Source organism: Schistocerca cancellata, chromosome 5 (genome assembly GCF_023864275.1).
Source record: "Schistocerca cancellata isolate TAMUIC-IGC-003103 chromosome 5, iqSchCanc2.1, whole genome shotgun sequence".
NCBI classification, from domain to species: domain Eukaryota; kingdom Metazoa; phylum Arthropoda; class Insecta; order Orthoptera; family Acrididae; genus Schistocerca; species Schistocerca cancellata.
Genome location: NC_064630.1, coordinates 701442492 through 701514580, shown reverse-complemented (window position 1 = coordinate 701514580; position 72089 = coordinate 701442492). Strand labels below are relative to the sequence as shown.

At 40.5% G+C, this 72089-nt stretch overlaps 1 protein-coding gene across 1 annotated transcript; it reads left to right on the top strand.

The window, feature by feature from the left end:
* The first annotated feature begins 32162 nt into the window (after window positions 1-32162).
* LOC126187949 (26S proteasome regulatory subunit 4) lies at window positions 32163-66198 on the top strand. The gene is made up of 9 exons (XM_049929325.1): window positions 32163-32315; window positions 37587-37737; window positions 60384-60508; window positions 60597-60782; window positions 60880-60979; window positions 63699-63913; window positions 64835-65032; window positions 65203-65412; window positions 65984-66198. Exons 1-9 carry the CDS (start codon window positions 32313-32315, stop codon window positions 66116-66118), a joined length of 1323 nt encoding a protein of 440 aa, XP_049785282.1. The 5' UTR covers window positions 32163-32312; the 3' UTR covers window positions 66119-66198.
* Window positions 66199-72089: the final 5891 nt, after the last annotated feature.

Sequence of the window (72089 nt, the reverse complement as noted above, 5' to 3'; positions counted from 1 at the left end):
TTGGGAAAGTCAGAATTTGGACGAAAAGAAATCGAGTTTCTAGGTCACATTGTGACACCAGAGGGAATAAGACCAAATCCAGACAAACTCGAAGCAATCAGAGATTTTCCGGTGCCAAGAACAAAATGTCAGCTACGGGGTTATTTAGAATTAATCAATTTTTACAGGAGGTTCATTAAGATTGGGGGTGCAGCGACACCCAGACTATGTCAGCTGACTGGAAAGAAAACGGTATGGAATTGGGACCCTGTCGCGCAGGAAGAATATGAGGCGTTAAAGAAGGCACTGCTATCGGCACCTCTTCTCGGGCATCCAGACCTAGGGAAAGAGTTTTGTATGGCTACGGACAGTTCCCATAGTGGACTTGGGGTAACATTGTTCCAAGAGCAAGAGCAAGGAGGAGAAGTAATACAACAACCTATTGCATTTGCGAGCCGAGTGCTTAGCAAAGCTGAGGGAAATTTCACGGTAACTGAGCTTGAAGCTTTGGCAATAGTATGGGGTTTTAGTAAGTTTAGATACTATTTGTATGGGAGGCATACTAAAATCTATACTGACCACAAGTCACTACAGTTTCTGATGTCGGCCAAACTTAACAATAGACGACTCGCTAGGTGGGCACTCTATTTACAGGAGTTTCAGTTTTCGGTCATGTATATTCCTGGGCCACAGAATATAGTGGCAGATGCGTTGTCAAGGAACCCAGTAGGTCATGGTCTATGCTTTGATGAGGAGGTAAACGAGAACAGATATGATATATTGTATATGCAGGGCGTGCCGTTCGAGAAATACATAGGGGCGGTACTCACAAATATCGCGGAAGAGCAGGATAAAGACATGTCATGGAGAATGGTGAAGGACAGAGTTAGAGTGAACTTAGATGCCAATATGGCGCGCTTTTATGTAATTCAGAACGGGGCCCTTTTCTACCGTAGAAATCCGAACACACAGGACTGGGTGTTGTGTATAGCAAATGAAATAGTCAACAAGTTGATCTGGTACACGCACCTAAGTTACGGGCATTACGGGGCAAGGAAATGCTGTAAGAAGTTAAGGGAATCAGTTTATTTCATTAGTATGGAGAGGAGGATCAAGAACGTGCTTGGTAGTTGCAAATTGTGCCAGAAGGCAAAATCGTTAACTATCTCATGCAAAGCACCGCTTTTTCCGATAGCGCCAGGTAGATTGAGGGAATTCGGAGCAACAGATTTGTTTGGCCCGCTACCTAAGTCAGTGCAGGGATATAGATATGTTTTAGTAGCAGTGGAATTGGTGTCAAAGTATGTGACTTTTATCGCATTGAAACATGCGACGGGAAGGACACTGGCAGCAGCGATCGTTAAAAACTTTTTGCGAGAAGTAGGAACTGTAGAAAAGTTCATAGCTGACAATGGACCACAATATAGATCCAGACAATGGCTAACCACACTGAAGAGAAGAAGGATAAAACCGGTGTTCATATCCCGATACCATGCTGCAAGTAACCCCAGTGAAAGAGTGGTAAAAGAACTGGGAAAGTTGTGTAAGATCTATTGCCATAGGCAACATAGAAGCTGGAGTATTTTTCTCAAAGATTTTCAGGACATCCTCAATGAGCTACCACATGGAGCAACTGGTTTATCACCAATTACGGTACTAAAGAATGAACCACCACCAGATCGAGTCAGGGAGCTGGTAGATTTTCTGCGATCAGGAAAGCAGAGGCACACAGAAATTGTCAAGGTTGCGATAGAGCGTATTAAGAAGGCAGCTATGGATAGGCAGGAGAAGCAGAAAGGAAAGATCCGTAAGATCGAATTGGCAGTAGGAGACAAGGTTCTAATTAAAACTCATCGATTATCAAAGAAGCACAGATTCTTAACCAGCAAATTTTTTACGGTGTATAGTGGACCATTCAGAGTGAGGCGGATTGTCCATGAAAATGCTGTACTGATTGAGACGATCAAGGGAAAACAATCTCGTGGGCTTCATCACATTTCTAACATCAAATTATGGAAAAGTTAAGGATAGATCGAAAGTAGGCAATTTATGGTAGATAGTGTATTTATTTGTGGTGTGTAACGTTGTGCAGGGTCAAATCGAACATAAGAATTTTCAGGCGGGATGTCAGGAAGTATGACGAAATAGACTGGTCGAATGAGTCATGAACTGGAGTCGACAGAGTGGTGTATGTACGTATTTTTTGTCATATGAATAAGGATCAAGCAGAAACGACGTGATGAGTAATGAGTGGATAATGATGGTAGATAATGAGGGAAGCGACGTAATAAATAGTAGTTGATAAAGGTGATATTTAAGGAGAGAAGCGACGTGAAGCAGTGTGATTAATAAAGAGAGATTCAACGTGATGAAACAGTGGTGAATAAAGGTGAGTAGAATTAATAATGTGGAGATGTCTTAGATGTACGTTACAGAGAGGCCTGTGTATGCTGCAATCGAGATTAATGCCAATGGCGAAGGAAGACCAGGAAATGATGGAGTAATGGACGGACGGAGTGCCGAAATACGAATGAAGAGATGAGGACAACTGCACAACGTGAAAGGACATAAAGGGAATATGAGATCCAGATGGTGAACGTTGTGGAATACTGACGTAAGATGTAATATAAGTGTAAATCTAATTCTTACCATAACATTTGCTATATGAAAAAAATAATTTTTGTTGTTGTTGTTGTTGTTGTTGAAGCCTGGTACCAGTATAACTAATCAAAATGGTACCAAGAATGTGTACAGTTATTTTGCAGGATGAATAATTTGTGTATTTTTTGTTCTTAGATGAAATGTCGCAATTCTAAGTTGATATTTAGCAGGATGAATAATCGGTAAAGTGAATGCAGAGGTAATCCGATGGAGAGAGGTGCCAGAGTGAAAGGACGAATCTCCAAAACAGCTTCATGTGTTGTGTGGTTGAGTATAAGGGAGCAAAGGTATGGTATGTTGTGGTGAGTGTGGTGGTGTTAAGGTTAGCTGACTTCTAGACCTATTCTGTTAGTGTATTAATGGATTGAATGAGAAGGAAAATGTGATGTCTGGTGAGTGAGAGTCGTAGAGTAGTGTGATCAATGTGCACATTCCTGTAAAGGGGATGCTACCGATCCATAACTAAAACATTATTGTGCTTTATTGTTTGATTTGGATGAACCTCGATGGCAGGTCAGGATCTAACATCATGTGGATGGTTCATACATGTCCTAGAAATGTTGTTATATAAAATAAAAATGTAAAATATATAAAGAGATACTAATTTCAGTCTGTCATAAGCACAAAGGTGCAGTGTACATTGTAGATTTAGAGTCATCAGTTTCTAAAATGTTTATTGTGTTAGGATGTTAAAGTAGTTTACTAATTAACAACATGTGGTAGGTAATTGTGAGCTGTGTAGATTATTTCTTATTTTTTTGTTAGAACGCTTTCAAGGGGTATTAATTTCAGTCTGTCACAAGCACAAAGGTTCACTGTATATTGTAGTTTTAGAATAAACAGTTTCTAATATTTTCACTGTGATAGGATGTTAGAGTAGTCTACTATTTGATATTGTAATTATGAGCTGTATAGATTGTTTATTATTCCTTTTGTTTTTTTTTTACACTTTCATGTTTTGTATGAGGGACGACAGGCACAATCAATAGCACAAGTGTGGGCTGTATATAGAAAAGGGATAAGTGTTGATGTTGTATGTGTAGAAAACTAGGGTGTATGATTTTATGTTTTTTTAGAACAAAGATTCTTTTATTACCAATGTATCTAATAGATCATACATGTAATCAATGAGTATTTAAATACTGTAAGAATATCCTTTTGTCTGTAATCTTGCGAGATGCACGGAAGGGTCTGACTGATTGAGTGTCGTAGCGCTGAGGGGCCACACCGAACGCGCCCGTACCACATAAGCCAAGCAGACATCGGCAACAGAGCCGGTGCGCTCCCCACTCCACTGCCGGTCGGGGTACACTCCACGCGCCCGCTACAGCAGGTCGACGACCTGGGGTGACACGCACGTACCACTGGCCATTCATAAGTTCCGCCACCCTTACGACTGGGTAAAGTATCCAGCGGAGTCAACAGCGAGTGGTTTCTTCTGCTCAACGGCTCGAGCGGCGGCGCTATGGCAGAATGAACGACGCGCGGCAGAGCCCGGCGAGCATTTTTTACCAGCAACTATTAACTAGTACTGGACTGTGGAGCCGTGAAATAAGACGACTGCTCGTATGTCTCCATAAGGTGGAAAGTGAAGGACTGGTGTTCCCACGTTGTGAGTGGTGGAAAAGATTTTGTCTTTAGCAGTCAGGACGATTGTTTTGTTTTGTCTTGACCACTGAACGGTGGGATCCATAAACTTTTGGCAGTGACTTGTTAAGTGTGCTTTGTGAATTGCATGTGGGACGCTTGGTATACTTAAAGAGGACAGTTGTCGTTTGGTGACTAATTATTGTATGAACACAAGAAACTAAAGTGGGACATTAACATTTGCATTTGTAGTAGGAGACATTTCTTTAATTGGTGCGGGAATAAGTGCTGTTTGTTGGAACTTACGACTTTTAATTACACTGAACTGAAAGGACAGAACCGTGGGTAATAGTAGTTGTAGGGCCATTTTTGGACGACCAGATTCGTGTGGATGGTACTCAGAGAGTGACTATGACATTTGTGTTTAATGTGAGATACAGTTTACTGTTCAGTGCGTGTTCAAAATGCCGATTTGAGTGACTTAAAGACTTTCGTCCGGGTAACCATGGGAGAGCTTTGACACCGAGACAGTGTTTCTGGGGAACCTATCAGCAACTTTTTGACCCCAAGAAAATCACAGAATGAAATGTTTCCGTGTGACTCGCAAGATAGGGAATAATGTATTTGTAATTGTGTAATTTTTTTATATGTTTCATTCCTGAAGGGACAGCAAGTGTAATTGTATTTCATTAACATTTGTGTTTAGAATAGTCAGTATTTTTTTTTGTTTGTTCTGGGCTACCAGTTCACGTAGCATGTTTATTAGAAAATTTGGTACAATGATGCTTTAATTATTAGCCAGTGGCTTAATACTAACATAGCGGCTCTTGTTGCATAGGTCAGTAAGGTTGTCACAGGGGACAAGAGTTTGCATTGCACAACAAATATAGGAATTAATTGATGCATTTTGATGTCGTGGACAGTAATGATCTTGTTGGTGTGTTGACTGAAGCCACTTATTTTCATTATCACAGTGGTGATATTTCACATTAAAGTGTAACGAAGGCTAGTCGAAATGCAAGTTCTTGTCGTCCAAATGTGTAACAACAGAGAAATGAGCAGTAGAGTAAGATACGAGAGCTACTGGTGGATTCAAGCACTTATTGCTAAACTATTTACTGCGTGTATTGATCAAAGTTGATGGACTGACTGGCTCAGCAGCAGGTATTTGTACTGGTGGACAAGGATAAGGTTAAACTCACAGTCGAGTAGTGGTGGCAATTGCTTAAGTGATGATAGTTAACGAGGTATGACATGATGTCTTAGGTTGACTATATTACGTAACCAATATGTAACTTGTGGTATATTTCATTGCTTTTCTTCTCAGTTTTATTTCTCTGTAGGTTTGATGTATACTGTATTTTAGAGTACGGATATGGAGGCTGACTTCTACGTGTAACTAGTGTACACAATTTTTTTCTTTTGTTGATTTTGTTTTGTATTTAGACATTGTCGTGTAAAGATTATTACAACGCAATTTATGAATGTCAGATTGCTTGTTCTGTGTTTGGGCGGTGAGCTATTTAAAATTTCATGAGTACAATTAGTATTTTTTTTATTTGTCATAGAATTAGAGAAGTTTGGACTACTCATAAAAAAAAACGAAGATCCTAGTAGCTAAGCAAATTTTTATCTCAACATTATTTTTTATTTGTATGATGTAATGTTTTATTTGTCATGTGGATTGTTGTAAATTTGTATATGTACGTTACTATGGATTGTGGAGAGTACAATAATGGAACAACTGTGTCAATAATTTGGTAAAGTAACACCATTTGGTCGTCTATTTGAGGTCACCAGGGGCTAAGGTCTCCTCCTGGTTATTTTGATGACTTGCTACGTTTGTTCTAATACAGTTTTCTGAAAAAAATTTTCGGAACTAACCTCGCATTGCAAGGATAGTACCGTGCCATTTTTTTCTGTATGGGTAGCCGGTGGTGAAAGGGTAAAGTACCGCCAGACATTGAAAATAGGTACAACATACTTCGTTATTTTTGTCAGAACAACACATTTTTTTTGTAAAATAACTCAATTTCAACTAATACAGCGAAGCCGGATACCAGTGTGGGAAGGAATGACAATTTATTTATTTAATTGATCACATGTGCACTCCCACAAAATAAATCCCTACATCCAGTTTGGTGAGATCTGTGAAATGAATGAATGTATGGTCGTCTGCTAACCGCAGATAGTGAATGTGAATATATGATCATCTTTGAGACGATCCTTTGGCCACCTTTGGTGGGACCAAAGAGATGAAATTTACCTGAGCTTTGAGCGCCTGAAATGTGGCTGACCAATACGGTAGCAAGGTGCTCCCCCACTTCAGCAGAGGTGCGAGAGGACCTGAAGAACGGCCATGTTTCAGCACTCTGCCACTGGATCTTGTGCTGTTAAGACCTGTCTTAGTTGTGCTCCGTAAAGACAAAAGAGTGGAGACATGGTATGCATGTGGAATATTTAAGAGTAGTTTGAATTAATAATTTCTCCATTTCAGGAACTTTTGTGGGGAGAATTAAATGTCAGGCAGGTAATATTAATGGGATTGTAGTAATCTTCGGAAGTGACCAACGGTCACAATGAAACCACATGTAGCAATAAGTTGAAATACTTCCGTGTGCTTAAGTTAAGCTGAATTACTAGCGTGTGTACAATAAGTTGAAATATTTAAGAAATAGTGTGTGTACCATAAGTTGAAATATTTAAGAAATGGCGTGTGCAGGACTTGAAATTAGAGACGAGTACTTCCACGTGGTGAGTACTGTGTGAGTCTCAAAGACAAAAGATAAAGAGAAGTACTCGTCCATGGTATCAGTTGAGGACTCGCGTGTGTGATGAATATGTTCTTAATATTACTTTGCGTGATATGATTCCGTGTGACGCTAGATTCAAACTCTGAGAGAGAAGCAAGGTGAGTCGGCCGTCTATCCAGCAACGCCACTTGGCTTGCATTGCACAGGAAGACGTGCATATATCTCCAGAGTTCATAGTAGGAAAGTAGAATTACGAAGTGGGGCAGTGTCGTGTGAAACTGGGATAAATATTAATTGAAGTGGGAAAGCTGAAAGTGATAATGTTGTGACTATTCCCTGTGTAGTATTGCATATTGTAGTGTGGTGTATGTCATGTAATTTGGGTATGAGTGGTTTGCATGGGAGAGTAGCAAGGTAGTCTCAAAAGATTAGTGGGTTATGCTTGTTCCTTCGGTATGGCTCGGTCTGGAGGAAAGTTTCGTGATGATGATTGTGAGAGTCGAAGTGTGAGGTATAATAAAAGATCCACCATCCTATCCAGAAAATGCACTGTAGCGTTAAATAATTACAAGACCATAAGGTAGAGAATCACCAATGTAAAGCCATGCCCACTGGGCAGAATTTCTCATGTGTTATTGTTGTAGGTTATAGAATTTGTGTGTTTAGGTTATAGAACTTATCGGAATAAATAAGATAGTGAAAAGAAAAAGATTGGTGGCCTTTTCCTTCGAATTGTATCTTGTCATGATATCCAGAATATATAATGTGTGCGCCACTCATATTCAGTACGATGGCCACGTGTTGATAAAAGCCATTAAATAAAAAAAAAAAAGAAAATGTGGTACTGCCAGTGCGTAGTGAACAGTCAGAGTTCTGTAAATTACTGATAGTCAGATGTGCGTTTCCATTGCGTATTATTCATATAGGTGGATAATTTGTAATTTAGTTGTGAGTACAAGAGTTTATGTTACTCGATAAATAAGAATGAATCCACTCGCTTGGCAGACCACTCATCTTGCAGGCCTGACTGCTTGATGCCACAGTATGAGCAAGGCATATGGGTGCCTCTCAGTGTGACAAGGAAGTATCAGATATAACCCTTGCATAATTATATCGTCTTGTTGATAAAACTTCAGCATTGATGCAAAAGACTTCATAGATGAGCCACATTTTGTAAAATTACGTAAAATGACATGGCGACTCTTCATTTATACTGAATACATCGAAAAGCAATGAAATATTCTTCATTCATGAAGTTCTTTTTCTACAAGACTTTTATCACTTGATTTAAATTATTATTTAACTTGATGCGACAATTTGGCTGCTGATGAAACTTGATTTTTTTCTTTTTTTGCTTATTTCTTCATACACAGGTTACAGCTTTCTCCTGAACTGAACTACATTATCATGGTGAGGTGTATCTGGTTGGAAGCAACATTACATGTACGGGTTACGGACGGAAAAGACCTACTGTGGTTTAACAGCGCAATTCAGAGAATGCTCAGGAAGCAAAGACAGTTGCACTCGCAATACAAGATAGATCAGGAGAATGAGGACAGGCAAAAGTTAGTAGAGATTCGTGCTGCTGTAAAAAGAGCGATGTGCGAAGCATAAAACAACTACCACCATCATATCTTAGCAAAAGATCTTGCTGAAAACCGAAGGAAATTCTGGTCTTACGTAAAATCAGTAAGCGGGTCGAAAGCTTCCATCCAGTCACTCACTGATCAGTCTGGTTTGGCAACGGAAGACAGCAAAAGGAAAGCTGAAATTTTAAATTTAGCATTTGAGAAATCTTTCACGCAGGAGGATTGTACAAACATACCGCCGTTTCAGTCTCGTACAGATTCCTGTATGGAGGACATGGTGATAGACATCACTGGGGTTGTGAAGCAGCTGAATGGGTTGAAAATAAATAAATCGCCAGGTCCTGATGGGATTCCAATTCGGTTTTACAGAGAGTACTCTACTGCACTGGCTCCTTACTTAACTTGCATTTATCGCGAATCTCTTGCCCAACGGAAAGTCCCGAGCAGCTGGAAAAAAGCGCAGGTGACGCCTGTATATAAGAAGGACGGATCCTCAAAATTACACACCAATATCCTTAACATCTGTTTGTTGCAGCATTCTCGAACATATTCTCAGTTCGAATATACTGAATTTCCTTGAGACAGAGAAGTTACTGTCCATGCATCAGCATGGCTTTAGAAAGCATCGCTCCTGCGAAACACAACTCGCCCTTTTTTCACATATCTTGCGAACCATGGATGAAGAGTATCAGATGGATGCCATATTCCTTGACTTCCGGAAAGCGTTTGACTCGGTGTCCCACTGCAGACTCCTAACTAAGGTACGAGCATATGGGATTGGTTCCCAAACATGTGAGTGGCTCGAAGACTTTGTAAGTAATAGAACCCAGTACGTTGTCCTCGATGGTGAGTGTTCATCGGAGGTGAGGGTATGATCTGGATTGCCCCAGGGAAGTGTGGTAGGTCCGCTGTTGTTTTCTATCTACATAAATGATCTTTTGGATAGGGTGGATAGTAATGTGCGGCTGTTTGCTGATGATGCTGTGGTGTATGGGAAGGTGTCGTCGTTGAGTGACTGTAGGAGGATACAAGATGAATTGGACAGAATTTGTGGTTGGTGTAAATAATGGCAGCTAACTCTAAATATAGATAAATGTAAATTAATGCAGATGAATAGGAAAAAGAATCCCGTAATGTTTGAATACTCCATTAGTAGTGTAGCGCTTGACACAGTCACGTCGATTAAATATTTGGGCGTAACATTGCAGAGCGATATGAAGTGGGACAAGCATGTAATGGCAGTTGTGTGGAAGGCGGATAGTCGTCTTCGGTTCATTGGTAGAATTTTGGGAAGATGTGGTTCATCTGTAAAAGAGACCGCTTATAAAACACTAATACGACCTATTCTTGAGTACTGCTCGAGCGTTTGGGATCCCTAACAGGTTGGATTGAGGGAGGACATAGAAGCAATTCAGAGGCGGGCTGCTAAATTTGTTACTGGTAGGTTTGCTCATCACGTGAGTGTTACGGAAATGATTCAGGAACTCGGGTGGGAGTCTCTGGAGGAAAGGAGGCGTTCTTTTTGTGAATCGCTACTGAGGAAATTTAGAGAACCAGCATTTGAGGCTGACTGCAATACAATTTTACTGCCACCAGCTTATATTTCGCGGAAAGACCACAAAGATAAGATAAGAGAGACTAGGGCTCGTACAGAGGCATATAGACATTTTTCCCTCGTTCTGTTTGGGAATGGAACAGGGAGAGAAGATGCTAGTTGTGGTATGAGGTACCCTTCGCCACGCACCGTATGGTGGATTGCGGAGTATGTATGTAGATGTAGATGTAGATGTAGAAGTAGTGGATGCACATAAATGATTACTAGTCTTTGGGAGCAGCAGTTTCCAAATTAAGGAAAACCCACATTGCGATTTGTACAGAGCAGTCTAATGACATATGCATAAAAAGGTATTACTAAGTTGAAAATTTGAAATAAATAGTTTATTGCCTAGAAACAACATTAACTCACTGGATTATCTCAAATGTAGACATTTAAGTATAATGTACAATACATAGACAGCAGCTGTAACGCCAGCTGCTGATACCAAAGGAAATAAGTTTGAAATAAAGTTGAGTCTAATAAAAAAAAATGCAAGGCTCTAATGCGGACACATGATACCGAAGGTCTATCAAACTGAGCTTCACTGAAATGCTCTGAACATACTGTGCTGTAGTTTTCTGATGTGATATATTGCAGCACAAAGTCTTTATACAAAAGCTTTTCGTTGCAGTGTCCTTTTGGAACATACATATTGTAAACATAAAAATCAGTGGGTGAAAACGATCCATAATGTCCATATTTAAACCAAAAGTATTAGTTTAGCTAAAGCATTTACCCTTTGCGAGTGATGATCCACAATTAGATAAGAACTGTGTTGATACAGAACACTTTATTGTATTATTGATAATCTATATGTCAATTAAGACTGGCCATTACAGTACCATCATGTCACAGCACTGTCGGAGCACCGACGCATCAGGGTGTCTTAACTCTGTCCAACATGCCACATTGCATTACATCAGTTCAAGTCACATGATCTCATCTTGCATTGTGTCCTCAACTATTTTCAGCTTATAACAAATTACAGGGAATTGGAAAGAACTAATAACAAAGGCATACAATAACAACTGATATCAACCACAAAAACCAAGACCAAATGAAAGCACAATGAAATGAAGTGTGAAGGATGAAACTGTGGCTGTGTATCAGGAGGCAATGAGCTTAGGGGACACATGATCAACAATGTTGATGGAGTCAAAACTTTGTTCCTGAGAAACTTTGATAGTGTGGTGCCATATCATGATGTGATGTGATGTGACAGCCAGTATGAATGCTGCTGTTTGAAATGGATTGTGAAATGTTCTGATCCACTGTGACATGATGTCACATGATGGCCAATGTGAATTGGTCTTTACATACCAAATGCATTCACTGTTTTCAGTTTTAATTTGTAAATGAAAACTTTCAAAAGCCAAAGGAAAATAACCAAGCTTATGTCGGCAGATCTCTGAAAAGATGAGATGTGTTGTAGGTTTGCCTGGCTGCATTGACATTTTGAACCAGAAACTGAAATCATGTGACCACTCCCACCTGGTTTCACGAGTACAAGTCACTAAAATGAGGAAGCTACAACTGGTTTTCAGGTCGAGTCACATGACATCTCTCACTCGCTAATATGGAGATTTCATATTTCATTTCGACGTAATTTGTTGTTTCCATGCTGTAAGTTGTGTTTTATGACACTCTCCAAGTTCAAGGCAATGGTTCCTTGAATATCTATCATGAACATGTCATTCTTGGTATGATGTGTTGCAGTCATTTAACGAGATATTGGCAATGAAAGCCTATAGGAGATCTTATTGTGAATGATAATATTGCATGGAACTGTGTGTTCAGTGTGGTCTTGTGGTAAGAGACATGCAATTAAAACTGAAGCAAATTGTTTCTTGCCCACTTAGGTGTATATACTTTTTTCCATCTGCCCATCTGTAACAGATTCTGGTTCTTTCTTATTCATGTAAAAAAAGTTTGTTGTGCCTCATACAATGTTATTTACATATAAGGGTGCTTTCCCTCAGAAATGATTTTCTTCGGTTTTCTGACTTCAGTCTGATTAAAAACTAACGATGAAATTTCTGTCTTTTTTACTGAATATGTCGCACTTTATGATGATGTAATTAGGTAGGAATCTAAGAGGACAGTTTAAACTGATGTGAGCGAAACAAGCAGCAATGATGTTTATGTTGTTGCTTGACACAGACATTTAGCTATGTCGAATCACTGACAAAGCTTTTGTAAGTTCGGTGGTAAGGACAAAGATTGCACCACACAATGAGTAAGGAACGTCTAGTGACCTGACTGCCAACCAGATACTGAACACTGGCTATAGCTTTCACATTTTAGTCGCTTTTCATGTGACATCTGCGAATGTTCTTCCATTCTGCAAATAGCTGGTACAGTGTTGGTATGTTTGCCTACTGTCATATCACTTCCTTACCCTCGTTTTACTTCCTTCTTTTGTTATAGTTTCTTTTGTTGTTATATATCTGCTGATGATATTTACTTATTTCTTTTGTATTTAATGCTGTTATTATTTAGTTATTTTTCTTTCTTAATTGGTTCAGCACAGTACTGTGATTTCTTTGTTTTGCAGTGATTATCGTTTTAGGAGAATAAGAGTGCATTGTCAACAGTTATGTTCATGAGATGTTTAAGTGTGACGAAAGCAGTTCCAAGTTTTTGATGCATTAGAACATTTCTGCTCATGTGATGAAGGTTTGTGATATTAAGGACTTCATGGTGACAAAGAATAGGAATGGCAACAAACTTTGTTCACATCCTGAGATTGCTTTTTTGAGATGCAGTTGTTCAAGATGAGATCACAATACATGTCCTGTGCTTTTTCTTATTCCTGTGGTATATATCACTTCTTATGTGCCCTTTTAACTTTTAGTACTGTAGATATCACACTGTCACTAATTTTTGTATTTTTCGCCCTGTCACATGTGCTTATTTAGATTGGCAATCACAAATAGTGCATTGCACATAACTGACTGCATTTATTTTTGTTGCCAATTTTACATTTATTTATTCATTCATTCATATGTGGAAATATACATTGTATGAAGTTGCATACACATAAAAGATGTTTTAAACAATTTTGCAAACACAACCTAAATATGGGATCTCCAACTATTGTTACATTTTTACTTCATATGCTTTTTTAAGGTTTGTGTACTAGAAATTAAAACTTATATGTGTTTGAAAATAATAGCATGTTAGTTACTTATACAGAAACATCCTGTTCAGTTCTACAGAATACCCTTCACTGCTTTAATTATTACTCCTACACTTTGATACAAGACAGTGTTCTGTAACATCAGTGTAATTTCCTATCTGAATAAATGTGATGACTTCATTTCATTCTTTGGTCATGCACAATGCTGTTTGCACTGTCTGCAAGCTGAACTAATAAGAAACAGACAAAATACACACAGCCATTTAAATAAGAAGTGCTGTGTAAGCTTAAAGTTGAACAAATTTTTGGCAGGCGCTAAGGCATTTCTGCATGTGAAACCTAGTATTCACTTTACTAGAACTGTACATTAAATGCATGTTACAAGTGTTGAAGACTTATTTTAGTGATATGTAAGGCATCCTTTATGTGGACTTGCAGCATTGTTTGTAAGAGAAATGGCTAGAGGAAAGATGTTAACTGATAACAAGATCTTGATACTACTTGTATTTATGTAAAAGTAGGCAAAATGGCGTTACATAATCTTTTTTGTCACGTGAATAAATCCCCAGAAGACTTTGCACCCATTGCTAATTCAGTAGAGTGACATTGGTAGTCCATGTTAATTGCTTCTTTACCTGATATTCAGTTTTTCCATGAAGCAATTTCTTCCTTGTCGACTATTGTTTTGTCTGCAGCCTACATCCACCCCTTACAGTCCTCTGCTGAAGCATGTAAGTAAGGAGAAAACTATGTTATTTGAATATAAAGAACGCATGTTAGTGAATAGCGATTACAAACTTTATCTGAGTAGCTGTGCTTTATATAATTTTAGTGTGAGATTTTCTGCTTTCTTTTCCTCTTATGAATAATGGTTTATTCGATTTTTTTTATAGGCGAGGTAAGGTAATGTAACAAGTAGGTACTGTAAGCTGTTAAGTATAGGGGTACTTATGACCAACTACTTATGTTTGACAGTGGTAAAATACAGTAAGCAACTGGATAAAATCTTCTCGGTTTTCAAGCCCTGTTAGTACCAATAAAATTCTCGAACTTTCGATGGCTAGCTCCACCATAGTCGTCAGGAACAAAACTACTGACTGCCTGGGCTGGCGCTATTTCCTGCTTATACACCTACTATTACGCCTATTGCCACCAATCAGAGAAGGCCGAAACGATACGTTTGTGGACGGCGAGTTGGACAGCGCACAGGATCTCCGGCCCACTGCGGGACCCAGTGACATCAGGTGGCACGAGGAGCCGGCGTCACTCAAAAAGGAAGCCATGTCGAAAGGGAACAATTGGGGATGCTTAACACTTGTAGGGAGGCGGGAGCGGCAGTTTCAAAGGTGGATGCTGGCCCCTCGGGCCACCTGTCACCACTTGGTCTTGCAGTGGGCCACAGCTGCTGTTAGCTGCCCAACTTGCCATCTGCACACGTGTTGTTTCAGCCCTCTCTCATTGGTGGCACCGGCCGTAGTTGTAGGTATATAAGCAGGAAATAGTGCCAGCCCAGGCATTCAGTAGTTTTGTTCCTGACGATTATGGTGGAGCTAGCCATCGAAAGTTCGTGAATTTTATTGGTACTAACAGGGCTTGAAAACCGAGAAGATTTTATCCAGTTGCATACTGTATTTTACCACTGTCAAACATAAGTAGTTGGTCATAAGTACCCCTATACTTTTTACTGCTGTAGACGATGGTAGAGCTAGCCATCGAAAGCTCAAGAATTTTACTGGAATAAAAGAGGCTTGAAAACCGCGAAGATTTTATCCAGTCAAGCTGTGACGAGGGATTCCGAGGACACAATAAGCAACTATTGACTTACAGACTGAGCCTTGAAACCAGCTACTGTTAATGTTTATTTGACCAGTAACTACTGGCTACTTATTGGGATGCAGTTAGGATCAGCTTTTCTAGACTAAATGGATAAAGACAAGTGCATTCAGTAGGTTATGAAAAACACACTTCCTTCTCTGGTGTCTCAACGAAGAACCTCTCTGAGAGGGCTTCTTGGGGGAAGGGATGGGACAGGATTCTATCTTTGTGAATCTACCTTCTTTATTTCATTCACTCTCAGCACCCTTATGCTTACCTTTCTTCTTCCCTCTGTCCATGTTCATATATATATTCCTATCCCTGAACCCCTTCTTTTGTCAGTCCCACATTGTGGAAATTACAGTCAGCTTTCATAGGGAAAGCGGGAGGGAGCTAATACACGCCCACTAAAGGAGATTGTGAAGTGCTAACATACCAGTGAAAATGAAATAGTGTGCCATGAATACTCGTCTCTCAAGGAGATTGTGATGTGCTAACATATCAGTGAAAATGTACTAATGTAACACACATGTTCTTGGGCTGTGGTATATGAAGTTAGTGTTGCTACTGTCAAGAGTGTGATTAACAAATCAGGAGACTCACGTTGTCTCCAATAAGAGTGCACTGCTGCATAAAGGGTCTGCGTAAGTCTAAGGTGAATGTGATAGTTACCGATATATTACGTCTTCTAACGTAAAGTGAAAGAACTGAAGAGTTATTGGATACAGGTATCTTGACTTATAATTATGGAGAAGAGTAGATATAGCGTATGAGCAAACTTGAACTTATCCTCAGTAGTACTTAAGAGGAGGACTTCAACATAAACTGCATGTATCTGTTACAAGACTAATGAATAGGGTATGTTATCATTAAAATTACCTCCCATGCAAAATTTTCATTATTGTGAGCGCAATATGACAATGTCAATGATATAAAATTTATAAACATAGTACTCTCATAACAATAAATACACTCCTGGAAATGGAAAAAAGAACACATTGACACCGGTGTGTCAGACCCACCGTACTTGCTCTGGACACTGCGAGAGGGCTGTACAAGCAATGATCACACGCACGGCACAGCGGACACACCAGGAACCACGGTGTTGGCCGTCGAATGGCGCTAGCTGCGCAACATTTGTGCACCGCCGCCGTCAGTGTCAGCCAGTTTGCCGTGGCATACGGAGCTCCATCGCAGTCTTTAACACTGGTAGCATGCCGCGACAGCGTGGACGTGAACCGTATGTGCGGTTGACGGACTTTGAGCGAGGGCGTATAGTGGGCATGCGGGAGGCCGGGTGGACGTACCGCCGAATTGCTCAACACGTGGGGCGTGAGGTCTCCACAGTACATCGATGTTGTTGCCAGTGGTCGGCGGAAGGTGCACGTGCTCGTCGACCTGGGACCGGACCGCAGCGACGCACGGATGCACGCCAAGACCGTAGGATCCTACACAGTGCCGTAGGGGACCGCACCGCCACTTCCCAGCAAATTAGGGACACTGTTGCCCCTGGGGTATCGGCGAGGACCATTCGCAACCGTCTCCATGAAGCGGGGCTATGGTCCCGAACACCGTTAGGCCGTCTTCCGCTCACGCCCCAACATCGTGCAGCCCGCCTCCAGTGGTGTCGCGACAGGCGTGAATGGAGGGACGAATGGAGTCGTGTCGTCTTCAGCGATGAGAGTCGCTTCTGCCTTGGTGCCAATGATGGTCGTATGCGTGTTTGGCGCCGTGCAGGTGAGCGCCACAATCAGGACTGCATACGACCGAGGCACACAGGGCCAACACCCGGCATCATGGTGTGGGGAGCGATCTCCTACACTGGCCGTACACCACTGGTGATCGTCGAGGGGACACTGAATAGTGCACGGTACATCCAAACCGTCATCGAACCCATCGTTCTACCATTCCTAGACCGGCAAGGGAACTTGCTGTTCCAATAGGACAATGCACGTCCGCATGTATCCCGTGCCACCCAACGTGCTCTAGAAGGTGTAAGTCAACTACCCTGGCCAGCAAGATCTCCGGATCTGTCCCCCATTGAGCATGTTTGGGACTGGATGAAGCGTCGTCTCACGCGGTCTGCACGTCCAGCACGAACGCTGGTCCAACTGAGGTGCCAGGTGGAAATGGCATGGCAAGCCGTTCCACAGGACTACATCCAGCATCTCTACGATCGTCTCCATGGGAGAATAGCAGCCTGCATTGCTGCGAAAGGTGGATATACACTGTACTAGTGCCGACATTGTGCATGCTCTGTTGCCTGTGTCTATGTGCCTGTGGTTCTGTCAGTGTGATCATGTGATGTATCTGACCCCAGGAATGTGTCAATAAAGTTTCCCCTTCCTGGGACAATGAATTCACGGTGTTCTTATTTCAATTTCCAGGAGTGTAGATCATGGCGAATTGCCTTTGACAAAGGTGCAAGAACGCAATGCATAATAAAGGGGTAATCGAACCAAGATAGTATAATTTGAGAAAGGACTCCGTGTTGCACAGTTTGAAAGAGTATATGTGACTTATGCCATTTTGTGAAGCTTGGCAAAAAGGGTACAAAAGAAGGAGTTAAGGAACACATGTTTGAAATGACCAGGCAGAGTCAATAGACTACAGAGCAACTTTGTCACTGGGAGTTATAAATTTAAGGGTCAGAAACTCTGCACACAGTTAAAATTTTTAAGATGGGGTGGACCCGATTTTATGTAGGTATAGAAGAAAGGAAAAATAGGAGAATCCAGAGAAGGAATGCTCTAATCCATGGTCAGGTGAATCTGTAGTACACAGGATCTGAACCAGTTTTGTATGGAAGGATAAATGAAAGGAACACTCACATCAAGATAATGTGTGTACATAGTATCAGTCTGAAAGATAAAGTATCTGTATGGATGGTATTATAAAGATAGGAAGTTGGAAAATTCCTATGAGTCACAATAATGAACCATTCTCCAAAATGGTGAAAAGTTAGGAGACTTACCTAAGGAATGACTGAGTTTCTGAGTCTTTATTTCTGCACATGTTGACCTAATGCAGAACTAATATTCGAAATTGGGTAAAGTAGAGTAAACCAACATGTCAGCATGTAGCTACTTATAGTAAATAGACTTAATTTTTCAAAAATATCAGTAAATGAGAGAATACTATACTGTTACAAGTTAATCAAATGGGATTATCTTGAGTAAGAACATTGTAAGCATGGTAGAGCCTCACTGCACAGAACAAATATCTTCTCACACTATTTTAAGACAATACAACAACGTATGAACAAAATAGCTCGAAGGAAGAAAAGTACAATAAAAAGTGAAACACGTAAGTCATTTACTAAATTATAATACAAGAAACATACTCAGGATTAAACAAATACCCACTACCAAATAACGTTAACAAAGAAATAAGGATATTAAAAAGACACAATACTATTTCTCAAGTGAGCTGACTTACGTAATGATGCTTTTCTAACACAGAAATACAAACTATGATTTTACTATTGTTAAATCAGATACTTAATAACTGGAAGAAATATGATCAAACGTGTTTTTATTGTGTGAAAGGAAAAGAGTTCGGTCTTAAGATACCTTTAGTTTAATAATAACAATTTAACAACAACTTAGAGATAATAAAATGCTTTTAATTACTTAAGTAACTTGATTTACGTACCATCTTCCATCTTAGTGTTGGGTCTGTAGTGTGACATGTTGTTCATTCACATTAACATGCTACACTTCTTGCTCTGAAGATAATGAAAGACGTTCACATAAAAACACCGTTCATATAGTATTTAAGTAGAGAACATCTCACAGTATATGCGTGCTTTGATTTGGTACATATAGAGATATGATGGGAGAAATATGAGCACAGGGCATGGCCAAAGTGTGACAGTGATTTCTTGTTCCCACCATCTGTATATATATATATATATATATATATATATATATATATATATATATATATATATATATATATATATATATATATATATGAACCATGGACCTTGCCGTTGGTGGGAAGGCTTGCATGCCTCAGCGATACAGATAGCCGTACCGTAGTTGCACCACAGTGGAGGGGTATCTGTTGAGAGACCAGACAAACGTGTGGTTCCTGAAGAGGGGCAGCATCCTTTTCAACAGTAGCAGGGGCAACAGTCTGGACGATTGACTGATCTGGCCTTGTAACACTAACCGAAACGGCCTTGCTGTGCTGGTACTGCGAATGGCTGAAAGCAAGGGAAAACTACAGCCGTAATTTTTCCCGTGGGCATGCAGCTTTACTGTATGGTTCACTGAAGATGGAGTCCTCTTCGGTAAAACATTCCAGAGGTAAAATAGTACCCCATTTGGATCTCTGGGTGGTGACTACTCAGGAGGACGTCGTTATCAGGGGAAAGAAAACTGGCATTCTATAGATCATAGTGTGGAATATCAGATCCCTTAATCAGGCAGGTAGGTTAGAAAATTTAAAAAGGGAAATGGATAGGTTACAGTTGGATATAGTGGGAATTAGTGAAGTTCGGTGGCAGGAGGAACAAGACTTCTGGTCAGGTGAATACAGGTTTATAAATACAAAATCAAATAGGGGTAATGCAGGAGTAGGCTTAACAATGAATAAAAAAATAGGAATTCGGTTAAGCTACTACAAACAGCATACTGAACGGATTATTGTGGCCAAGATAGATACGAAGCCCATGCCTACCACGGTAGTACAAGTTTATATGCCAACTAGCTCCGCAGATGACGAAGAGATTGGTGAAATGTATGATAAGATAAAAGAAATTATTCAGATAGTGAAGGGAGACGAATATTTAATAGCCATGGGTGACTGGAATTCGGTAGAATGAAAAGGAAGAGAAGGAAACGTAGTAGGTGAATATGGAATGGGGGTAAGGAACGAAAGAGGAAGCCGCCTGGTAGAATCTTGTACAGGGCATAAATTAATCATAACTAACACTTGGTTCAAGAGTCATGACAGAAGGTTGTATGCATGGAAGAGTCCTGGAGATACTAGAAGGTTTCAAATAGATTATATAATGGTAAGACAGAGATTTCGGAATCAGGTTTTAAATTGTATGACATTTCCAGGGGCAGATGTGGACTCTGACCACAATCTACGGGTCATGAACTGCAGATTAAAACTGAAGAAACTGCAAAAAGGTGGGAATTTAAGGAGATGGGACCTGGATAAACTGACAGAACCAGAGGTTGTAGAGAGTTTCAGAGAGAGCATTAGGGAACGATTGACATGAATGGGGAAAAGAAAGACAGTAGAAGAAGAATGGGTAACTTTGAAAAATGAAATAGTGAAGGCAGCAGAGGATCAAGTAGGGAAAAAGACGAGGGCTACTACAAATCCTTGGGTAACAAAAGATATATTGAATTTAATTGATGAAAGGAGAAAATATAAAAATGCAGTAAATGAAGTAGACAAAACGGAATACAAACGTCTCAAAAATGAGATCGACAGGAAGTTCAAAATGTCTAAACAGGAATGGCTAGAGGACAAATATAAGGATGTAGAGGCATATATCACTAGGGGTAAGATAGACACAATTTAGCATTAGAAGGCAGTGGGGAGGGTAAACATCATAGAGGGAGACCAAGAGATTAATACACTAAGCAGATTCAGACGGATGTGGGTTGCAGTAGGTACTGGGAGATGAAGAACCTTGCACAGGATAGAGTGGCATGGAGAGCTGCATGAAACCAGTCTCAGGACTGAGGACCACAACAACAACAAGATAGACACTGCCTGCACGAAAATTAAAGAGACCTTTGGAGAAAATGAATATCAAGAGCTCAGTTCTAAGCAAAGAATGGAAAGCAGAAAGATTGAAGGAGTATATAGAGGTTCTATACAAGGGCGATGTACTTCAGGACAATATTATGGAGATGGAAGAGAATGTAGATGAAGATGAAATGGGAGATATGATACTGCGTGAAGAGTTTGACAGAGCACTGAAAGACCTAAGTCGAAACAAGGCCCCAGGAGGAGACAACACTCCATTACTGATAACCTTGGGAGAGCCAGCCCTGACAAAACTCTACCATCTGGTGAGCAAGATGTATGAGACTGGCGAAATACCCTCAGACCTCAACAGGAATATAATAATTTCAATCCCAAAGAAAGCAGGTGTAGACAGATGTGAAAATTACTAAACTATCAGTTTAGTAAGTCACAGCTGCAAAATATTAACACGAATTCTTTACAGATGAATGGAAAAACTGGTAGAAGCTGACCTCGGGGAAGATAAGTTTGGATTCCATAGTAATGTCGAACACGTGAGGCAATACTGACCCTACAACTTATCTTAGAAAATAGATTAAGGAAAGGCAAACCTACGTTTCTAGCATTTGTAGAATTAGAGAAAGCTTTTGACAGTGTTGACTGGAATACTGTCTTTCAAATTCTGAAGGTGGCAGGGCTAAAATACAGGGAGCGAAAGGCTATTTACAATTTGTACAGAAACGAGATGGCAGTTATAAGAGTTGAGGGGCATGAAAGGGAACCAGTGGTAGGGAAGGAAGTGAGACAGCCTATCCCCGATGTTATTTGATCTGTATATTGAGCAAGCAGTAAAGGAAACAAAAGAAACATTTGGAGTTGAAATTAAAATCCATGGAGAAGTAATAAAAACTTTGAGGTTCGCCGATGACATTGTAATTCTGTCAGAGACAGCAAAGGACCTGAAAGAGCAGTTGAATGGAATGGACAGTGTCTTGAAAGGAGGATATAAGATGAACATTAACAAAAGGAAAACGAGGATAATGGAATGTAGTCGAGTTAACTCATGTGATACTGAGGGAACTAGATTAGGAAATGAGGCACTTAAAGTATTAAATGAGTTTTGCTATTTGGGAAGCAAAATAACTAATGATGGTCGAAGTAGAGAGGATATGAAATGTAGACTGGCGATGGCAAGGAAAGCGTTTCTGAAGAAGAGAAATTTGTTAACATCGAGTATAGATTTAAGTGTCAAGAAGTCATTTCTGAAAGTATTTGTATGGAGTGTAGCCATGTATGGAAGTGAAATATGGCTGATAAATAGTTTGGACAAGAAGAGAATAGAAGCTTTCGAAATGTAGTGCTGCAGAAGAATATTGAAGATTAGATGGGTAGATCACATAAATAATGTGGAGGTATTGAATAGAATTTGGGAGAAGCGAAATTTGTGGCACAACTTGTCTAGAAGAAGGAATCAGTTGGTAGGACATGATCTGAGGTATCGAGGGATCACTAGTATTGGAAGGCAGTGTGGAGGGTAAAAATTGTAGAGAGAGAACAAGAGATGAATACACTAAGCAGATTCAGAAGGATGTAGTTTGCAGTAGGTACTGGGAGTTGAAGAAGGTTGCACAGGATAGAGTAGCATGGAGAGCTGCATCAAACCAGTCTCTGCACTGAAGACCACAACAACAACAAATGTATGTATGTTTATGCATATATGTATATGTGTATAGTACGTGTATAGTACGTGTATAGTACGCAAAGGAAGGTTACTACTCACCATGTAGCAGGATACTGAGTCGCAGGTAGGCACAACGAAAAGACTGTCACAAAGAAGCCTGCAGCCTTTGTCAAAAACAGATGACAGACACACACACACACACACACACACACACACACACACACACACACACACACACACAAAAGCAATTCGCACACACACCCATGGGCGTGATGTGTGAGTTGCGTTTGGATGAGTGTGGTTGTGTGCCTTTTGTATATTTTTGATGAAGGCCATACTGGCTGAAGCTTATTTGTGACATATTTTTGTTGTCCTATCTGCGACTCAGCATCTCCGCTATATGGTGATTAGCAACTTTCCTTTTCATAATATTGTTACATTCCATCCTGTATTTTCCACTGTATATATATTCATGTATTACTTTCTTTTTCATGTGCGTGGCTATCATAAGGTGGTTAGGTTCTAGTTTCTGGTTAATTGTAACCATATATATATAGACCAGGTGGTTATAATTTAACGTTTCTTAATTAACATGTTATTAAACAGAAACTAATTACCATACAAGTACTACACTCTGTTGCATTAATGTCTAGAGCATGGGTTGCGTGATTTCCATGCATCACAGCGCCACCATCTAGTTCCAACGAAGGCCATCAGGTACATGATTCAAGTCTAACACGCCTGACCAGTCACAGTGCACTTGTTAATATGTCAATATGAGCTTGAAGAAAAGGAGTAGGGCATTGTTGGTTATCAAAACAACAGTAATGCTGCAGCTGCACTTCGAGAATATCACCAGCTGAAAGGATTACAGAAGGAGCCTCTTTCTCCACCCACTATGCAGAGCATGATGAAGAAGTTCCAATCAGCTGAAGAACTAGGCCAGTTGAACCATAGGTGGTTTATGAAATAGCTGTTGCTATGGCAGACACCGCTGCCCATATTTCCCGATCGACGATGTGTTGACTTCGTTCCCCAGTTTCTTGCAAGGACTGAAGTTGACGAGGGCTGGCTGTGAACCATGCTATGGACAGATTTTTTCTGATGCATGACATGAACATGCAGAATTGTCGAGTGTGCGGATCTTCAACTCCAGTCACTGCATATGAAATTGCTCTGTATGGTGAACGTGTCACCATATAGTGTGGCTTCACGGCTACGTTCATCATTGACCATTATTTTTTGAACAGGTTGGTGCTCAAGGAACAAAGACATGCAGTGTGACTGGCCAGTGTTACAGCGATATACTTCACCAACATGTTACACCTGCATTGAACTCAACAGTATACACGCAAGATGGTGCCCAGCCACACATCACTCGTGAAGCTCCCTGCTTCTCTGAAACACATTTTGAAACGATCGAATTATCAATCGATCTTTTCCAAATGCTTGGCTGGCACGATCACCTGATCTCACTCCCTGTGATATCTGGCTAGGGGGCTACCTGAAGGATAGGGTTTACCAGGGGAACGTTCATACACGTGCTGATATGAAGTGCAGCATTTCGAGAGAGGTAGCCAGCATACCTACGTCGATGCTTCTTTCTGCTGTGCAGAATGCAATCATGCTCTTTCAGACTCTTCTTGACGCTGATGGACGCCATATTGAGGCCCTTTTGTAGTAGTAAGGGTATCGGTATGTAATGGTATGATGTACCGTAGCATCACATTAAAAGTGTTTCATTTGAATTGATTCTGCATTATTTCTCTTCCCCATGTTCTTGACATTAATGCTACCAAGTTTGATACTTGTACAGTAATTAGTTTTCATGTTATAATGTGTTAAATAGGGGAAGTTGAATCATAACCACCCAGTATATAAGCCTTTGCTAATATTGTAAACGCTTGTGAACTGAGCAAGCTCTGAGCCAGTGTTGGGAATTTGTTTCAAAGACAAGTGATATATTAAACTTAGTTTCATGTATCACTCTCTTTTTCATGTGCATCCTGTCAGTGGCTAGCGTAAGGTGGTTACATTCTAGTTTTTGTACTTCTTAGATGAGAAACATAATTTTGAGAGAGAGAGATAGAGAGAGAGAGATGATGAATTCTACTTACTATTATCGTGATTCCTTGTCTTAACATTGATTTTTGAATATATATGCAGTTTTTCTGACAGACAGCAAGAAGTTAAGCTGGACGATGCTAATACAGTGATGCCATTGACTGGGCACCATAACAGTAGTCGCAAATGTTTATTGGATGGTCAGTAACCAAAACTGTATTTATTCAAAATTTTCCGCATGAAGTCTGATACCTTATAAAGAATCATTCTATTGGATAGCCAATATAGGCATTAAAATACTAATTCACTGCCATGCATCATCCTGTTGACAACAAATTGTGATCACTGATTATGCCGATTTCGGCCTCAGCTTGCAACCTTAAGATAATTCGGCTTTTTCTTCTTGCTAGTAATCAAATAATTAACCTTTAATCTTGTAACTGAAGCGAAAGAGGAATTATACGGTGTCGCCTATACTTTGGCTTCGCAGCTTGGCAGCGTTTTGGAAGACACAGAACAAGACGCACTTTCAAAAATGACAACACCTGAAAACAGTTGAATGAAGCTTAAGACAAATGCCATTCCTATCTGTTATGTTATGTTCTAAGACTCTGTTTGGACATGTTGTTTCGATTAGCTTAGACTCAGTTTTCTTTCCATAGAACCAAAAATGAGATCGTTCTTGTGGGTGGAGAACAAGTCAGAAAGTATAACATAAAAAGAGTAAGAGATCTATACACCCACTGTGGTAAATGTTAATATATTCTGGAGGTGAAATACAGAGAAATTATCGGAAGACGTTTATGACATTTAGTAACTTAAATAGTTGGAAGCTCACCGCCAGCCTCTGATCCTCTGCAGAAGGCGAAGAAGATGCGTGGTAGGAATTGGTGTCACTGCATTGCAGGTCGACTACATCAAGAAACAGTACAAGGACATAATTAAGGGAAAAAGTATACAGATAGCGTCAAGGTGACAGATCGTTTGGGAGATGACACATCTTCTAGGCTCAGTCCAGCTAGATAACAGCGAGGTTACATTCCAAAACCAATTCACGTTCTGTCGCAGCACATGAAAACATTCAGTGATGTGTTTCAAATGGTGGAATTTCCATATTTCATCAACAGATCATAACATCACATCATGTCATGTCAAGGTATCTTGGCAAGAATGTTTTGACGTTGTTGTGGTTCTCTAGGTCCACCAGCATCGAAGTCAACCCATTTTCGGCGCAGTTACTAAAATTATGACAGTGGATTTTATGCTTTTGTATGTTCTTAATCTTTATTTTGTTATCGTGCTTTGTTTTCGTGGAAAACTGCATATGTTTTATGACACATTGGATATTTTTTATTTTGATGAAGTGGTTTTCAGTAAATAACATTTTAAGTGAAAAAGCCAGCTCTACAAAAGAGAAAAATACAGCTTTAAAGGTGTTATTAGTTATATAAGAAGAAACATAATGGATAAGGTAAACAGGCTCTATTTATTCCCTTACAAATATTGTTTCAATGTCTATATTTTCGCTAACACAGGGTGTATACGGGGACAAGGAAAAAAAATTCCCGGATTATTCCCGGATTTCTCCCGGATATCCCGTTTAAAAAAATATGCTTTTTCCCGGGCGAAAATACACCTTTTCCGTGCTAAATGACAGTACGTTTTCCGTAGATTTTACCTCGCAACTGTAAAACTTATCAATCCTTGGAATGGTTAATGTTTTATACAATCGCGTAGATCTTCCCGGAAAAAAAGGAAAGAGGAGGCAGAGAAGTTTTGGAAAGACCTTTGTTTTGCAGCAACATATACGCTGCATATTTTCGTATTACGAAAGTATAAATTCGAATTGCACCAAACACAACGCGTTAGTTTCCGGAGCGTTGAAACCGAGGATGATATGTCCTTTTGTAAGCGAGTCATATCTCAAGCCACGAAATCTCGCCAGACGACGACAGCAGCTATTCAGAGCATAGGACACGTGTTTTAGTCAGCCAATAGCACCATCACTTGTTACATAGCGCGAACACACAAGAGGAAAAGTTAACGGTTTACATTAATGTACACAGTACCGTATATCTACAAGAAAAGCTAAGCTTTCACATATAATATTGGTCTCTAAGATTAACACGCTACAACAGAAGCTAAGCTTTCACATGTAATATTGATCTTTTTTGCGTGTGTTATACTTTAAGATACATCACACAAATATACCAGTAAATTTAAAATTATGACATAAATGTCTCGCGGCTCGAAATTTTTGTAAGTGGCTGGTCCTCAAACTGTCCAGTTTCGAACGCTCTGTGATTTAGATATCGATACCTGTTTCTCACACGTAACATAATTCATCTTGGGTAAAAAGAAATTTACTTTGAAAGTAACGCTTTTCTAACCACCGTTCGCAATATTACCCGGAGACTGTTAGAAATAGGTTCGATTTACCAGTTGCCAGAGAGCGCCAGAAAACGGACATTATTGTGCGTGTGCAACTGAAGTGGTGTAGGAAGCCAGCATGTTCGTGTGTATAAAGCACTAAGAGAGCTTAGATTACACCATCAAAGAAACAGGGCATCAGACGATACTCCAAAGAGCATCGGAATTTTGTAAACCATACTAAAATGCATAATTCAGCTTGAAGTGCAAATTGGCTTTATCCAGATTCACGATGAAGCAGGTCCCATCTGATATTAAGCTTTTCAGTGTGGTTTTTGGGATTCAAATTTTCTTGGAGTACCAGTACTATGCGATCTCATTTTTGGTTCTTTATTATGGCATAATGCCATACATGGCAAAAGATGGTAACGTGCACTTGAAATTCAGCGAACAGTTGGAACTAGCCAATACTGTAGAATGAAACACTTCGTTTCAAATAAAATGATCGCCTCAGCGGAAAGATTAATCAAGCCAAATTTCTTTAGCAAACTTGCAAAAATATTGTTCTGCAAGGCGATTAATGCTTGACTGCTACTAACTTGGAAATAAAATAATAATATATTTTTGCCCTCCGTAATCATGTGAATGTATTTTAATTCACTTGATAGCTCACGGCCACAGAAATCCGTTTTGTTTTCATGTGACGTGGGAGCTGTAAACGAAGAGAAGCAGCGAAATCACGTAACGTAAACATGGGTCACGTGCAGGTTAACCCCCTCCCCACTACAACTCAAACAGCCAAACTACAAGTAGCGCCGAAGCGGGGAGCGGGAGAAGGTACTGCTTATACGCGAGTCAAATGCGCATGCGCAACACACCGCTGGTAATTGGTCAAACGAACCTAATGTGAACAGTTGCGACGTCATGCTCATAGCAAGCAGTTCATTGTTACGAAGAATTACAGTCTGCGCCCTACGGCCTTTTTCATATTTTTGCTATTTGCAGACGCTTGTGCGTGCACGGGGTTTCGTTGTAAATTGCACATTTCCTTTGCCACTAAAGTTTTTTTCCCTCTCGTTTATATTTTATTGCTGCAGAATCATTCTCCAGTAGCAGGATACAATAACGATCTTTGCTAGAAAATCAATTCTGCAGTCAAAATTACAAAAATTTAACCGAAAGCTAAAACAATGAAAAATTCCCGGAATTCCGAAAAATTCCCGGGTTTTTCCCGGTTTTCTCCCGGATGAAAAAATTCCCGAGTTTTTCCCGGATTTCCCGGTTGTCCCGGGTCGTATACACCCTGTAACAAATAAATATCGATATTCTGAAATGTTACCTCACTTCTCAGATCTGTAACACACAAAATTGGTCAAGAATATACCTCACGAAGTTTGAATTGGCCATTAATAAACTTTATCTTCAATAAATCTTTATTTCCGATACTGTGCTCTGACTTTTTTTAAATATGGATGGCAACTCATAACCTGACTTTCAATGTTTGGTAGTGGACTGAGTAAAATGACATGAAGTGACATAATGTGATGGACAGCTTGAATACGCCCTGATGGGACAGTGTCACGAAATTATATCATATGTGCCTTCATTTGTATATATGGCATTAGAGGTACTGTGGCTCTGCTCCTTTCAAAGACATATGGTACTTTGGCTTTCTCAAAGGCATCGATAGATGTCTGTTACTAAGATATCGTCGTGACTGGGGCACCCATTCTAGCAGACGAACTGAAGCAGCAGCGCTTTATATGTTCAGATGGTCCATTCATTGCAAATTTAGAAAACAATAGTGTCTTCTTTCTTTGTAAGTATTACAGTAACCTGCTTACTGCATACTTGTTATTTATACAGTGGTATGTAGTACAAAAAGTAGTTAAAAAGCTCCCCAACGCTAAACACGTGTGCTAGTTGTGTGACGCGTTCTAATTTGCGCGAAAAATTATTATTGTCGTATTTTCTTACTTTGAAAGTGCGAATCTGTCAATTACATACTGATTATTTATGTAGTGGTACGTATTACAAAAAGTAGTTAAGAAGAAATTCTCCCACTGCTAAATAAATGTGCTGATTGTGTAAAGTATGTTGTAATTTGGACAAAAATTTACAGTTCACTGCCAGAAAGGTAAATTTCTTCCTTTGCTCTCGAAAATAACCGAAAAAACTAAAAGAACACCAGAAGAAATATGCCTCCACCAGTACCATAGTATATTTTGTCTGCATATTTGCTTAATTTCAATACATTCTTTTTTGTAAAAGAACTATAATAACTGGCTTGTAATTTTTTTTTGTACTTCATAGGTGGCGACAGTGAGATTAAGTCACATTTTAATTCTTTCTCACATAAGTCAGTCATTTTCAAGCTCACAGAAATGTGAATGGGAGTAATAAAATTTATGTAGGCTCTAGGACGCAAATCAAATCTATGCATTTGCAGTTTCATCTCCTTATCAACTGCAGGGAACATTACCCACTACACCACAGTTATTAATTCTGACTCTCTCACACGCCTTTTGAAACTATTATGTTCCAATAACTCAGTATCTGACATTTAATATCAGTAAATTGTACCTGTCTGAGAGATCCTCAGTGTACTAGTGTTTGGAACAGCACATTTATTTATAGGACGTAAGTAATAATGTGGTTATAATATAAAATACACCAAATAAGAGGTTGACTAAACCCAATATGGCCTTACCTATGTTCTTCACCTCAAGTATGTCTTTGAAAGGAACACTGCCACAGCACCTCTTGTAATGCATATAGAAATAAAGGCACATTGATGTCATGTGACATCCAGTTTGAACTGCCCTTTACTTATCTATAACCGAATGATATTCAGTAAATATTTTGATACAAAACTGCATCATGCAGCAAAATAAATTATGAATGGTCCATAATATTTTTGACATCATGATTAGATAAGCTTTTAGTGTATAATTTTCATAGGACAGGAAAGTAAGGAGCTTATGAAATGATTTCAATAAATGTAAGATTATTAAAAACTCATCGATTTTGTGTTACACCACAGCATTGGTTCAGACTTACTGCTGATCATAAAGATGGAATGAGTTATTATGAGCATTGTGAATTCATGGATTTTGTGTCTTGCTACAATATGAGGTCAAACACTGAGTAAAATGTTTTGAGATACATTTCAAGCGTATCGATAAATGCTGCTTTGACTAAACGCTTTTCTACAGACAGTACATATGTTACTTCTTGTTATTTATATGGTAAAATGTGATACTGACTTTATAAGTCATATACCGCGTATGTTTTAGAAAACTAGTAATAACCATGAGTTTTATTAAATGGAGACACTAAGAGCAACAGACAATATGCAAAGCATATTAATCTTTTACATATTAATCTTTCCTGAACATAGACTAATTTGGTTGCTGTGCACGACAGACTAAAATATTGGTTAGGCTATACATAAGAAAAATTGTATGCTTTATACATCTGTGTGTGTACCTTCATTCTTCAGTCATGCTAGGTGCCACAATAAACCAAATCCTTTAGTGACCCATAAAGTTATTGCTAGGGGTTGTATTACAGTAATCTGTCATGTAGCAAGGTGTAGACTAAAAGGATCGTCTGAGATGCTGAAGCGTGGGCGTGTGATATCGTCGCTTACTGTCCTATTCCTCCAGTGAACCAGCTTTACTGTCGTACCCACGCATTATGTCTAAGGAGAAGGCTTGGTGACGGGAATTGGTAAGAGTTGTTTTGTCAGTTATATACATTTATTTTGCCATACCTCGGTAGATGTTACAAACAACTCTTATTTTTAATGTCCATACGAGCGCTTTGCACTCATGGTATGGCTCTGTCACTGATCATGGAGGGTACACACTCCAGTGATTAGCACATTGCACAACCGTATGAACTGCTCGAAATAAACGTTTCCAGGGCGGCCCAAGGAGCGTCGTGTCTTTCGCGGACATATGAAAGACACCTCGAAACTAACGAATGAGCAAAACTTCACGTCTGCCTTTGTGGGTTAACGCGACCCCCGTGGTCCAAGAAGAGAAAGATCGGAGACAAGTGTCGCGTCGCGGTGCTCAGCTTGTACTGACTGCCTGTTTTGTCTTGAGCGGGCCGATTTTCATCGCACTGTTGCCAAAATTTTGCGTAACGGTAAATCTCCGTGTGGGCATGCGAAGGCCGGTCACTGTTTGCTTGTGTCGGCTGCTACTGCAGCTCCACCGTTCGCGTTTCTACGGTACGGCCGCTACAATGTCAATTTCCCTTTACTAATCGTCAGCACAGCCAGATGCCTCATGACGCTAGACACTCGCTACCTCCTAGGTCTCTTATTGTTAAATATACCTAAATAAAGCCAGTTTCAGACTAGATGTCAACGAAATAGACAGGAACATTGGAAGACACCACCGTCAAACAATGGAGCTTTACACTAGACGGAATGACAACATGATGTAAATTCACTTAGCGACAGTACAGAGCCGTGAAAGTGAGGTTCTAAGATACCATCCGACATAACAAAAGACTATCAGTATTAAGGAACAATCTTCTTGCTATTTATTGTATGAGAAACTGCTGAGAATTTAAAACACATTTTAAAAACAATCGACATTTATTTGGTACTGTAAAAATATATGTACAAACACAGCAAACAATATTTAACAGGGAGTACATAGGCCCTGTTTACTCCAGCCATGTTTTTTTTTCCCTCTACATACCGATTAACGCCAGACTGAACTGTTTTTCTACTTCAGAAGGGAAGACGTTTTCAAGTAAAAAAAGATTATTTAACGAAATTTTCTCCATCAGTTTTTGTTTTTGTTTGCAGGTTGGAATGAGCAATGTAGGTGTCAGTTCTGTTCAGTTATTGTGAAACTTAAATCATTTCCCCCTTTTATTCAAGTCGTCAACCAAAAACAAAGCCAAATAATAAAATAAAATTTAGGAGGAAAATGAGCACAAAATCCACAGCTGTATCGGGAGGAAGTGTGGTTAAAATATGAAATTTGATACCTTTGGATGTTAGCAACGATGATACCATCGGCCACACCAACGCCAATGTTAAATTTTCTTCCGAGAAACCTTGACTTTGACGTTCCGTTCGGTCCCGTCCCGTTCTACTCCGTTGACGGTTTGAATGAATGCTGCCTTGCGATATTCACTGTGTATACCACGTAGACTGTGGTGTATACCGTGTGTATACTTTCCCGTCACGTGTGAATCGACCTCATCTTTGATTAGTAGGCTTTTAAAATGGAAATATCTTTGAGCTACATCTTGTTTATAATGTGGTATCTTTGACTTTAAGGTTTTGTACATGTAGTGACATCGCGAATTTGTGTAAGGTTGTGAATATTTTGGGATGGTAAGTAATGTTCTCTTCATACGCTGTTTTAGTGCTTATTGAAATAAAAGTGAGATCGCACTAGAATGGCATCGGAGGAAATAGCGTTCTTATACTCTTCTTTATTTGTTTTAAGTGTGTGCAGTGACTTGGCCAGACTGACCTTTCGAAACATTTTCTGAAGCTTTCAAGAATGCATGGGGCGGGCAAACACAATCGATATGATTAATTTAAGTTCTAACGACAGAGGAAGCTGACATATAGAAGCTATTGCAAAATAAAAGACCCTTTTTGAGTATGAGAGAAAAAAATACTTTTGCATTCGTTATGTGATCGATTGATAAACAACAATTTGTTTTTCCCCGTGATTGTCACTGAAGCTAAAGAAGACATAGATTTGCAATGAAGCGATTATTCAAAATTTTTGTGAGCTGCAGCCTCATATGGGGTAGAAATTGGATGTGGACAAAAGAAAGGAAAGCACGCCTCCACACTATATTGAAAATATAATGGAGGTATTGCAAAACCACAATCAGTAGGATAAGAACTGACGATATCTCGTGAGTGATGAAAATGTGCAACATTCGTACAGTGGACAGAAAAGAAACAACTGCATTTGTATTGTTTTATTAGATATATGGATAGTAACCCATTACTTCAGAAAGAATGTGCACGGAGGACTACAGGGAAGAATGACAAGTGGCAGTACATAGGCCTCCATGTACAAATAGAGTTGAAAGTTGTGTAGTGGTAGATCGCCCATGATCCCGTGATACACCTGCAGACAGATGTGTTCTTAAGACATTCCACATTTCTCAGCTCCAACAGTGTCAAAAAGTTTGATGGCTGAATATGGTGGCTGCAGTTGTAGAGTATTCTAAATTCTTGTTGTGAACTTGACCAGAAGAAGGGATCGGTTCGTAGGACATGTTCTGAGGCATCAAGGGATCACCAATTTAGTATTGGAGGGCAGCGTGGAGGGTAAAAATCGTAGGGGGAGACCAAGAGATGAATACACTAAGCAGATTCAGAAGGATGTAGGTTGCAGTATGTACTGGGAGATGAAGAAGCTTGCACAGGATAGAGTAGCATGGAGAGCTGCATCAAACCAGTCTCAGGACTGAAGACCACAACAACAACAACAACATATTGTGATTTTCTGAAGCCGTATATGACACATTTGTTTCACGTACACGAGTAATGTTGTCAGCTGTGCATGTTGTCAATCATGAAATCAAGAAATTCCACATCATTTACATAATATTGGAACTACATGCCACAGTGACTACTGTATATAGTATATGCTGTGTTTTGTGGTATGTTATTTATTTTCATCTTGTTTACCACAGTAAACCACTATATTACCATTTTGTATAATAAAGGCTGATTCACACTGGATTTCAACAGACTGGAATGTAATGGTGCCACTAAATGAAGATTTCACTGAAATGATGAAAGTGAACTTATATATCCATGATCCAAAAATTCAGAATATAGCATCAGAATTAAGGAAGGAACCAGCATGATAAAGTTTATTAGTGTCTAATGTAAAATTCATGATGGATGTTTTTGACATAGTTTGCATGTTAAACTCCTCAGAAATAAGACAAAAGGAAAAACGTCACCCAGACATTTCAAGGCATCCATATGTATTTACTAAGGAAATTGGGTAGAGAGGTATATTGAAGACCATTGACACAGGAAACAAATGATAAGCATTGTACATATCATGGCAACTATAACATCTTATCAGTTGAGATTTTGGGTTAAGCTGTAAATCAGTCCGTCACTATAAGCAGGTTTTTTTACTTTCAAATTTGTTGGCTTCGCCAATTAACAATAAAAATGATACACACCAAAGGCTGACTTGCAGCAGCCATTAACATCACATCGTAGCTCGAAGCTGATGACTAGTATTGAATATTCCTCTTGACTGGAGAAAATTTATACCCATAAAAACACGTTGAAGAATGTTTAGAAGTCAATACGTAAAGCCTTTTTACCGTATTCATTATCATTGTTTCGTCTTTTAGATTCTTTAAGTAGAGCTGACTTTGTTGTTACTGTTAGAAAAAGTTATTAGTGAAGAATGTTTCATTAATTTATTGTCTTATTTATGCACAGTGTGTGCAATTTCTTTGTTTGGGTATTGCAAATCTTAAATCATTTTCTGCTTTCAGTGCTATGGTCTCTGATACTTTTTGTGCCCCCCCCCCCTAAAAAAAAAAGTGTTAGTGGAACCTTTGCAGTATGTCGCAAAAACAAAGCAAACCTGCATCCACCTCTCCCGCCCCCATCTCCACCAACCAACATCAGTGGCAGCTTTCTGCTCAGTAAACCTTGAGTGTGACATTCCATCCATTGGTGGCTTCTATGAATATAGACGCCTGAAATGTGTGGAGTGTATTGACATTGCTGCAATGGTCTTTTCCACTAAATAAGTATCTTTAGCTGTGAACAGTAAGGTTTCACCTCTTCAGACCATCATTTACAAATATTAGGAACAAGAGAATCACAGATTCCTGAGGCACGCCATTCTTTAGCTTTTCACATAGCATTGCTCTTCCTTTACCAAACCACCAAAAAACTCTGACACAATGAGGAAAATAAGAATTGATTTTTTGAAATATTCTTAGAATTAACCCAAATACATTAACAAAAAAATTTTAACTACTTCCACAACCAAAAACAACAGCCAGATTGGTGGTTTAAGAAAACGGAGTAGGACGTAAGAGAACTGCAAGTCACAGAAAATACACTCATAGATAAAACTGCAAATAATAATATAATAATAGCAACAATAACAATAACCAAAGACAAGAAAGAGATATTTCAGGTCAAAATGAAAACCAAACTAACGATCCAAATCTCTGAGGAAGAAAATAAAGCAAGATCACAAAAATGAAACGACACTGAGCTAGTAAAAAGGCACAGAACATTAAATATTGTTAACAAACCCCCAAAGTCAAGTGAAAGGAAAGAAAAAGAGAAAGTAAATGTAGGAAAAACTTGCTTAACATAAATAAAGCTAGGGATTGAAGTCAGCTGTATTCGGCATATTAAATAAGTAATGGCATTTACTTTTACCATTACAGCGGTACTGGTGTACTGAATCTCTTACTGTGGTGAGATCCATGTGTCAGCTGCAGTGACATTAAATGAACTTGAAAAGTATTGTTAACATAGTAAGAAGGTGTAGCAAAACTGATAGTTGAACATAAATAGGTCTCCTTAATTAATGTTACACATTATGTGGCACTTCAACTTGGTGTTCTAGTTGATGTGACATTAGTGCTATTACATTTGTTGCATTCCTCAGTATGATTAATGAATTAGCTACATTATGCACCGAATGTATAAAAAACTGCATAAATAAACCAGTAGTTTGAATTTTTTATTCATGACATTTGTTTTGGAACTATAATGAGACAGTTAAATAAGTATTACATATTTGTTTATGCACTCTAACCCGCAAATACTGGGTGGTTATCATTAAGCTTTCCTTACGTAACACATTATAACATGGAAACTAATTACTCTACAAATACTAAACTTTGTAGCATCAATATCTAGATTATGGGGTGCTTGAGTTCCATGCGTCACAGCGCCACCATGGCCACCAAATGCTATGATCAGTCATCTTGATTCATAGTCTCTCACACCTGACTAGTCACTTTGCACTTTTTGACATGTCAACCTGAGCTTGGATGAAAGGAGCAGGGCATTATTAGTGAAGCTCTGTTATCAAAACAACAGTAATGCTGTAGCTGCACTTCGAGAATACCAGCAGCTGAAAGCATTATGAAAGGGTCCTCTTTCTCCACTTGCTGTGCAGAGAATGATAATGATGTTTGAATCCACTGGAGAACTGGGCTTTGCTGCAGGAAGAGGCCAACAACCAATTGCACCATAGGTGGTTGATGAAAGCGCTGTTGCTATGGCAGACAGCGCTGCGCACATTTCCCAATCAATGATGTGTTGACTTCACTCTCCACTTTCTTGCAAGAATTTGAGTTGATGAGCACTGGCCCTGGACCATCCTATGGACAGACGAAGCTCATTTTTCTCTGATGAGTGAGGTGAACATGCAGAATTGCTGAGCATGGGGATCTTCAACTCCAATCACTGTGCATGAAGTTCCTCTGTATGGTAAACGCGTCACCATATGTTGTGGCTTAATGGCTACATTCATCATTGGCCCATTCTTTTTTGAACAAGTTGGTGCTCAAGAACCAAAGACGTGCAGTTTGACTGGACAGGATTACTGCGATATGCTTTGTCAGCATTTCATTCCCGCCCTCCATGAGACACACATTGAACTCAACAGTTTTCATGCAAGATGGGACCCCACCTCACATTGCTCATGAAGTTCACCATCTTCTCCGAAACACATTTTGAAATGATTTAATTATCAGCCGATCATTTCCAAATGCATGGTCGGCATGATCACCTGATCATCACTCCTTGTGATGTCTGGTTAGTAGGCTACCTGGATAGAGTTTACAAAGGAAACATTCACACAAGTGCTGATCTGAAGCACAGCACATTAAGAGAGGTAGCCAACATACCTATGGACATGCTTCGTTCTGCTGTAGAGAATGCAATTATGCGTTTTCAGACACTTCTGGACACTGATGGGTGCCATATTGAGCTCCTTTTGTAGCAGTAATGGGATTGGTATGTAATGGTATGATGTACTGTAGCAGCACATTAAAAGTGTTTAAATTGAACTGATTCTACACTATTTCTCTTCCACATGTTCTTGACATTAATGGTACGATTTTTGATACTCATATGGTAATTAGTTTCCATCATATAATGTGCTAAATAGGGAAAGTTTAATTATAGGCATCTGGTGTATCCATAATCACTCTTTTCTGTGCCAGTAACATTTTAGTTAGATTAGGATGCAGTTAATGCATTTTCATGTACAGCAAATTCTTTGTTCAGTTCCAGTTTGACAGGTTGAGATAAAATAACCAGTTTAATGTACAGGTGAAATATATTAGTGCAGTGTCCATACTATTTGTGATACAGAATTATTTTCAGTGCTTCGGCTTAAGTTTCTGGTGAAGTAAATAAAAACTGGTTTTTAGAATGTGAATATAGGCAAAAATAGTTCAAGGATTTAAACTGCTGCAATTGTGATGTAACGCTCCTGTCACAGTTTTTAGTGAGATTATCATTCTTTATATTTTTAGTGGTTTTAGCAGCCTATTAAAGTAACAAACATTATGTTCCACAACAGTTTATTAGACCGCAAATCACATACCATTGAATAATTTGTTTTAGGGTCAAAACCAGTCGAGCGGTAGTGGTTCAGGTGGAGACAAGAAAGATGACAAAGATAAGAAGAAGAAATATGAGCCTCCCATACCAACCAGGGTAGGGAAAAAGAAGAGAAGGACGAAAGGTCCAGATGCAGCTATGAAACTTCCCCAAGGTACTTGAGTTTGCGTTTATACTCCGATTAAAATTACTTTGTTATTGACATTTCAGCGAGTCAAATGGTGGGGGACAGCCTCCATCCAATCACGATTCTTTATTGAGTGCCATGTGCTCATTGTGTTGCCTGTTTTGTACGTTCATGCAGTGCATTCTGTAGGATGGCTAACTGCACACCGGAAACAAGCCCCCCCCCCCCCCCCCCCCCCCCCCCGGCCAATCACCCCTGCAATATGTCAGTCACAAAGTAATTTTAATCGCAATGTAGTAATTGATTTTTCTTCATATTGTACATAATGTATTTTTGCTGTGATGTGTTGCTGCTATAAAATTTCGTGTTTCAGCTAAATGTATGTAAAAATTATAATTTACGAACATGAAAGGTGAACAATTTCACTATGATGTGTAAAAGGCATGGAAGTTACATAGGATAGAAAATTAAAATAGAAGAATTATGGTTTATTGAGTGAGAATTGAGACTACAGAAGTGAGATCAAAACTGCCACTAATGGCAGTGCAGGTATATAAACAAGAAGAGGTCATGTAAGTAATGGAGCAAAAAATGAGGACAAAATAGTGGAGAAGAAAACACAGTTTTACATTTGTGGTATATAATTTGGGAATTGTAAAATTTCATGGTGTGGGTTCCTGTAGTCATGTCCTAGTTCATGAACCACGGGCAACATATGAGTGGCCAAGTAAGTGGTCCCGACAGTCGGGATACCAGTTACTTTGGAATAAGGCTGGGCATCTCGGACATATTCTGAGTCGTGGTCACCTTTGTGCTCATACGGCAAAGACTACCAAATCCACCGGTTAGTCCCTCAGCCGTTAGGGGTAAAACCCAATGGGACTCGGGGCAAGTAAGGCTAGCAACCTGCTTCCCTGGTACTTTAAATATGATGCTGGCAACAATCAGAGCAAAATGCCTCGGACCTTTGGAGGTGACAGAGTCCCACCTCTAACTGACAAACCAGGGACTCCTAAGATACGACTTGGCAAACAAATGGTAATGAGATGGGGAGCTATTAATATCAATGGGGGCTACTCTGGGAAGAAGGTAGAGCTGGCAGAGGCTGCAAGTAAGATGGGGCTGGATGTTTTAGCTGTTAGTGACATTCGGGTAAGGGGTGAGAAAGAAGAGGAAGTGGGAGAATACAAGGTCTACCTGTCAGGAGTCAAAGCAGGAATAGCACAATGGGGTGTAGGGCTTTACATCAGGAAAGAAATGGAACCCAGCGTAGTTGCAATAAGGTATGTAAACGAACGACTGATCTGGATTGATTTGACAGTGTCTAGCAAGAAAATTAGGATTGTGTCAGTATATTCGCATTGTGAAGGGACAGATCAAGATAAGATGGATAGTTTTTATGAGGCACTCAGTGATGTAGTTGTTAGAGTAAAGGACAAGGACAGTGTTCTGCTCATGGGTGATTTTAACACCAGGATTGGAAATCGAACAGAAGGGTATGAAAAGGTTATGGGTAAATTTGGAGAGGATATGGAGGCCAACAGGAACGGAAAACAGCTCTTGGATTTCTGTGCCAGTATGGGCTTAGTAATCACAAACTCCTTTTTTAAACATAAGAACATTCACCGGTATACTTGGGAAGGCAGGGGAACCAGATCTGTCATTGACTATATAATAACAGATCAGGAATTCAGGAAGGCTGTGAGGGACACACGTGTATTCAGGGGATTCTTTGATGACACTGATCATTATTTAATCTGCAGTGAAATTGGGATTGTGAGGCCGAAAGTGCAGGAGGTCAGGTCCATATGTAGGAGGATAAGAGTGGAGAAACTTCAGGATAAGGAAATCAGGCACAAGTACATAACAGCGATCTCAGAAAGGTACCAGTTAGTTGAATGTAGTCAATTACAGTCATTGGAAAAGGAATGGACGAGGTACAGGGACACAGTACTAGAAGTGGCTAAAGAATGTCTTGGAACAGTAGTGTGTAAAAGTAGGATGAAGCAAACAGCTTGGTGGAATGATACAGTCAAGGCAGCCTGTAAAAGGTAAAAGAAGGCGTATCAAAAGTGGCTACATACCAGAACCCAGGTAGACAGAGAAAGTTATGTTGAAGAAAGAAACAAAGTCAAACAGATGATTGCAGCATCCAAGAAGAAATCGTGGGAAGACTTTGGAAACAGGTTGGAGACTATGGGTCAAGCTGCTGGAAAACCATTCTGGAATGTAATTAGCAGTCTTCGAAAGGGAGGTAAGAAGGAAATGACAAGTATTTTGGACAGGTCAGGAAAACTGCTGGTGAATTCTGTGGATGCCTTGGGCAGATGGAGGGAATATTTTGAAGAGTTGCTCAATGTAGGTGAAAATGCGATCAGTAATGTTTCAGATTTCGAGGTAGAATGGGATAAGAATGATGATGGAAATAGGATCACATTTGAGGAAGTGGAAAAAATGGTCAATAGATTGCAGTGCAATAAAGCGGCTGGGGTGGATGAAATTAAGTCGGAACTCATCAAATACAGTGGAATGTCAGGTCTTAAATGGCTACACAGGATAATTGAAATGGCCTGGGAGTCGGGACAGGTTCCATCAGACTGGACAAAAGCAGTAATCACACCAATCTTTAAACATGGAAACAGAAAAGATTGTAACAACTACAGAGGTATCTCTTTAATCAGCGTTGTGGGTAAAATCTTCTCAGGTATTGTTGAAAGGAAAGTGCGAGTATTAGTTGAGGACCAATTGGATGAAAATCAGTGTGGGTTTAGGCCTCTTAGAGGTTGTCAGGACCAGATCTTTAGCTTGCGGCAAATAATGGAGAAGTGTTATGAGTGGAACAGGGAATTGTATCTATGCTTTATAGATCTAGAAAAGGCATATGACCGGGTTCCTAGGAGGAAGTTATTGTCTGTTCTACAGGATTATGGAATAGGAGGCAAACTTTTGCAAGCAATTAAAGGTCTTTACATGGATAGTCAGGCAGCAGTTAGAGTTGACGGTAAATTGAGTTCATGTTTCAGAGTAGTTTCAGGGGTAAGACAAGGCTGCAACCTGTCTCCACTGTTGTTCATATTATTTATGGATCATATGTTGAAAACAATAGACTGGCTGGGTGAGATTAAGATATGTGAACACAAAATAAGCAGTCTTGCATATGCGGATGACTTAGTTGTGATGGCAGATTCGATTGAAAGTTTGCGAAGTAATATTTCAGAGCTAGATCAGAAATGTAAGGATTATGGTATGAAGATTAGCATCTCCAAAACGAAAGTAATGTCAGTGGGAAAGAAATATAAACGGATTGAGTGCCAAATAGGAAGCACAAAGTTAGAACAGGTGGACGGTTTCAAGTACTTAGGATGCATATTCTCACAGGATGGCAACATAGTGAAAGAACTGGAAGCGAGGTGTAGCAAAGCTAATGCAGTGAGCGCTCAGCTACGATCTACTCTCTTCTGCAAGAAGGAAGTCAGTACCAAGACTAAGTTATCTGTGCACCGTTCAATCTTTCGACCAACTTTGTTGCATGGGAGCGAAAGCTGGGTGGATTCAGGTTACCTTATCAACAAGGTTGAGGTTATGGATATGAAAGTAGCTAGGATGATTGCAGGTACTAGTAGATGGGAACAATGGCAGGAGAGTGTGCACAATGAGGAAATCAAAGAAAAACTGGGAATGAACTCTATAGATGTAGCAGTCAGGGCGAACAGGCTTAGATGGTGGGGTCATGTTACACGCATGGGAGAAGCAAGGTTACCCAAGAGACTCGTGGATTCAGCAGTAGAGGGTAGGAGGAGTCGGGGCAGACTTGAGGAGAAGGTACCTGGATTCGGTTAAGAATGATTTTGAAGTAATAGGTTTAACATCAGAAGAGGCACCAATGTTAGCACTGAATAGGGGATCATGGAGGAACTGTATAAGGGGGGCTATGCTCCAGACTGAATGCTGAAAGGCATAATCAGTCTTAAATGATGATGATGATGATGATGATGATGATGATGATGATGATGATGATGATGATGATGATGATGATGATGATTGTAAAATTTTACTTGGGAATAGACTTGAAAAGGTGGCTTAGAGGTAAACAGAGAAGTAAGAAGCGGTGAAGGGCCAAGATGTAAAGGAAGATGAATGCATAGAAACTGGAAGACATTACATAGAAACAAACAGAGAGAGCAAGAGAGGGAAATTGACAGCAACAAAACATAAATTGACTTTGAGGAAGAAAACAAATCTTGGGCAGGAGAGTAACTTATAAAATACTGATACTGCTTAGAAGGCTCCAGGTTACTGGAGTACCAGTATTGTTCATGTTGTGTTTGTAGGAATTCTGTGCAAAGATACTACCTATACATATTTTATAGTTGTGGCAGCAATGTTACAATGATTTGAAACTTACTGGCAAATTAAAACTGTGTGCCAGACCAGGACTTGAACCCAGAACCTTTGCTTTTTGCTGCCAAATATTCTACAGTCTGAGGTATCCAGATTCACAGCCCATCCTCATGGCCTCAATAGCAGATGTAATGCTGTTGTATTTTCCATTTCATCTTCACCTACTTCCTCTTGTCCACTCTGATCCAGGGGTCCATGCCAGCCCTTGCTCAGCAGTCTGGTCTGGCCCCACCCTTCCCCAGTCTGGCCTGGCCCCAACCTTCCCACCTTTCTATTCTCCTTATTCTTTTATATTTGCTGTTTTCAAAGTTTTGTCTTTCCTGAAATTTTATCATCTTGTCTGTGCTGCTCATTTTCTTGGGATAACGGATGGTGAGGTGGTGCTGGTGGGATGTAGGGGGTGAGTCTCTCACTGCATATCATGCTCTGGGGACTTCCAACTGCATTCTGGGCAGAGCTGCTCTTCCACATTCTCCTCTCACTCCCCTCCTACTTCTCCTTGATTTTTACCTCTGCCTTAGTGTATCTTGCTTACAATTGGGCTTCCCAGGATTTGCCTTTTGTATCCTTCTTCTGAAGGTTATCCCTGGTTCACTATGTATAGTACGAAGGGTCGATGATCTCGCAGTTTGGTCTCTTTAAGTCAACCAGCCAACCAACCCACCCACCCTATTTTGTCAGTCTATTTCCTTTGTGTAGCCCTTTTATATTTCCCTTCCACCTTCCAAATTTCCCTTCTTTACTTAGTACTGGCTTGGTATCTGAGCTCATGATATTCATACAGTTACTTCTCTTTTTCCCAAGTCTCTAATTTTCCAATAGGTAACATGTATTTTCCTCGTAGTCATGCATGCTTCCACAGCTTTGCATTTCACCTCAGTCCATTCCTGTTTTGCCATTTTGCACTTTCTGTTTGTCTTATTTTTTTACCCATCTTTTTTTACTGGCTTCATTTGCTGCATTTTTTTATTTTGTCCGTTTGTCATTTAAATTCAAGATTGTGTGTTGTCCAAGAATAAGTGGACTTTTGTCTGTTTGCATGCTTGATCCTCCACTGCATTCACTATTTAAACTTTCGAATCAACCCGCTCATCTTCTATTGTCCTTTCCTCTGTTTCAGTCAATGAGTGGTTCTTCTAGTTTCCCACAATGTCATACCTTCTTGCATTTTCTTCAATTTTAACCAATAGTTATAACCAAAAACAATACATCCTTTGTCCCATATTTACACAGGATCAGCATGGTTAATTGCTGGCCGGATGCCCTTTTGATGATCTTGTGGTGTAACATTACTTTGGTAAAGTGATGTTGCCCAGCATCTACCCAACCGACATGGCGATTCACAGATAAAAGTATATTTTTTTAATGAAGTAGTTTAGAGTCGCAAATTGCCTGGAAGTTTTGTTATTGTTTATGCATGTAAACTGGTACAGATGGACACTGCATGTCTTCAAGGTGAGACAATGGTAGCATTTTACTAATAATAAAAGGGCATGCTGTGAAAATTGTGCTGACATAAAAGAAGACAGACAACAGCTAGCTGTCATGTCCGTACAAAACTGTCTTTCATTAACTTCAGACAGAATTGCATGCCATAGTAAATATGTGAACATTAATGGTATATGAAGTGTTGCCTTATATACATCAGTAGCAACAGGATGAAAGTAACTGTGTTTGAGAAGTAGTGTTTTTTATTATTTAGTGGAAAGTTGGAAATTTAAAAAGCTTCCAGATTCCAACAAATTACTACAATGGTTAAGGAGGTGACATTAATGCAAACTACACAGTTTGTCTGAACATTATTTCAAGTGCAGCAGTTCCGAATTGAAGAGTAACAGTACTCGCAATTTGAACCCATGCAGTTTTACGAAACTAGTGTGTGTAACACTATTGTGACAACTGTGACAAGATATTTCAGTATACAAAAATGTATTAAGTACATGATAAAATTTTAATATACTTTAAGGACTTTAGTAGAGAAGTAAGGAAAGTTTTAAGAATGTGTGAATTATTTCAGAAGGTTAAGGGCAATAAAGGTCAAGTGATTTATAAAATGTATCCAGTTATACTAAAAGCTCTACATGCTTTAACAGCAGATTTATTCAGATCTTTGCCTAAGGGTAGAAGCAGAATATCATACATATTTGTTACAGCTGGTCAAAATATCTTAAACTATGTACTATAAAATCGGCAAAGACTACCACTTTGATTAATCGTTTAAGGGAGTATTTTGTGGATGTGGACTGATACTACAGATTTTAAGGAGTTTCTGACATGGGAAAGTGTAACACATCATTGTTTTTAAGTATCATCCTCAATCTAATCCCTGCAAAAGAATGATGAAAGAAATTGGAAGACTGTTGTACATATTGTTCTACTAGGCTCACTACCTGGTTTCAGGTACCAGAATTTCAGGTTATATTAAATTAATAGCCTCGTTTATCTGTGGAACTTTCACCAGTTGAGGTCTTGAACAAGAAATGTATTGGGAAATTTTACTAAAATTATTTACTTGGCCACACAGTAGAATTCAAGATAAAGACAATGTACATGATTGTGTGGAGAAAGAATTGAAGCAGCAAGCTTGACTTTAGGATGCAGGAACATAATTTGAATGTTGCTACACCTAATTTACAGGTGGATGATACTAGTGACCATCTAGTCAGACCTTACCATCCTAGTTCTTACATAAAGACAGATACGAGCAAATTCTTCAAAAGGAAAGTCCATATGAGGTAATGAGTATTCTGCACCGTAAACTGCTGTTTCTAATAGACCCATCACATGGTAAAGAAAAGGGATTGTATAATGTAGACATAATAAGAATATCTAACCCACAGTCAAGACATCAGGATAGTTCACAACCTGTGCGAACATTGTAGACTGACAACAAGGCCTTGGTGGTCTATCAGGGTTGCGGCTGCCCCAATTTCTGGAAATCAGGGAATATCAGGGAAATTTTTTAAAAAAATGGAAAAACATCGTTTTTGTCTCAGTAGATGAGATGGCTTATTTACTGAGATGTCACACGTCATCAGTGGCTGTGCGCAGCTGAGTATGTGCTCTGCTTCCCTACTTCCTCAGTCTTACTGCTTCTCCCCTTTCTACGACTCCCCCAGCCTGCAGTCAGTGCTGCCACCACTTCTTGCTGTTAGCATAGCAGCTGGCTGCCAACAAGAGGCAGGGAGGTGTGAGAAGTGGTTTGTTTGGATCTGATTCTCAGAGACTGTTGACGCAGCAGCCGGAGATGGCAATCATGTGTGCATGAGTTGTGTCTGAGTGATTGTGTGAGTGTATGTGCACTCTCATTTTCTGACAAAGGCCAAAAATTTAGTTGTGAGAAAGTGATTACCTTTTCTAAGTGCCTGTCTGTGGCTCAGCTATTATCTTTATGGTGAGTTGCTACCTGTCCTCATTAGTATTGATTCAGAGTGTTTGCACAAGTTATCTGTTGCATGGATTGATCACCACTTGAATAGTTGGCCACACGAGTAGACTTCCATGGTGGGCCAAAACCGCACACAATTTCTGTGTTTGTCTAATGGATCGAGCCTGTCGATCTGAAGCCCATAGTTTTCCACTAATCAGCAGGCCCTACTTTTCAGACCTAGTCTCATCGATCTGCCCGCAGGTTGGGTCTGTTTGTGTGTGGTGTAACGCGGCGGATTTTCGTGGTTTATCCATGGACCCAGGACTATGGTGCTCTTCACCACAGGTGTTGTATTTCAGGAATTGCGACTGTGTCACTGCAAGTACATTGTACAGTGCAGCATTTTTATAGATATTTTATTTATTCTAGTACATTTTGGTACTCTGAAAGTAGTTTATGTATTAGAAAGTATGGATGATAAGAAGAAGAAAACTGCGGCAGTCACTGGCAGTTTTTTCGCTAATTACTCATGTATTTCTTGAAAGAAAAATCGCACAATACCTGTAAAAAAATAGACATAAAAAAGTGGATAATAACCAACAGTAACAAACATAGTAGAACCAACACTTTATTGGCAGACACCTATAGTGTTGGTTTACACAACTCTTTCCCACCTTATACACTTCTTTCAAGGGGACTACTTTTTTCTGAGGTTTTTTAAATCTGTTTTGAGACTCCAACAAAATACGTATTTTGTCACCAAATGTTTCTTGTTATTGAAATAAAAGAAAATCAATGGTCTTAATAACCCCCCCCCCCCCCCCCCCCCCCCCAGGGGCTCAGCATTCATTTGCTGAGTACGGGCTTGGCGACCCCGGGGTCGTGAGCTGGGGACTGGTCAGCGCCGCCAGTCTCCTGTCACCGTAAACCCCGGACATACATCAGTGACCACCGCATGGCGCGGCGGTGGAATGTTGTGTGCTGCGGGGAATGGTAATCTTGGCTTGACCGCCTGGATTGCGAGGAAGGTAAACCTCTATAAAAACCCCTCAATCTTACGGTGTGCTGCGCGCCTATAAGATGCATGGCTGTTGGGGTGGAACAGTCGCAAGCAGGCAACCTCTGGGGCACCTGCCGCACCCCAATTGTATAAGGCTTACTCAGGCACACGGGGCTCTGTCTGAGCGGACCTTTAGTTCCCTAGCTGCTCGTGGGACCACAATGGACCCTTCGACCTCTACGTTTCCCCCTACTAGTGGATTGGGTGGGCCACTGGTAGGAAAACACACCCAATCGAAAAAGCGACTTCGTGCTGGGAGTCCTCCAGCGCCTGGTGTTACTAGAGACTTATCAGACTGTCGTAACAGAGCACATGCTGATAATCAGAATGTGTTTTTGATTGTCAAACGGAAGGAAAGTAGCTTTGAGAGAGTTTCTCCCTTTTACATCCACAAGGGTCTTGAGGGAATTGCAGGAACACTGAAATCTGTGAAGCGTCTGCGCAATGGGACTTTGTTAGTTGAAACTTCTAGTTCCCGTCAAGAGGAAAGCAACCTGTCTCGGAGATTACGCTATCGAGACCGAGCTCCACTCCACTTTGAACTATAGTAAGGGTGTTGTGACATGTAGGGACTTGATGGATATCCCCAAGAACGAGTTGAAATCCGAGTGGGCTGACGGAGGTATTGTCGACGTGCAGCGTATTATGAAACGAATTGATGGTGACCTAGTCAAATCCGACTCGTTTATTCTCACGTTCAATTGCCCGAGACTCCCAGAGCATGTTAAAGCGGGTTTCTTACGTTTGCCAGTACGGCCATATTTCCCCAACCCAATGCGCTGTTTTAAATGTCAGCGCTTTGGGCATACTACGTTGGGGTGCAATGGTATAGCCACTTGTGGTAAATGTGGTCAGCCTGCCCATGAAGGAGCCGATTGTTCATCGCCTGTGAAGTGCGTGAATTGTTCTGGGAGTCACCCTGTCTGGAGCCGGGTCTGCCCCATCTATCTCGAGGAACGGAAGATACAGGAGATCAAAACAACTAAGCGCATCCCCTATGGTGAGGCCAAGAAGCTCTGTAAGGCCATGCAGCCTCCTGTGTTTACAACACCTTTCGCTTCCACTCTGCAGAAACCGGTACAGTTGGCCACTGTTGCTACACAAACGGAGGTTGCTAGTGTCAGCACTAATACCTGCGTTTGCCAGTGCACTTGTGCTGCTGCGGTGTTTTGCAACCTGCAGCTCTCCCCACAACGTCGGACAAGGCCGTGGTTGCTGACATTGGGGTACTTCCTGCCCCTCCCCATATGGCACCTTCTGCCCAGGCGAGTAAAGCTCCAACTGTTGACAAGGTTCTGCATTCTAAGCCCCCCAAGACGAAGACGCCGAAGGTGAAGGTTTTGCCACCTGAGGAGACTAGTCAGGGTCAGTCCGATGACGATGCCATCGTACTATCTGACATCTCCCTTGGGTCGCCATCAGAGCTGATGGACATTGATGTCGACCGGGGACGATATTCTCGCCCCAGGAATAAATCTCCGGCCAGTACGGGCTCTCCTCCAAACCACAGGGGCAGGGTGAAAATTCAGCCACCCTGATCACTGGCTCCCATATTACAGTGGAACCTGAATGGGTTCAGGAAGCATGTGGCCGAATTACAACTCCTTGTACGAGAGCGCCCCTTGTGCTTATGTCTCCAAGAGACACATTTCCGGGCCACTGATGCTCCTTCTTTACAGGGCTATACTGTGTATCGAAAAGATGATCTGATGGGGGAAAGGGCAAAGGGTGGTGTTGCAGTTTTTGTCCATGACATGCACCACTCATCTGAGCTCCCTCTCGTTACGGACTTGCAAGCAGTTGCAGTTGACCTTCTTGTGGGGCGGAGGCTCACAATCTGTTCCGTTTACTTACCACCTCAGGATGCAATAGACTCTGAGGCTCTCACAGACCTTATTACCCAACTCCCCCGCCCATTTCTCCTTCTGGGGGACTTCAATGCTCATAATGTCTTATGGGGCTCTACGACTACTTGCCCCAGGGGTCGCATTCTGGAAAGCCTCATGGCATCCGAAGAACTGTGCATCCTCAACTCTGGTGCTCCCACTCATTTCTGTACTGCTTCTGGGTCGTCGTCAGCTATTGACCTTTCCTTTTGCTCTCCAGCACTCGCGGATTCTGCTCTGTGGGAGGTTGCCGCTGACCTCCATTCTAGTGACCACTTCCCCCTTTGGATTCGCCTCCTGGATGAAACTGTGGCATTACCAGTGCCGCCCAGGTGGCACCTCTGCAGAGCTGACACTTTTCAGCGATTTAGCTGTTTTGGAACACCGTGCCAGCGTCCACGAATGGGTTGACCATGTTACAGCCGTGATCTCCCGTGCTGCTGAATTGTCGATCCCACGGTCCTCAAGTCATCCCAAGAGGTGCCCTGTCCCTTGGTGAAACACTGAGTGCTGCTCAGCCATCCGAGCCCACCATGCAGCTCTGCGCCGCTTCAAGTGCCGTCCCTCAGCTGACAATCTTGCGGCCTTTCGGGTGGCAAGAGCCAAAGCGCGGCGAGTGATTAAAGAGAGTAAATGACGGTCCTGGCAATCGTTCCTGAACTCCCATCTCCCACTCCACTAGTCCTACAAAAGTATGGGAAGCCATCAGGAGGATTTCCGGGAAACGCAGCCAACTACCTGTCACGGCATTGCTGCATCAGGGTTGTCTACTCACGGCGCCGAGAGACATTGCCCAGACACTGGCCATGTATTTTGCCGAATCTACTGCCAATATTAACTGTGATCCAGATTTCTGCCGCTACCGCACTGCCATCGAGAGGGATCACTTGGACTTCCGGTCTCCAAATTCTGAACCCTACAACTGCCCCTTCACAATGTGGGAACTGGATTCGGCGCTGTCTGTGGCTCATGATACCGCGCCAGGTGATGATCAAATCCTGTACAGCATGCTGCAGCACTTGTTGCTGCCATCCAAGGAAGTTCTCCTGAATTGCTTTAATATGATATGGTCATCTGGCACGTTCCCTGAGTCGTGGAGGGAGGCGATTTTGATTCCCCTCCTCAAACCGGGAAAAGACCGAATGCATCCCAGTAGTTATCGGAGTATTGCTTTGACGAGCTGTGTCGGGAAGACATTGGAATGCATGGTCAACCGTTGCCTGGTTTGGCTGCTCGAGACCAGGCAGCTCCTTAGCCACTCTCAGTGTGGCTTTCGGAGATGTCGTTCAACTATAGACAACTTGACCCTGCTTGAGGCGGCCATCCAGCAGGCCTTCCTACGTAACCAGCATTGTCTAGGTGTATTCTTTGACATTAATAAGGCGTATGACACTACTTGGCGCCGCCTTATCCTCAATCAACTCCATCAGTGGGGCTTTCGTGGCCATCTCCCCATCTTCATTCGGTCCTTTCTTTCCCGCTGCCTCTTTCGATACCGGGTTGGTACTGTGTTATCTGATTTGTACGTCAGGAGAATGGTGTTCCTCAGGGAAGCATTTTAAGTGTCACCCTCTTTGCCGTCACCATTAACAGTATCATGTCCACTATCCGGAGTCCTGCCCAGTGCTCCTTGTTTGTGGATGATTTTGCTGTTTTCTGTTCTTCCTCCAGTCTTGTCACTGCTAGTTGGCAGCTGCAGCTTACGATAAAGCGATTAGAGACATGGACTGCGAAGACGGGTTTTACCTTTTCTGCAGACAAATGTGTGTGTGTTCATTTTAATCGTTCTCGACGTGCTTTTACCTCCCCTGAATTGCGTCTGAGGGGCACCATTCTTCCTTTTAGGGACACTGTGAGGTTCCTGGGCCTCACTTTTGATTCAAAGTTGTCGTGGTTGCCGCACCTTAAAGACCTCAAGGTGCGGGCCCTGAAGGTGCTGAATATTTTGAAGTGTCTGAGCCATCGGTCCTGGGGAGCAGATCGGGCGCGTCTGCTGCAGTTTTATAGGGCTTTCGTCCGGTCGCGTCTTGACTATGGATGCACTGTGTATGGGTCAGCGAGGCCTTCGTATCTGAAGATTCTTGACGCAGTACACCATGAGGGTATCAGGCTGGCTACTGGTGCCTTCCGTACCAGTCCCATCCCCAGCCTGTGTGCTGAGGCAGGGGAACCGCCGCTCGCCATCCGGCGGAAACTCCTCATGGTGCGACGGGTGTGTGTCAATTCCTTGCCTGTCCTACCTCCCCTGCATACCCTACTGTTGCCCGACCGCCTATGGAACGTCTCTTTTTTCCAGTCGCCCAAGGGCAACGAGACCATTTGGGATTCGTGCCAAGCATTTGCTTGAGTCCCTTGGTGTGGAGCGTGTGGCACCCCAACTCCAGGGTTTTACCCGTCTGCCATCCTGGTTGCTCCAGAGGCCCAGCGTCCTTTTAGACTTGTCAGAGTACCGGAGGAGCTGCACTCCTGCGTTTGTTTTTACCTCCTTATTTTATGATATTTTAAACCAGCATCCCGACCATGTACCAGTATTTACGGATGGCTCTAAACATGGGGACTCTGTTGGTTGTGCTGTTGTTTTCCCTGATCGAGTCGTCAAGTTACGGCTTCCTGCAGCGTTTACCATTTTTGATGCCGAATTGTTTGCGATCTTGAGGGCATTGGAGCAGATGAGATGTGTTCCCAGTCTTAAGTTTCTCATCTGTTCTGACTCCCTGAGTGCCCTTCAGACCATGCAACACTTGTACCCAGCGGATACGGTCGTCCAGAACATCCATGATGCCCTACTCCACCTGCAACGGCAGGGGAAGGAGTTTTCTTTCTGCCCGGGCATGTGGGAATTAGGGGAAACGAACTGGCGGATGTGCCAAAGATGCATGTTCCCTCCCTCACGTTGTTGAATGTGCCGTCTCCCTCCATGCTGTTACCTCCCTTTTGCGTTTTCGTGTTATGTGTCAATGGGAAGAGGAGTGGCTGGCAGTCGGTGAAAATAAGCTGCGTCTGGTCAAGGCCACCACGCGGCCATGGCGTACGTCCTACCAGTCATGCAGGCGGGATGAGGTTCTCCTCACTCGCCTCCGCATTGGGCACAGTCCTTTAACGCACGGTTGTTTACTCTGGCAGGAGGACCCCCCAATCTGCAGTGCTTGTGGCGTCCAGATTACGGTCCGCCACATTTTACTTGACCGTCCTTTATTCTCTGACCAGAGGGCGGTGGTTTCCTTGCCACCGGATTTGCCCTCTATTTTGCAAGACGACGCAACGACTGTGGTTAAGGCCTTACAGTTTTGTGTCCTGTCCAATTTGTTGCCTCGGATTTTAGGGAGAGGATTTTAATGTGCTGCTGGGTGACTGTCTCACCCAGGCTTTAGGTAAGAGGTCCGCCAGTCATGATTACCTACTTGTTTCACTTCGATTTCTGTTCTCTTTTTCTTGTGTTTCCTTTCCTCTTTTAGTGCGTTTCTTCTCCTCTTGTTTTGCCTCTGTATGTGAGGATTTGGAACTGCGTCAGGTCTGTGTCTTTTAGCTGTTCTCCTTGTTCGGTGTCCGTCTTCGTCCCTTCACTGCATGTGTTCCTGTTTCTATGCGTTTGGGTGCTGATGACCACGCTGTTTAGTGCCCGAAAACCTCAAACCACACACACACACACACACACACACACACACACACACACACTTAATAAAACATATACGAGGTGCGACAATAAAGTAATGAGACTGATGTGAAAAAAATGCTGCTTACCGTTTTAGTCAAGTTTAGTGTTGTCTCCTTCAAAGTAGTTCCCTTCTGATTGCTCACACTTTTTCCAGCACTTGTGCCATTGATGGTAACATTTCTGGAACTCATCTTCTGTAATAACCACCAAGACCCTCGTCACAGCTTTTTGGAGATCTTGTGTTGTTTGAAAATTTTGTCCCTTGACCGCCGTTTTGACTCTTGTAATAGAAAAAAGTCACACGGAGAGATATCTGGTGAATAAGGTGGCTGTGGTAGTACTGAAATTTGTTTTGTGGTTAAAAATTGCCGTACTGACAGAGCAGTATGGGATGGCGCATTATCGTGATGCAGAATCCAATTATCAGCAATGTTGGCACAGACATGAAGAACTCTTTTTATGAAGTCTTTCTAAAATTTCTTTGTAGTAATATTGGTTAACTGTTTGTCCAGGAGGCACCCACTCTATGAACAATTCCCTTGGAATCAAAGAAGCACACTAGCATGCATTTCACTTTTGACTTTTACATGCGACCTTTTTTTTTTTTTTGAGCACCATTGCGAACTTTGGTGTTTCGTCTCTGGATCGTACTGAAAAACCATCCATTATCACCAGTGATAACACGGCTCAAAAATTCTGGATTGATTTCCGTTTGCTCTAACAGATCGGCTGCCACATTTTTCCATGTTTCTTGCTGTTGTGGTGTGAGGTTTTTGGGGACCATTTTTGCACAAATCTTTCTCATACCAAGATCTTCAGTTATTATTAGCCGAACCATTTCTCGATTGATGTTCAGTTCTGCAGTCATTTTCACGGATAATCTTTGATCAGATTGTACGAATTCACGAACCCTGGCCTAGATCACATCCATACATGAAGTTGATGGTCGTCCACTGCGGTTTTCATCTTCAACATTTGTTCTGCCTTCACTAAACGTTTTATGCCAATGAAAAACTTGAGCTCTTGACATAACCTCGTCTGCAAAAGCCTTCTGAAGCTTACCGTAAGTTGTCGTCGCATTTTCATCCAATTTAATGCAAAAAGAAATGGCATACTGTTGCGAATTATTATGCTGTTCCATTTCTGTCACGAGAGACAGAAACACGTTCTAACTTATTAAAGCACAACTCACGACTGAGCAGTTGCATCGATGTGCCGCTTTGACTAGATGCAGCTTATAGATGAAGATCAAAGATATTATGCCTACGCAAGCCTGTAGGGTTGCCAAATCTTGCAAATAAAATCAGTCTCATTACTTTATTGTTGCACCTCGTGTGCAATTTGGCTTGCTTTCTTTATCCAAAAACAGCTCATTACAAAAGATGTTGATGTTAGTACTTAGGTTTTTTTGCTCACATGTTTAGAAATACAGAACTCCTTACATTTTTTGTCAACTTATGTCTTTACTTACCCTTGAGATGTCAAAATTTGTGAGGGGAAAAATGCTATAACTTGTCTGGAAATCGGGGAAATGTCGGGTAATTTCACTTGGGGAAACTTGTGGCAACCATGGTTATATTACTTCCTTTTTGATTTCTGTTTGTTCTCTTCTTCTATATTCTTTAAATTTACCCCCCCCCCCCCCCCCCCCTTTACACACACACACACACACAGTCATCATCATTAACATATTATGCATATAAATATATTGTTTTAAATATTAGGGATTCAGGCATATTTTGATAATACAAACCACTTTCGCCTTCTGTTACGTTAGACTAGTAATCATAAATCTGGTAATTTGTGGTGATAATGCTAAAAACAGATTGGTATATTAGCATTACACAGGCTACTAATAAAAATGTGTTTGCTATAAATAATGCATTAATTGTTTAAAGTATTGCACATGCCTGCCTATATTACACTGGCAGAGCCAACAGAATAGGAGCTTAAGGTAATACCAAATATATTTATATCAGTATGAAATTCATATCTGCAAATACATGGTGCTATCTTAACGTGTACTATGAACTTAACAACTTAATACTTAGGCATAATACTTACCTGTGTAATATCTTGCTGATTATACTTAAACAGTTATAAGATAATGATCGTAATTTCAATTACAACATAGTCTGATCTTTTCTCATGGACATTCTCATAATCATTTATGATGAGGATTTGGACGGAGGGATTGTAAGATATGGATGATCAATGTTGTCATTAAATCAGAGAAATGCTACATTACCTACCGTATTTACTCGAATCTAAGCCGCACTTTTTTTTTTTAAATCCAAAAAACCGCCTGCGGCTTAGAATCGAGTGCAAAGTAAGCGGAAGTTCTGAAAAATGTTTGTAGGTGCCCCCACAACTAACTTCTGCCGTCGAATATATGTAGCGCTATACAGGCATGTTTTGCAGGCACAAAGATAAATACTGGCGCCAAAATCTCTGCGTCAGTAAATAAATTAAAACAAAAAAGGTGGAAGACAAGCTTTTTTTCTCCGCCCCGAGTTTCAACCACTGCATTTTCATACATTATCCAATGAAGTAAATACAAATTCTGTATTGTTCATCTTCGAATGTAGCAGCATTTCAATGTATTACAAAAATCCGACTGGCAAGACTGTTTGGGATGTTTGTCAATATGGCCAACTCTTTCAGAATTTTTTCCTTCCTGTGAGATGAGATGGTAGCTAATAGGAACTTTTATGAACTGTGAATCACATGCAGTATTCTCTTCACCATAAGAATAATACAAATAGAAACATTTTGCCACGTATTGTTTCGTGTTTGCTGCTATCTCATTTAAATCCTGTCTGCCTAATAAACTACGAAACTAGAGTGAGACATCAGCAAACGCGGAAGAATATACATACCATGTCATGTTTATATCCGTATTATTCTTATGCCTAATAGTATACAGTCAGAAATGAAGCACGGCAATTGACTAGATTTTTAAATCTAAGGTGACTAATTTCTGTGCAGAATGTAATGTACTAAAGAGGCACCGAGCGAGGTGGCGCAGTGGTTAGCACACTGGACTCACATTCGGAAGGACGACGGTTCAATCCTGCATCCGGCCATCCTGATTTAGGTTTTCCGTGATTTCCCTAAATCACTCCAGGCAAATGCCGGGATGGTTCCTCTGAAAGGGCGCGGCCGACTTCCTTCCCCGTCCTTCCCTAATCCGATGAGACCGATGACCACGCTGTCTGGTCTCCTTCCCCAAACCAACCAACCAACCAACTAAAGAGGCGTCTGCAAAGATTTTCAAACGGAGAAAAATTTTCGCTTAACTCTAGTTCAGAACTTCTATCATACGCAGTATATTATTTGGTTCTTGTTGATCGTTATCAAAGAAAGCAGTAGTGTAAGTAACAACAAATAGCAGTCTCTTGCCATTGTTTCACTGATGAGACGATTCTTCTTTTTTTTTTTAATTGTAGGCGGCGGTAGCGTGCACAAAAGCAAGCCATGCCGCGAGCGGCGACAGGCCGTAAACACTCATTATCAGAATGCGTCAAACAGTGCATGACACATGCACTTTCGGCTTAGAATGATGTAAACACCTATAACAAAGAGAACAGCGCTTGTCAGATCAAAGAAAAAAATAAGCAATCAATTCAAACCAGATGAAGCACGTGAAAAAGGAGGGGGTACCCGTATAAATACGATGGAGTGCCTGACACATAGCAATGGCTACCTGGTAAAGGTTAACTGCTAAGCTTACGACTCAAACCAAACTACTGTAGCTGTATTGTCATTGATTCGACCTAAATTGTGTCTCATCTTACAATGGACCAACTTTGTTTCGATTTGGAGGTGCGGCCTAAAACTTTTCTCTCCCCTTGAATTTCGAGTCTCAAATTTCAGGTGCGGCTTAGATTCGGGAAATTTTTTTTTTTCCCATGATTTCGAGTCTCATTTTTCAGGTGCGGCTTAGATTCGAGTAAATAGGTAACAAGGCCTAATTCTTTTTTCCCCAAATCAAACTATATGGATGTTGGATGTTAAGATCATGGTGATGTAAAGAAGGGGAAGAGTGAAAGGCACTCTTTGTATAGAATGTAAGGTGCAAGTGCATGTGCTGGTAAATGTGAGTTGGTGATATGTCCCCTTACTGCAGAATTGAGATTGTTGAATTGTGTGTGCAGGCAGGGGCTCAGTCTGCAGAACAGTGCAGCATGCCATGGAGCTCCCTCCATGGTGTAGGTCTGTGATTGTGGGACTCTGTAACTAAGGAGATCCATGTATAACATAAAACCAAAATTCTCTTGGAGTCTTATGGAGAGACTGTTCATTTCATTATCTGTCAATCGGAAAGTTATACCGATTTGTAATAGGGATAATAAACCCTGTTTGTGAACCTAGCAGTGCCGTTATTACGTAATAGTGGTCATTTCAGAGGAAAAGTGTGGTGGAAGGCAGGGTCCCTCCAAAATGAGCAATAAGACCACTTCAGGAAGGAGGGAAGGAGAGAACACTTGCAAGTAGTTGAATGTCATTCTAACAGGTAGTATATTAGGCAGTGCTACAGATAAATGATGATAGTCAAAGACGTGATGAAGGATTTCCCATGTCATATCCCCTCCCAAAGAACCCTTTACAAAGGAGTGCCCCCTTTGTCACCCAGTACCACCCTGGACTGGAACAATTGAACCACACCTTCATCAGGGATTTGATTATCTATCATCATGCCCTGAAATGAGAGGCATCCTATCTAAGATTCTACCCAGCCCTCCTAAAGTGGTATTCCGTCACCACACAACTTTCACAACATCCTAAACCATCCCTATGCCAAACATAACCCCAGACCCTTGCAAGACCTGACCAATCCATCCACCCAGCTTATTGTAACCTCTTAAGAGGCTAGGCCACCTTTTAAAGCAGCCATGTCATATACCGACTCTACTGCAGACTTTGCACATCTTTTTCTATTGTTATGATTAACAAACAGCTGTCCACCAGGTTGTGAATGGCTACTCCCAAACTGTGGCCAAGAGCAAATTTGACCACCCTGTGGCACAACATGCAGCTGAACATAAAATGCTTGATTATGGCTGCTTTACAACCTGGGCTATTTGGATCCTTCCCTGCACCACCAGCTTTTCCTAAATGTGCTGATGGGACTTACCTTTACAATCTCTCTCTGCTCCCAAAATTATCCCGGCCGTGAACTATGATAACCTACCATCTCCACACCCTATAGCCAACTGTTTCTGCCCCCTCTGTCCCATAACTTACTTTCATTTCATACCCCCTCACCCTCATTGTGCTTGCTTTCTGCCAATGCACCCACCAGTCTTTTCCTCTCTCTGGTCTTCCCCATCTCCACTTCCTACTCCCACTTCCACCCACACAGTCCCATTGCACTGCCTGTGGCAGTCTTGTCCTGCTGCCTTCTAGTCACTTCTTGCTCCATCAGACAGTGTTCTTCTCTCCCCCCACATGTACTTTGGTATCCCTCCCCCTTCGTTGCCCCCCACTCCCAATTGCTGCTTTCATTAACGCAAGAGTTGTGGCTGGGGATAGTTGTCATGTGTGTGTGATTAGTGTATGCTTGTGTGAATGTGTGTGCATTTTCCTTACTTTTCTGAAGAAGGATTTGGGCAAAAGCTTAATGTGTGATAGTCTTTTTGTTGTGCCTGTGTGCAACTCGACTTGTCATCTTTATGGTGGGTAGCTATCTATCCTTTTCAGAACTGTTGATATTCCAACCTGGACTTTGCAGTGTAACATCACTTTGTTTCATTGTTCTCATATGTGAAATTAACAGTTTGAAAATATTTTTTAATGATTAATTTGGAAGTTAAATGTCCCCAGAGCACAAACTCCTCGTGTTCCTTATTTGTTGTTGTTTGGCTTGAATGTAGTGACAAACTGTATGTGAAAATAATCTACAAAATGCCATAACCAAATTCTATCATTACATAATGTTTATGATAATTTACTGGACCTTGGAGAACTTAAGTAGCAGCATATAGCAGTAACAGTGTGTGAGAGAGAAGTGAGAAAGGATTACTACCACATACACTTTTACTAATTTATATTTGTTATATAATGTAATTATGAATATTTCATACATTAGGCAACAAGCCCTTGAAACACAAGTGCAAAATTTAAGCAAAACTACAGAATGTCACATTACTAATGTAATAAAATTTAGGTTAAGCTTGATATAGTAGTGTGTATCCTGGTAATGAGCTGACTCCAGAAGGACAGCAACATTTTTAATCTATTGAACACACACACACACACACACACACACACACACACACACACACACACACACACACACACACCATAAAGTAATGAAAGTTTTGTAACTGGTATTGCTGTTGTAAAAAGGTATATTTCATTCTGCAGTTACGAAGTCTCTTGTGTAATGTAACATCAGATTTCTTGCACAGATTTTTACTCTTTAATAGTGAGGTAGTCAAGCTGTTCGGCACTACTACCTCACACCTTTTTCTTCTTGTTCTTTGCACATCTGTGACAAACTACATCTTCCACTCCTTATTTTTTGTTAACTGTTTTTCTTGAGTTTGTAAAATATGTGGCCTTATTTGTAGAAGGTTAATTGTATGTATTGCAAACAACATTCAGAAGCTATGTGGTATACTTGGGGGAACATCAGCGTCAGCCCTATGTTGTTCTGCTCTTGGTCTTGTCTTCTCAGCTGCTGAATATTTTGGCCCAATCTGGTTAGACAACCCATATGTACAAAAGGTAGCTCTCCAATGAAATAACGTGATGAGAATGATTGTTGCTGTTATCAAATCAACACCTACAGAATGGCTCCCAGTATTAAGCCATATTCCATTCTCACAACTTCTACACATCAATGGTCTCATAGACAAAAAGATAATAGATAATAAAAATTTACCTATCCATCAAGATGTTGGTGATACAGACAGATTCCACTCTATATTACCACCACCACCAACAACAACAACAACAACAAATGAGGTAAGCAGTCTTCCCCACTTTGTGATTGCGGAGAACCATAGATCATCTGAGTCGTCATAGAAGAATGCCGTACAAGATCATTATAATGGTAGGTCTGAAGACTTCCTACTGGAAACTCCAAAGTCAATAGAGTACATAAATGCTCTCAATGTTTGTTTATAACATGCCAACAAGCTGTATGATAAATAATAAATGTGTGTGTAGCAATTTGTGTCTGAGAAACAGTATGAAAGTTTCCAAAATTACTGTTCGCAGAAAGTTGTCACAATTCGGTAGCGATGCAACAGCAACATCCATTCTGAACTTTGGTTCAATTTTTAACAATGCATAACTACTAAAAACCAGTGAAGGGCCTCTATTGTTTTTTCCACATTGTTCATCCACTGTTCTTGGTTTCTTATTATTCCTGACCAAACCTAGAGGTATTGTGCTCAGATAAGAAAGGAATTCATTTCTAGAGTACTCAGCCCAGTTACATGTCAATAGCAGCTACTAGATAAAGTAAATTTTGTGTTCAAACAAAGAAAAAAGTCTGACTGCAGCACTTGCAAACAAATTAACTCCTGGTGTTAGTGTCTTAAGACCTTATGCTGCACTTGTTTGTAAGGTTTGTGGTTTTGATATACCACATAGTCTAACCCAGGTCAGGCTTATTGTTTCAAATTTACTCAACATATGCTTGATGAGCTTAGCTATGACAGAACAAAATTGGAATTTGGCAAGTTAGGTGTTGGTGAACTATCGCTATACCAGCTTTCTGACTCAGAGAGAATGCAGCAGTCATACAAGTCTCAAATGGTCCTCAACCACAAATTTCATGTGTTTGCAAAACATAATCACTTACTGATATGCTGAGGTATGTCTGCCTTAAATGTTATAAGTAATTCAGGTTAAGAAGTTGAGTGTGGTTCTGCACTGGGATCTTATTACGCCATGACACCTAAACCTTTTCAGGTGGTAAACATTTTTGAGGTATCCAAGATCCAGTTACTTTCATGTCTGTTTTACATCTTAGGTATGATCCTGTGTTATTTCTCACCACTACTCAAAGTGAAAGTAACCTCTTGGGGTCCTTGGAGATGGCTGTGTTAGCTAATGGAGGAAAGAGAGGCATGTTGTGCAAGTAAGAGTTTATAAATGATAAACTGAATGATATTAAGGCAATGTTCCACAAAGCAAGAATTTGCAAACTGTTTTTAGAGCAGTCCCTGTGCAATTCTTAACTGTTATATGTTGAGTAGTGATTTTCCTGTAGGGATGATAATATTATGAAATCTGTAACAATAGTAGGGAAAAGCTTGTCATTATTCCCTTTTTTTTTTTTTCCAGTAACGCCGCATACAAGATGCCGCTTGAAACTTTTGAAGTTGGAAAGAATTAAAGACTACTTATTGATGGAGGAGGAATTCATTCGCAATCAAGAAAGACTGAAACCACAAGAAGAAAAAATTGAGGTGTATATCATTTGCTGTATATGCCTCCCTATGACAAATTTTGCTTTTTTGTTCCTTTAATTAACTTACTTTGATCATTGCTTTTTAGGAGGAAAGATCAAAGGTTGATGATTTACGAGGAACTCCTATGTCAGTCGGAACGCTAGAAGAAATAATTGACGACAATCATGCAATTGTTTCTACAAGTGTTGGCAGTGAACATTACGTTAGTATTCTGTCATTTGTCGACAAAGACCAGTTGGAACCAGGATGCTCTGTGCTATTGAATCACAAGGTAAAATTTGTTAATTGCGGAAAGTATAATTACATTTACTTTATAATGTATTTGAAAGCCTGTTTTTATATTACATTTTTTGACCTGTTGATAATAGGTTCATGCCGTAGTTGGAGTTTTGTCAGATGACACCGATCCTATGGTTACTGTGATGAAATTAGAGAAGGCCCCACAGGAAACATATGCAGACATTGGAGGTAACCATTTTTCTGCACAACTTGTAGGTCTAGTCCTAAAGCAAATTTTCAGTTTGATGTTTTTCTTGTCATTCTCAGTTTTTTGCTACTGTATTTATGCATACTAACTTTTCAGATGGGTAGGTATAAAGATGTGACAGAGTGGCAAAATGGGGTAGTTGTGTCTGTCCATATCTATGGCCACATAGTGTTTGAAGATCGCTGGACTTGTTTGTGTTTTCGAGTGGACTATTCAACATGTCTACAAGCAGTGGGGTAATGCATGTGGCCATGAAACACAATGTCAGAATTGTGGTTGGGAAAAGATTCAGACTGACAGGGGCCGAAGATGCTTTTCACGACGTGCAAATCAAAATCGCTTCCAAATACTACAGGAATTGCTGTAGGCAGTGAAGACAGGTCAATCCCAAGCTGTTAATGAGAGAACATTGTGAAGGGAACTGCATGAAATGAATTTTTGGAGTCACTCAACTTGCAAGACGTCATTGCTCACACAGGCACATAAAGACGGCCGCAGCAAAGACCATCTGGCTGGAAAAACTGGAAGAATATTTGATTTACTGACCATTCTCCCCCCCCCCCCCCCCCCCCCTCCCTATTACATCTCAGTAGGCCTGCAATATCACCAGACTTGAACCCCATAGAAAATCTGTGCGACATGTTGGAGACAGTGAGTAAAATGCTGACACCAGCATCCCCACAATTTGGTGGATTTGCTTGATCAAATCTGCGAGTGGCTTAACCTGGATGCAATGTACCAGCACAACCATGTGGATTCACTTCCTAGCTGAATCCATGTGGTTATCAAGCCCAGGGGGGAATTACACAATATTAAATGAAGGAGCATATTTGCCAGTGCACAAACAAATCAGATGTGCATAAGGTGATTTAAACCAATATCAATGTTTTTTTTCCGTTCTGACATAAAATATTCTTGCAATCAGTTTCTGCTATATTCTGTTCATCTGTTACAGAGTGCCCTGCTGTATTTAGATATATGGAATTAACTTATGCAAGTTGTGGGCCATAGTATTAAATAAAGCAGACAGGCATAGCTTGTCTACCACATGAGCTCCAATGCCCACATTTCTGAAAGTCAGCAAAAATTGATAATGTTTTGGTTACTGACATGATGTAACGAGCTCAGTTTGTGATGAAATGATAAATTTGTCATATACTGGGAAAAAATGATATATTACATATGGTTTCCATTTCTGAAGTAAGCTGTTTGGCTTCAGCATTGCTTATACAGCAGATACAATGTGTAGCATAATTTGGTCTGTAGCAAACATAACAGATGTATCCAGAATGAATTTTCCACTCTGCAGTGGAATATGCTGTGTTGTCAAATTTCCAGGCAGCTTAAAACAGTGCTGGACTGAGACTCAAACCCAGAACCTTTTGTAGGCAATTTTCTTACCAACTTAGCTATTGAGTCATGACTCAAATCCTTCCCTCGCAGATTTACTCCCCTACCTTCCAAACTTCATAGCAGCTCTTCCGTGAAATGCATCAAACCCCATCTTTACAATAGTCACTTATTTAAATAAATACTTTCAGCCAATTTTCTCTGTATGTAAACTCCCCCATGTGCACGTGCACGCACGCACGCACAGAGAGAGAGAGAGAGAGAGAGAGAGAGAGAGAGAGAGAGAGAGAGAGAGAGAACACTTCTGTATAGCTGCTTGAAAGATGGGGAAAGATACTGGCAGAAGTAAATCTGTGTGGGCAGTTGGAGAGTTGTAACTGTTAGCTTATTTGTTCAACTAAGGTCCAGCTCCCAGTATTAATCTGCCAGGAAGTTTCGTATCAGATGTATATTTTATTGGTTGCTTTAGTTAGCCCCATGTTGGATGCCAGATATAGTGACTTTCCTGTCCTATCAGACTTTTAAATGATTACAGGGTACCAGATTGCTGAGGATAGACCAACAGTGATCAAATTTATAAAATTAAGATCATCTTACCTAAAAGAATTGGCTAATAAGGAACCACATGTGGTTAAACAAATTAATGTATTATTAATTTGTAAATTCAACCAAACAAAGAAATTATCTTTTTTTGCCCTCTCTGTTGGCTTGGCGTTAATGGAGAATTAATCATATATTGTTATTCGATGTGAGTCCTTGAATGCAGATGCATGTGTACTTAGTAAATATTTGCCAGTTGAGTGAGTGAGGTGTGCCCCCCTCCCCGCCTCCCATAGAAGAGGAATGTAGCTTTTTTTTTTTTTATCTGCCTGTCCACCTCAGCTGGAGCATCTCTGGGAATGAAACGAAAGACCCTCAAGTCATAAACGTATCACACAATTGTTATCACGCCACTCGGCATATCCGTGTCATACTTGTCCACATCTTGGAGAATTGTGCAGTAGAAGACTTGACAGTCAGTGATGACAGACAACAGAATTATTGTATTGTAATTCTCTTAAATATGCAGCCTTTTTAAACTGTTCACTGCTCCTCTGTATCTTCTGAGTCATCAGCAATCTTCAGTTCTGAGCTACTGGTCAGAAGTAGAACATTTTTCCACCAGTTGTGGGAGCTGATACTGGTTATTCAAATTGCTTCCTCCTAGTTTATTAGTGGGTCTCCTCCACTACTTACGGTGTAATGCTTCGAAAGGAAAATTACTGTAAAACAGTGGCAGAGAACTGTAAACTACAAGATCAGCACTTCTTTTCTGATGTGGACAACTCATTATGTTTTTAAATTCTGCAGGTCTGGACACTCAGATTCAGGAAATAAAGGAGTCTGTGGAACTTCCACTTACTCATCCAGAGTATTATGAAGAAATGGGCATAAAACCACCTAAAGGTGTCATTTTATATGGTCCTCCTGGCACAGGAAAGACACTCTTAGCAAAGGCTGTGGCAAATCAGACATCGGCTACCTTCTTACGTGTTGTAGGTTCTGAACTAATCCAGAAATATTTGGTAAGTATTCTAGCACAAATATTTTTCAAAATATTCATTTTATCTTTGAACAAAATTTTTGAAGCTTTGACTGTTAGAATACTGATACTAATAAGCAATTTACTTGTGCATTGTTGGATTTTTATATATGGAACCAGCATAATGAAAAATTGTGTAGATGTAGTGTTTGAGCCCTAATTGATTTAAAAGAAAACACATTGTTCTGCAGAGAAGTTAATGTGCAAAGATGTTAATGACTCATATGGGGTCATCATTCGATGATATCTTTGAAGCATACTGAAGTAATTTATTTTACTTTGAAACTGTTAATGGTGGAGAAGGGTTTTCATATTCTTATTGATCATGGAGACCATAAATCCATGGCAATAAAAAGAAAACAATACCAATAGATTTTGTTTCCAGATGCTAATTCTTCAGCCCATGTCTGCAAGTTTGCTAAGCATCAGTGCTGTTGCATTTGTAAAACATTTCGTATCATTAAAATTTAACTGGTATGAGACGGGATGGAATGTCATTAAATACTGCTTCAGTACGAATTAAGTTTTTATTGGCAGAAAATTCAGCAAGTACTGAAAGGGAACATATGCCACACTAGTCAAAAGTGACATTGCAACAGACTTGAGAAGCTGTTGCATATATTATTAGCATTAATCTCCTTTGGTAATTTAAAATGGTTAAGGTTTTTCAGTACTTACACCTCATTTTTAAAACATATGAATTTAGTTTTCAGCTACAGTTAAACTTAATTGTAGAGAAGAGGAACTTGATGCATTGAGCTGACCGGACCTCAAAAAAGATTTCTATTATTTATTTATTTATTTATTTATTCCTTGTTGTAACTAACAAATACAATGACCACCTGTTTTATTCAAAGTAGCTTTCATGTTTATGTTGTAATGTAAACTAATTTCTTAATTTTAGGGTGATGGCCCAAAACTGGTTAGAGAATTATTCAGGGTTGCGGAAGAACATGCACCCTCCATAGTTTTCATTGACGAAATTGATGCTGTTGGGACTAAACGATATGATTCTAATTCTGGTGGTGAAAGAGAAATCCAGAGAACAATGTTAGAGTTGTTGAATCAATTGGATGGCTTTGATTCAAGGGGAGATGTGAAGGTAGTAAATACAAAAATAAAATTTATTAAGCTCAAAATTCTTTTACTACACACTAATAAGCCACAATTTCCATAAGTTTTGAAACATTTAACATTTTTGACATATTGATCAATATATGATTCATATCTGGTCTTAGGATAGGTTATTATTACATAATATTTTACTTGCAGGTTGTTATGGCAACAAATCGCATAGAAACACTAGACCCTGCTCTAATTCGGCCTGGAAGGATAGATAGAAAAATAGAATTTCCATTGCCAGATGAAAAAACCAAGAGAAGGATATTTAACATACATACATCAAGAATGACTCTTGCTGAAGATGTTAATCTCACAGAACTTATAATGGCTAAGGATGACCTCTCTGGTGCTGATATTAAGGTAACCATTTTCCACAAAATATTGAACTCTGGTGCCTGAAATCGGATGCAACTGCTGTTCTTACGATTCAACACTCAACAACAAAATAAAGAACAATATAATTAGAAGTAGTAAAGATTTGGGATAAGACCATTGCTACTTTAGCTTATATTAAATATAAATGAGTTATTGAACTCATCTCCCCCCCCCCCCCCCCCCCTCTCGGGAGTGTGTTTGAGCTACCAGTGATATAACCATTTGGCAAAATCTGTTTTAAAACTTGGGATAACATTTCATAGTAATTTATGCAACTAACAGTTGAATCTAAACATTTGTTGGGGGAGGAATGATTATCTAAGAAAAGGGAGGCTAAACTGGAGAAGTGAGTTACTTGAAAGAGGGAACAATCGAAATTTGCCATAGATACTGTGTAGCTTGAATTCAAATTCACGTTTATAATAAAGCATGCATCACTACTGCCTCAAGTTTGTGATTCTGTGTGTTGTAATGGTTCTGTTCAATAGACTTCATATGTGACATTACAGTTGTCTGGTTTACTAGCAAAGGAAATAATCATAATTTCAAATTTCAGGCCATCTGTACAGAAGCAGGTCTTATGGCATTACGGGAAAGAAGAATGAAGGTTACAAATGAAGATTTCAGAAAATCGAAAGAAAATGTTTTGTATAGGAAGAAGGAAGGTACACCTGAAGGTTTATACCTGTAATAAGAACATCATTTGTTATGTGAAGTCAAGAGTTCTCACCATGATTGTTAATAAAACATACACACTATCCATTTTGATAACCTGTACATTATTTCAGACCGTCATTAATATTCTTAGATCAGTGTTTTTCCGTTAGAGTAAACTGAACTAATTCAGCAATATAAAACAGTCCAACTTGTCTGGAATTTTATACTTTTACTTTACATCTGTTTTTTTAGAAGAAAATTACAAAAAAGAGTGGATACTTTCACTGATACAATAAAGAAATTATTTGTTTTATACATTATAGGGTTTGTAAACAATTTTATTTATGGCCAATGATTGTGATATGATGTTCTGAGAACAGTGACCTGTTGCAGCTGCACTTTTGGTCATTCCTGCAAACAGAACTTATGGTATTACGAAAAGGATAGATTATAACAATGAAAATAATAAATTTTTGACAACATAATGTAATTGGATAGTTAAAACATCTGCTCATCAAACGGCAGCAGGAGAAGAAAAAAAGGTTTTTGAGACCTGGTAATCAAGGAAGGCAGGATTAGGTTAAGATTGTGGACGGGGCCGTAATCAGTTACAATTGGTTCCCTTTTGCACTTACACACATTTATTTTAAAACAATAATTCCAGACTCAGCAATAAATAAAGATATCACACATTATTAATGAAAGAATAAACAATTGAGTAATTAATAGTGCTTTCAGTCCATTACACTTTACCAAATGGGCACAAAATACGGACACAGCAAATAATGTTTTAAAGACAAGCCAATGTGATCCCAATTAGAATTTTAAGGCAAGTAATGACAGTCACTGCTGAAGGCCTTTAACGCCAAGAATGGCAGTTATAAAAAGAAAAATTTAACAAGAACACTGTAAGACAGTAATGCAATAGCATAGGTTAATTTGAGACAGCAACTGATCACCAAACGGGTAAGACAAAATGGTGGTAAACTTGGTAGCACAACCATTTAAACCTGCTGTAACGCTAAGAGTGGCAATTATATAAAAAATTTAAAAAAACATACAGTAAAACAGCAAATGCAACAGAAAAGGTTAATTTAAAATGACAAAAAACTGATCACCAAACAGGTGAAACAAAATGATGGTAAAATTGGTTGTTGTTGTTGTTGTTGTTGTTGTTGTTGTTGTTGTGGTCTTCAGTCCTGAGAATGGTTTGATGCAGCCCTCCATGCTACTCTATCCTGTGCTAGCTTCTTCATCTCCCAGTACCTACTGCAACCTACATCCTTCTGAATCTGCTTAGTGTATTCATCTCTTGGTCTCCCCCTACGATTTTTACCCTCCGTGCTGCCCGCCAATATTAAATTGGTGATCCCTTGATGCCTCAGAACATGTCCTATGAACCGATCCCTTCTTCTGGTCAAGTTGTGCCACAAACTTCTCTTCTCCCCAATCCTATTCAATACTTCCTCATTAGTTATGTGATCTACCCATCTAATCTTCAGCATTTTTCTGTAGCACCACATTTCCAAAGCTTCTATTCTCTTCTTGTCCAAACTATTTACCGTCCATGTTTCACTTCCATACATGGCTACACTCCATACAAATACTTTCAGAAACGACTTCCTGACACTTAAATCAATACTCTATGTTAACAAATTTTTGTTCTTCAAAAAAGCTTTCCTTGCCATTGCCAGTCTACATTTTATATCCTCTCTACTTCGAACATCATCAGTTATTTTGCTCCCCAAATAGCAAAACTCCTTTACTACTTTAAGTGTCTCATTTCCTAATCTAATTCCCTCAGCATCACCCGACTTAATTCGACTACATTCCATTATCCTCGTTTTGCTTTTGTTGATGTTCATCTTATATCCTCCTTTCAGGACACTGTCCATTCCGTTCAACTGCTCTTCCAGGTCCTTTGCTGTCTCTGACAGAATTACAATGTCATCGGCAAACCTCAAGGTTTTTATTTCTTCTCCATGGATTTTAATACCAACTCCGAATTTTTCTTTTGTTTCCTTTACTGCTTGCTCAATATACAGATTGAATAACATCGGGGAGAGGCTACAACCCTGTCTTACTCCCTTCCCAACCATTGCTTCCCTTTCATGTCCCTCGACTCTTATAACTGCCATCTGGTTTCTGTACAAATTGTAAATAGCCTTTTGCTCCCTGTATTTTACCCCTGCCACCTTTAGAATTTGAAAGAGAGTATTCCAGTCAACATTGTCAAAAGCTTTCTCTAAGTCTACAAATGCTAGAAACGTAGGTTTGCCTTTCCTTAATCTTTCTTCTAAGATAAGTCGTAAGGTCAGTATTGCCTCACGTGTTCCAGTATTTCTACGGAATCCAAACTGATCTTCCCCGAGGTCGGCTTCGACTAGTTTTTCCATTCGTCTGTAAAGAATTCGTGTTAGTATTTTGCAGCTGTGGCTTATTAAACTGATTGTTCGGTAATTTTCACATCTGTCAACACCTGCTTTCTTTGGGATTGGAATTATTATATTCTTCTTGAAGTCTGAGGGTATTTCGCCTGTTTCATACATCTTGCTCACCAGATGGTAGAGTTTTGTCAGGACTGGCTCTCCCAAGGCCGTCAGTAGTTCCAATGGAATGTTGTCTACTCCGGGGGCCTTGTTTCGACTCAGGTCTTTCAGTGCTCTGTCAAACTCTTCACGCAGTATCGTATCTCCCATTTCATCTTCATCTACATCCTCTTCCATTTTCATAATATTGTCCTCGAGTACATCGCCCTTGTATAGACCCTCTATATACTCCTTCCACCTTTCTGCTTTCCCTTCTTTGCTTAGAACTGGGTTTCCATCTGAGCTCTTGATGTTCATACAAGTGGTTCTCTTATCTCCAAAGGTCTCTTTAATTTTCCTGTAGGCAGTATCTATCTTACCCCTAGTGAGATAAGCCTCTACATCCTTACATTTGTCCTCTAGCCATCCCTGCTTAGCCATTTTGCACTTCCTGTCGATCTTATTTTTGAGACGTTTGTATTCCTTTTTGCCTGCTTCATTAACTGCATTTTTATATTTTCTCCTTTCATCAATTAAATTCAATATTTCTTCTGTTACCCAAGGATTTCTACTAGCCCTCGTCTTTTTACCTACTTGATCCTCTGCTGCCTTCACTACTTCATCCCTCAAAGCTACCCATTCTTCTTCTACTGTATTTCTTTCCCCCATTCCTGTCAATTGTTCCCTTATGCTCTCCCTAAAACTCTGTACAACCTCTGGTTCTTTCAGTTTATCCAGGTCCCATCTCATTATATTCCCACCTTTTTGCAGTTTCTTCAGTTTTAATCTACAGGTCATAACCAATAGATTGTGGTCAGAGTCCACATCTGCCCCTGGAAATGTCTTACAATTTAAAACCTGGTTCCTAAATCTCTGTCTTACCATCATATAATCTATCTGATACCTTTTAGTATCTCCAGGGTTCTTCCATATATACAACCTTCTATGATGATTCTTAAACCAAGTGTTAGCTATAATTAAGTTGTGCTCTGTGCAAAATTCTACCAGACGACTTCCTCTTTCATTTCTTAGCCCCAATCCATATTCACCTACTACGTTTCCTTCTCTCCCTTTTCCTACACTCGAATTCCAGTCACCCATGACTATTAAATTTTCGTCTCCCTTCACTATCTGAATAATTTCTTTTATATCATCATACATTTCTTCAATTTCTTTGTCATCTGCAGAGCTAGTTGGCATATAAACTTGTACTACTGTAGTAGGCGTGGGCTTCGTGTCTATCTTGGCCACAATAATGCGTTCACTATGCTATTTGTAGTAGCTTACCAGCATTCCTATTTTCCTATTCATTATTAAACGTACTCCTGCATTACCCCTATTTGACTTTGTGTTTATAACCCTGTAGTCACCTGACCAGAAGTCTTGTTCCTCCTGCCACCGAACTTCACTAATTCCCACTATATCTAACTTTAACCTATCCATTTCCCTTTTTAAATTTTCTAACCTACCTGCCCGATTAAGGGATCTGACATTCCACGCTCCGATCCGTAGGACGCCAGTTTTCTTTCTTCTGATAACGACATCCTCTTGAGTAGTCCCCGCCCGGAGATCCGAATGGGGGACTATTTTACCTCCGGAATATTTTACCCAAGTGTTCGCCATCATGATTTAATCATACAGTAAAGCTGCATGCCCTCGGGAAAAATTACGGCCGTAGTTTCCCCTTGCTTTCAGCCGTTCGCAGTACCAGCACAGCAATGCCGTTTTGGTTATTGTTACAAGGCCAGATCAGTCAATCATCGAGACTGTTGCCCTTGCAACTACTGAAAAGGCTGCTGCCCCTCTTCAGGAACCACACGTTTGTCTGGCCTCTCAGCAGATACCCCTCCGTTGTGGTTGTACCTACGGTACGGCCATCTGTATCACTGAGGCACGCAAGCCTCCCCACCAACGGCAAGGTCCATGGTTCATGGGGGGGGGGGGGTAAAATTGGTAGCACTATCATTTAAACCTGCTGTAACGCTAAGAATGGCAGTTATATAAAAAAAATTTAGAAACATACAATAAAACAGCAAATACAATAATAAAACACAAGGGCTAGTCACAGACAGTGCACCAGGAAACGGCCTCTTAGTAGGTCTGGCAAAAACATTTTCAAGAACAATGAGATAAGTAGCCAAGAGTTGCATTCACTTCACAAGATGGTAACTCAAACTAATGACAGTCTAACGAATGACAAATGATAATCTTGCTGAGGCTACCTGATGTCTAATAAACCAAATGCAAAGATGTAAAAATACGCCAAAGCCGGAACCGCCGGTCTGGACTCCGTCAGCAGAATACTGTGCTTAGAGCACCCAGAACAAGAAAGGAATCACTACCCTGGAGTAGAAGAATCGCCAACCAACCTACTATCAAGAAAGCTGTCATAACTACACGCCTCACCAAACAGCAGCAGCAAGGCGAGGAAACGTACACTAAAGTTACATATGCTAACTCCCAGGGCAGGTAACTTGGGTGTTAGCAGCCATGAGGCAGGGAAATACAACTGGTTGAATTTAACCAACTGAACGCGATAAATAGTAATTAGAAGTCCAGGAAAGCTAATCAGATCTGCCTTCTCCAAGCACTCCACTCGCTGCTCTTCGCCTCAGCAGCACTATGAGCAGCAACATGAACCCATGTCACTGGAGAATCGCAAGAACTCACAATGGTGGAGGTTTCTCTACTTGAATCCAAATGCAGTCAACTCAAAGCTTGCAGGATCCAGTTTACGACGAGGTCGTGCACCCTCGTGACCACAGGCCTTTGCTCTGGCAGTCCATGCGCACCGCCAGCAGTCGCGGCATGTTCTCGCACTGTGTGGACCAGGCTCCTCCTGATTCCCCAACAGACTGCACACTGACTCGACCCGGAAGAACCACGACGTCGCCCCAAAGATAGGGCCACAGTTACTGGATGTCGATAACTGCCGCTGCCGCCACTAGTGGACAGGTAACGCTTGCGAAACCAAGAGGCGCTTGTCAACATGAGAAGAAGAGAAACAACCGCAGCCATGTCAACTAAATGATACGGTCTGGCCTCCAACATAGGACGGAAACCTAAAACGGCACCAATGCAAGCCGCAGCACGGCACAACCTCCTCCTCTCAAGGAGAAACTCAAGGGGGGGGAGGGGATGTTAGGAGACCCAACTAGCAAGATAACCAAACTTATTTTGATTAAGGTTGACCCGGTATTGCTTGCCGGTACAGTTGTCCTTAACCAGAGGATTAACTGGGCCTAAAATCCGCATAATTATACACTGACCCAGACAACGGGGAGGAAACTTACCAAGGTTGCCAACACGCATCTATCTCCCGGCTTACCCCTGAAGGCTCGCCAGTTACGGTTATAATAACCAGCTTGTTTGTTGTAAGCCCTGAAAATATTGTACCTTGCACGATTTCAGTTTTCCTTGACAACTTGAGGAGTAATCTACACAGGAATTAGGTTTGAATCCCCCATAAGTTCAAAA

What these genes read in the sequence shown, in the direction of transcription:
- LOC126187949 (XM_049929325.1), top strand. An exon ending in CTGTGCTATTGAATCACAAG is followed by an intron (nt 60,783 to 60,879) that starts GTAAAATTTGTT and finishes TGTTGATAATAG; the next exon opens with GTTCATGCCGTAGTTGGAGT. An exon ending in ATTCAAGGGGAGATGTGAAG is followed by an intron (nt 65,033 to 65,202) that starts GTAGTAAATACA and finishes TTTTACTTGCAG; the next exon opens with GTTGTTATGGCAACAAATCG.